General features: G+C 38.9%; 1 pseudogene; it reads right to left on the bottom strand.

Annotated features, from left to right (window-relative positions):
• Window positions 1-14,736: 14,736 nt before the first annotated feature.
• On the bottom strand, window positions 14,737-15,489 carry LOC147456674 (secreted RxLR effector protein 161 pseudogene; annotated as a pseudogene).
• Between the last annotated feature and the right edge of the window lie 56,600 nt (window positions 15,490-72,089).

Genomic DNA, 72,089 nt, shown 5'->3' on the forward strand with positions numbered 1-72,089 from the left:
GAGGTGATTATGCGGCAAGTGCATGAGTTAGCTGAGAAGGGCATGGTTAGGCCTAGCTCATCTCCATTTTGCTCACCTGTGCTATTAGTACAAAAGAAAGACGGCACATATCGTATGTGTGTTGACTATAGAGCACTAAATAGGATCACTATCAAGAATAGGTTTCCCGTTCCACGGGTAGAAGACCTATTTGATAAGCTACAAGGATCGACCTACTTCAGTAGGATTGACCTAAAAAGTGGCTATCATCAAATAAGTATAGTTGATCAAGACATTGTAAAGACCGCATTTCGCACCTGGCATTTGGTCTTTATGAATACATTGTCATGCCTTTTGGCTTGACTAATGCACCATCCACATTCAATCACTTGATGGAGAAGCTGTTCAGGCCTCATCGAACCTTCACTGGAGTGTTCTTTGATGATATTATCATCTACTCTAATTCATTAGACGAACACAAGCAACACCTCCAGGTAATATTTCAAGTTTTAAGAGAGAATAAATGTTAATCGAAAGAAAAGTGAATTTTTCTTGCAAGAGATTCATTATTTAGGTCACATTATCTCTCAAGATGGCATCCAAATGGATCCATCAAAGTTAGAGGTAATAAAAGGATGGCCTAAACCAAGGAATCTTCATGAATTAAGAAGCTTTATAGGTATGTGTGTATACTATAGACGCTTCATAGAAAAGTTCTTACTAATAGGAGGACCATTACATGACCTAACAAAGAAAAACGTTAGGTACACATGGTCTGCCAAGGAGAACAATGCTTTTGAAAAGCTTATCTCTCAACCTATGCTTACACTACCGGATCTCTCAAAGCCATTTGAGGTCCAATGTGATGCTTGTGGTGATTGCCTTGAAGCTGTTTTGCTTCAAGAAGGGCACGCCATAGGCTATGAAAGTCGAAGGCGCGACCCTGTTGAGCAAGCTCTAGGCATATATGAAAAGGAGATCCTTGAAGTTCTACATGCCTTAGACTCATGGAAGCACTATTTATTGGGGACTCCTTTCATTCTACGAACGGATCACCAAAGTCTTAAGTACTTCATGACGCAGACCAAGCTCTCCGACAAACAAATGAGGTGGGAAAATTTTCTTTAGCAATTTCATTTCATATTGCTCACGTTGCTGGCAAGCATAATCAAGTAGCCGATGCACTCTCAAGACGGCCGAGAGTGAATGCGGTTTCCATAGCAACTCACAATGATCTATCTTCTATGATAGATGTGTACGCTATTGATCCCGATTTTATAGATGTGATTTCAGCCCTTGCACTAGGGAAGAAAGAGGAACCATTTACTTTACAAGATGGTTATCTTCTCTATGGCAATAGACTATGGGTTACTAGCTCACTACGTGAGAAAGTAATGTATGAATCTCATGTTCCTCCTTATGCAGGGCATAGAGGGATTCAGTCTACCCTAAAGGGGATTGAAACATATTTCTATTGGCCTACCATGAAAGCAAACATACAAGAGTGTGTCTATAAATGTGTGGTATTCCAAAAGACGAAGTTTGATAGAGGGAAGCAACTTGGATTGCTTCAACCTTTGCCAATCCCTAATTCACCATGGGAGATCATATCCATGGATTTTATCTTTGGATTGCCTAAGTCTATTCATGGGAATATAGAAATATGGACGATAGTAGACAAGTTCAGTAAACAAGCTCATGTTATACATGTCAAAAAGACTATCAAAGCCCATCAAATGGCAACCCTCTTCATTTCACAAATCTTCAAGTACCATGGCTTGCCAATGTCCATAGTGTCGGATAGAGATCCTAGAATGACAAGTTATTTTTGGAAGGGTCTCTTTGAGAATTTAGGAACAAGGCTAAACTTCTCTTCGGCCTATCACCCGCAAACGGATGGCAAAAGTGAAATAGCTAACCTAACAATTCTCGATCTACTAAAAGCCTATGTAACGGAAGTAGATCAAAGATCCCAATGGGAGAAGTACTTACCCTTAGTGGAGTATGCCTACAATAACACTGTACATACTTCCATGAGAAAAGCACCTTTTGAGGAAATTGAGGGAAGATCAAAAAGTCCCTTGCTACTTAAGGTACAAGGATGATCTTCGCTGCAGATGAGTATAGCGAAAAACTACAAGAATCTTTTCAAAAGATTAAGGATGCTATCTCTATCTCACAGCAAAGGAAAAAGGTTGTTGCTGCTAACAAGCAAAGAAGAGCCCAAGCCTTTAAGAAAATGATTGGGTCTTACTCAGTTTTCACAAGGCTCGATTAAGTCACACGACAGGCAAGAATCCTATAGGACACCAAAAGTACTATGCTAAGTTAGCAAAAAGGTACTATGGTCCCTTCCAGATTCTTAGGCCAATCAATGAGATGGCCTATCAACTCAAGTTGCCTAATCACTGGCTCATACACAATGCTTTCCATGTGAGTCTATTAAAGCCTTACAAAGGAGAGCCACCTCAAGAACCAACTAGTAAAGACCCACCGGAGATTGAGGACCAAGAAGAGGTGTTGCAGTCCGAGTCCATTCTCGGACTCGGGCTGCAACATGTCCGAGTCCACCATTCTCGGACATGAAGACAAGGTTTAAGAGGCGGTAAGACTATCCGATGATATCTTATTAAGTTTAAGAATTATCCTTTTAAAGATGCTAGATGGATGCAAGGCATACAATTAAAGGATAACCTAAACCTTGTCAATGCTTACAGTGCTTCCCAAGAGTAAGAAAATGTACAAATGTTAAAAATGAACAAATTTTTTGTCTTATAAGACTCTCTTTTTCTTCATTGTGCACAAAAATGAAGTAGTATGCATGCTTATATCAAGTTTGCGGGGACGACGTCTCTCAAACACCAAGTAGAGCTTGTCACTCTACTATGGAAGATGATAGGACTAATGTGCAGACATGCTTGCGGCAGCCTCATGCTCTCAAACGCCAAATGGACTAGTCATCCATTGTGGAACGATGTCGTAGGGTAACATAGGGATCCTCTACCCGCTAGGAAAAAGGACTAATGAATATGCTTTATCTTCTCTACCCCATATTCGAGGACGACTATGATTTCAAGAGAGAGGTAATGTCATAATAATCAATATCTAATTCTCCTAAATGATTTTCTCATGTTAAACTGATCATTTAATATGGCGAAGTGCCAAGGGAGAAAAAACTAAGTTAGCAGACCGGCCACAGTAGGGATTCAAAGGAGGGAAAATAGGGATCCAAAGGGGGGGCCATCTGCAAAAGAGCTATGTGCACCAATGGGTTTAAAAGACCCTAAGGTTCAGGCCATTAAGACTTCCAAAATGCTAAGGTTCCAAAATTCAAAGGTTGTGTCCAAAGGTCAAACATTAGGGATTGATGCTTTGTGCGTGCCCCAAAAGTCTTCATCCATCCCTACATAGGAGGGGTCGAGCCTTGCAAGTAGGGGATGAGAGAGAAAATCACACATACACACATAAGATCCCTTTACACAAAGGGAATGAGGGACGCACGTTAGCTCCCTAGCCCAGATGCCCACAAGGTGTACTCAAATCCTATTAGATGGCCTTGGAGGTGGACCAACAAGAATTAGGCTAGAGTAAATCTAATTTAATTAATTTAAAAACACTTAATAAAAGAACCAATGGGAATTAAGCTCTCTAGAAGACTATTGGACAGTCTTCCAAGGGGTCCAATGAGCATTCAGCAGCCCAATGGCTTGCTTGATTCCTATTGGCCAGGAGGCAAAGGGGTCCAATGAGAGTTTAGTTGAATTATTAAATTACCTAAAGCTCTCACAAAAGGGGAAAGGGGGACACATGTCAGAAGGCTATCACTTATGCTGCTTAATTGTCATTGGGTAGCCCTAGGTAGGTCCAATGAGAGGATAGCAAGAGGGGTCGACCAAAAGAGAGAGGGGGCTGATTTTTCAAAGGCATTATCACCTAAAAACTCACACTAGCTCATGTGTGGAGTAACAAGACTCTCTCTCCTTCTCAAGATTTAATGGAAAGCTTATCACCTACTTCAAGCTTGTGAGAATGGAGGCCTACACCAACAACTCTTGGCTTTGTGATGCAAATCCAACCAAGAGCCAAGTTTCAATGCATGCTCATCTCCTCTACCATGCTAATTACTAAGCTAAGCTATGCTAATATGAGTGATTATGTGAGGAGATGTGTATCTTTCTCGTAAGAATACTCCTTCTTCCTCTCAATTCACTCTCATACCCCACTAGCTCTCACCATCTTCGAAGGTGTGTGAGGTCTTGGGTCTGAGACCGTGAGGGAATTGATGTTGTGTTTGATAAGTGTTTTGCTTAGTGCATGAAGTTTTCATCTTCAATGCACTAACTAGTATTGAAGGAACACAAAGAATTGTATTGTAAAATGTCTCTCTTGATGGGAGAAACCATAATACAAAGCCTTTTGGAGGGGGGACTGGCTCCATGCAAATCCTGTCCTCACTGTTGTGAATTGCTTAATTTCTCTCTCTTTTGAAGTATTTTTTATGCTATCTAACTAGGTGTTATGCTTTTTGTTGCTCTCTCCACCCAAGCACTCTTGTTATTCTCATTAGGAAGCTATTCTAATGAAATGCTCACTATGTTCATGCTATTTTCCGCTACACACAAGTTACTAGACCATTAAATGTTACACTTGTATTCCAGAATACACCTATGCTACAAAGTTGTATTCTAGAGTACACCTGTATTACAAACTTGTATTCCAGGATACACATGTGCTACAAACTTGTATTCCAGAATACACCTACATTGCAAACTTGTATTCTATACACTTGCGTTGTACGTTTGTATTCTAGAATACAAAATTTTTGCAATCTAGCGTTATAGAATGGAAAAGTGCTAAAACTTGTCTTCTAGAATACAAGATTGAAGTACTTTTGTTTTCTAGAATGAAAAAATATTGAATTCTAGAATAATTATACATAATAAATGAACAAAAATTTGAACACTTGTGTATTCTAGAATACAAGTATTGTAAAGTTGTATTTTTGAAAAGAAATCAGTGCAAGCTTTTATTCAAGAATACAAGAAGCTTGCACACATGTATTCTAGAATACAAGGAACTTGCACACAAAGTTGTATTCTAGAATACAAGGGGCTTGCACACATGTATTCTGGAATACGTTTGTGCTGCAAATTTGTTTTCCGAACCCAAAATTGACACACAGGTTGTCAGTTTGTTTTTAAAATCAAATGAGTTTTATTTAAAAAAATAAAAAATATATTTTTTAGAATACACTAATTAAACATGCCGTGAAAATTGCTTCAAAATTTTTTTCATTGTTTTTTTTGTCAAAGAACACTTTCAAAAAACAAATTTGTATTCCAGTATACAAGTTAATGATACATCAGTATAAAAAACTCAAAATTAATGCTTTATTGTACTAGATTTAACAATTTGGTTGAATTTTTTATTTAAAATGGTCTAAAACATTCCAAACAAAGAAAAGGCTCCAAAACTTATAAAATTTATACTTCAAATTTTTTTGAGATAATATTGAACCATCTTACGGGTTTAAAAAAGTCTTAAATACAAATTCAATAATTTTTTTACAAAAAATAATAATTTTTTTACAAAAAATAATAATTTTTTTGCTTAAAAATAATCAAACTCAAAAAGTTTATTTTTTCTATAAACAAATTGTGCAACAATAAAAAGCTACTATATCAAAACATGAAATTCAAAATCATACCTGAAAATAAACGATGGAGCAAAAAGTGTTGTTTTACAAAAACGTGCTCTAGAGATCAAATGCACAAAACTCTGAGGAAGAGTGACTCAAAATGAGACTTTGAGATCCTTTTTGAAGCATAAACAAATTTTTTTAAAATTTTTAATTAAAAAAACTACATTTAAATAGGGTAAGAAGTGCCTAGGATTGCTCAGACTCATTCTAACAAGAGCCAAAGCTAAAGATTTCCTTTGTGGAATCATTTTTTTATCATTTTCAATTTGTTTCCTCAAACATGTCATTTTCAAGCACTTTTGAATCTTTTCACTGACCTTCTTTCTTAATTAGACCACCAACAAAGAATAGTAGTTCTAGCGGTGAAGAGGCAATTAGCCAAAGGTTTCAAGAAACGTCGGACATGGAGTTGGATAGCACTTTTGGTTCTCAAGGCAATGATGAAAGTGCTAACAATTCAAATGCTATTCTGAGCAGAAAAAAAAGATTACTCAAAGGAGCAGTTGTCAAAAAAAATGTTGAAAGTATTGTTGCTCAAAGGATTGTTTAAGAAGTTTAGGCTTCAACAAAATCAAGCAAGAAAGAGAAATATTCTTTGGGATGAAGTGATCTAACCAAAATGGTTTCTTACGTGCATCAATTGGGATAACAAATGAACACACAGATATACACTTTTGGATGAAATTGTATGTAGAAGATGTTTAAGTTTTTTGCTTGAGCAATCAGCGTATGAAAAAAAAATTAGCACGTTCAAGATCAAGAGAGGAGGTTATGCAGTGCTCATACACAGCACGTGATACTCTAGAGCTATCATATTTAAAGAATTGGTTGGATGTATTTGTGGGTTTACAATGGTGAAAATTTTCCAAATTGTAAGTTTACACACTTACCGAATAAGTTTACAAAGATAGAGATTTACAATCTTTATGCTGAAACTCTCAAGGAAAGGAACGTGCCAATTCTTTCTCTTTGTTCATTTCTAAGAGTTTGGAGAAAACACTTCTCCCATGTAAAGATTCCAAAAAAAACAAGAATGGGTGTGTGTCAAATTTGTCTTGAACTAAAAGCAAAGCGAGACACAACCAAAACATCAGAACAAAAAGGTAAGCTTGACCTGGATTTTGAAGTTTAAATATAAATTTTTGGATCATTCTATTCAATAACTAATATTGTTCTTTTGTTTTGAACTGCTATTCAACTTGCACTCAAAATCCATCGAGAACAACAAAGCACAGAGCGACAAAAGCTAGCAAAGCATAGGAAAAAGTGTCTAGAGCACAAAGATCAATACTTGGGATTGGTCATTGATGGGATGGATCAGAAGAAGACTTTACTACCTCATTTTTTACGTGCTCCAAAAAATCTCAAAGAAGAAAATTTTGTGCAGCTACATGTGGTTGGATCACTTATCTTCAATGATGTCATGACATCCAAAGTTTTCATCAACTTACCTAATCTACATAACGATCCCAAACCTCACAGTCAATGTGATCCAAAAGATTTTGGAGTGGAAAGGAGAATTACCAGGAACATTCTACCTGAAAACAAGAATCTAGTGTTGATATCTTTTGGTAGATTCAATGCCTCGGCTACTATATCTTTGTTGATAACCACTTCAAATTTTTGCCCCCGCTGATCCGTGATCTAAACAGATCCATCTTCTTTGATTGTGGATATAGTTCATAGGCTCTTTGGAAATCCACTTCGCATGGCTCCTGGTCGTAGAATTCTCGAAGCCCCAGTCTTCTGATGGCTTCTTTAGTGTCTGGCCAGTGCATTTGTAACTCTACCTGGTGTCCTTCTTCACTCTTGAATCTGCCAGTGAAGACCGTTATGTTGTTTTCTTTGAGCTGCTCTTTAGACAGGTAGGTTGCCTTTGCCTTCTTCACTGAGCTTGGATCTAGCTGGTATGGTGGCAATTCTCTTTTTGAGACATCCTTTTCTTTGCCTTCTCAATCGCTTGCATTGCACCTATTAGGGGAATACAGTGTGAAAGTTTGAAAATTCACAGATTCCGCTTTGAAATGCCATGAGCCTGAATGGTTGGCAAATGATGTCCATTTTGCTTCAAATCAATTTTGGAGCATGCATAGATGCATAAAAACATGTAGAGATCAAAATCATGCAATCGAGGCATAATTTTCAACAAAAGTAAATAATCATGATTATCTACATTTGGGGATTTTTTCCAACTTTTTGCATTTTGACATCACAGGCTTGAAAGATATGGCATTTAGGTACTCTGAGTGAAGTGTGGGCTCATTTGAGTGCACTAGGTTGAAATGGTACCAAATTTAGGCTTTAGACTCTAAAACAGTAGATATAAAGGAATTTAGAGTTTTTGAGATCTAAATTTGATCAAACTTGATTAGTGGGCTTGGAACATCATGTACTTTGGTTCCATGAGGTCAAAGTTGCAATTTGAACCCTTTCTGGTAAAAAAGTAAATAATCGTGATTATTAACTTTTCATCAACTTGTACATTTTTTGTTGCAAGTTGGTTCTAGGCATGATGTAGAGTCTGTGTGTGAGGTATGGGGTGATTTGGATCAAAAAATGTGACAATTAACCCAAAAATTGGATTGAAAATTCTTTAATGCGTTGACAAAATCAGAGTTTTCCTTTATCATTTTGGCACATACTTGACATGTGGCATGTAATAGATGTGTACAAGTGATAGGTGAAGTGAAAAGATGAATTTCAAGTCAAAACTGCACAAAAGTAAATAACACGATTATTTATAGCAATCACTTTTTGCATGAAAGGACAATTTGATGACCTAAACATCTTCAATACATCTAAAACAAGTCCTAAAATGAATTTGGTAAAGTTTGGCCGGGTCGGCATCACTTCATGCTCTTGTCGACTCTAAAATTATTGATTTTTGTGACTACTTGGCATGTAGAGTTGGTTAGTCACTTTTGAAGCTATGGACTTGTCCGCTACATAGTCCTAATGCTGCTCATCTAGTTTTGGCTTATTCGGAGTCAGTTTAATTTCATATGTCAAATTTGACACTTTGTAGCCTTCGAGCTGTTTCCTGCTGTTTGAGAGCTTGCCTTGATTGTTTCCTTGAAACCATCTAGGTACAATGTGTATAGACCTTGTCTATAAGCTGCCCGTGGAGTCAGAATTTAATTCTCGCATATGGAAAAATTTTAGATTATTTACTCGGGACCCCCTCGACCCCTGCCAAATGGTCATCTAATGATATGAAAATGTTATATTATCTAGGGGCATGCTACAGTTCAAGTCTTATCCAGTTCGGTTCAGCAGACAGGCTGCTATGGTCAATTTTGTGTCGTAGGAGTCCGTGTGTAGCTAGGATTCTAAGGTTTTTTCCTGAGCCTAGACTTGCTACCCAGCCATATAGAAATGTTCTTTGATGAGTTTAGAACTTACCCCTCATGTCTCCTGTGAGATGGCGCTGAAAATGGGCGACTGTGGACTCCAATAATTGTGCACAAAGAAGGCAGAAAGCTCTCTCCTCCAAGAGTGACTAGTGGAAATGAGGTGCTTTTGGATATCTATACTCAGATTTACCAAACTATTTTTCTCCAAATTCCCCTGTTAGTCCTACTAGGCCATGAAATCTACGTTAGCCTCAAAAAATTATTCAATCGGATTCCGTTAGCAAAGAAGGCAGAAAGCTCTCTCCTCCAAGGGTGACTAGTTGAAATGAGGGGATTTTGTGCTACCTTGGATATCTATACTCGGATTTCTCAAACTATTTTTATCCAAATTCCCCTGTTAGTCCTACTATGCCGTGAAATCTATGTTAGGCTCAAAAATTTATTCAATCAGATTTCATTAGCTCATTCTACAAGAATTTGCAAAAGAGAGCCTTGGCAGCCTAATTTAGGTTTCCCGCTTCCATGTGTCGTTTCAATTTAAAAAATTTATGCCTATCCTCCTTGTTCTTCTGATCATCAACGTATCTTCAATTTCTCCATCTGAGCTCATTAACTATTTATTATTAATTTTTGACCTGTTTATTGAAAAAATCAAAGAAAATAATAAAATGTACTAAAAAATAAAAGTGAAAAATCAATAATTAAGAAAATTCATCGAAAATTCTTTTTGGTGGATTTCTCCATTTTTAAGATCCAATATCAAGAAAAATTATGAAAATAAGCAAAAAAAGGTTAATTGTTGATGTATAGTATATACACTATTTACAGTCATCAGGGAGATATTATCAGTTAATTTCCCCTATTGATGATTTTTCAAAGGCATTATTAGATAATTTTGCAAAAAATCACACGTTAACATCCAACTTTTTTCTCCCTCTTCAAACATTGCCCTTAATTAGTGAAGTTCCCTTCCACACCTCCTAGATGGAGTACTCCGGGACGACTGTGTGCATGGGTTGAACAATCGTGTCTATGCATAGCCGTGGTTGGCTCTACCATGCTTTGAAGTTCAATGCAATTCAAACCGGTATGTTGTGCAAGAGTTGGGTCTTGAGTAATTACCTCAAGGGTTTTCGTGGTCAAGGTTTCCTGTTGATGTTTCCCAAAGAGAAAATTCTGTAGCTTGTGTGCTCTTTGCCTGATTGTTCCATCAAGATACTTTGGCACACTAATTTCCTGAGCTATTGGTATCAATGATGATGGTTTCTAAGCTTTAACTCGTCACAGGTATCTTGGTTTTTGGTTGATGAACTATTGTGGTTGAGTGTCTTGAGACTTAACTTTCCACTGCTTCATCGGCCTTACAGTTTGTGGAGAAGATAAATGCTCTTTTTTCCTCCAAACCCCTTTTGTACTAGTTTCTCTTCTGACTGATGGTTTTCTCTAAGTTGTTAGATTTGGAACTTTATTTGGTATGGTAGATGAATTTTTAGGCACCCAAATCTGAGACGGATTGTCCTTGAGTTGTGCTTTTTGTTCAGTTGTACTTTGATGTAAAGGTCCATTCCATCTAACCATTCATCATCCGTTGACACTGCATCCTTCTGCAGTTCCCATAGTCTTTCATCTAGTTCCAAAGTGTTGATAAAAATAGGAGTTTGTTGAAAGCAGATTTCCTCTTGAGTACTCGAAGTCAAGATTCCTCTTGGGATTCATCAATAACCTGTTGTCATTTCATCTTTCGCTGCTTTGCTACATGAATCTTCTCTAGCAAATCATTGGTTAGTGGCATCCACTAATCCAGTTAGTCATTGGTTCACCATCTAGAGTGGACAACTTAACTGCTCCACTTGCAGATACATCTTCAATGATAAAGGGTCTGTTTCCCTTTTTCTTGAACTTAGAAATGTGTTGCTTAAGGGAATATACTAAAATTAGGTCCCCATTTTTTGAAGATTTTTGTGGACTAGATGTGAATCAAAAAATTGTATTTGTTTCTGTTTTTGTGCATAGATGTGAGCTACAGCTGTTAGCCTTTGCTCATCAAGATTTTCTAAATCTCTGAGCCTCTCGGACAGTTCATGTCCAGTCCACTCAGGATCCTTAGCTACCCTTAGTGTCAACAATAGAAACTCTATGAGTAGTATGGCATCAAGACCAGAACAAGGTTGAAGGGTGTAGCATTTAAAGCTGTCTTGAATGAAACTCTATAAGCTCATAGAGTGGCATGTAGATTCATTGCCCAATCAGTTCCTCCTGAACTAACCACATTAGTCAATACCGAGCTAAGAATTTTATTTGTGTGCTCAGCTTGTCCATTTGCTTGTGGATGATAGGAGCTAGTTTGTTATGGATGACCATAAATTCATTTAGCAGATACTCAATTTTCACATTGAGGAAATGAGTTCCCCTATCACTGGAAATTGCTATTGGAAGTCCATATCTTGTGAATACATTCTCATACAAGAATGCGGCTGTGGTTCTAGTATCATTCTTTTTGGTTGCCTTAGTCTCCACCCACTTGGTCAAATAGTCCATAGCTATAATAATATATTGAGCTTGAGTTCTATAAGTAGGTGGTTGTATTGGCCTGACAAAATCTATGCCCCATTTTGCAAAAGCTCTAGCCCCCATCATCAGTCTTAAAGGCATGCTATCTACTCGGGTTGACATTTTTGCTCATTGACATGCATCACACCTTCGAACATATTCTTTGTCACATCTGCAAAAAAGTGTTGGCCTTCATATGCATGCCATTAAAATTACTCTAGCAGTGGTTTCACTAGAAAAGTGACCTCCAGCTAATACAACATGTGCTTGTCCTAGAATGGGGATATATTCGTCTCCATTTGCACAAAGACGCAAATGTTGATTCCTCTTTGATACAACTAGTTTCCAATAAGATCATAGTCTCTTGCTTCAGTTTTAATTGCTTTTTGGCGGCGTTTACTCATATCCTCTAGAAATGTTATGCTTGATAAGTAAGTAACTAGATATTTACTCCACTTAGGAACAAGTGAAACTTGAAATAATGTCACATGAGGTATGGGTGTTTGTTTCTAGCATTGAAGAAAGTTTTTTACAAATGTGTGAACATCACTTCTCATGGTTGGCAAAAATACTCCAAGCCTCAAGATCCGTTGCATAGTTTGGTCATTCGCAAAGTGAAGTCCTACTACGATAATGTGCGCTTGACTTAGATATTGGGTTTTGTCCTTAGGATTAATGCACAAAAGCAATATTCCATCCCGATTCTTTTGTATAACCTTCCAGCTAGTAATTGAGTCATAGCCAATTTCCCAATTAATAAGGTTGTAATAGGAAGTGGTATTTGAGAATCCACTTGAGCTATGGTCATCAATGAAACCATTTCTTCTGACCAACGGGATATCATTTCCATGGAGAACAGATATGCATCTGGTAGATCATCGTCTACCCCTTTTGGTGGTTTCTTGAAAGAGTTTTTAATAAATGATCTGGTCTTTGGTGTGTGGTGCCCTTTTTTACAACTATAGTGAAATCAAATTCCAAAAGAATGATGAACCATCTCACTATTCTTCCTGTGTTGCATGGCTTGTTGATTAAGTACAACAAAGCTTGGTGTCCACAAAGAACACAAATTTGTTGGCTAATACGTAATGTCTATACTTTTTTATGCCATAGATCATCCCTAATCCTTCCCTTTTAGTGGTTATATAATTTTTCTCTGCCACATTCAACTATCTACTAGCATAAGAAATAGGAAAATCAATTTTTTGTCTCCTAGTTGAGCTAATATACATTCAATGGCAAAATTGGAAGCATCAACATGTATATGGATTATCTTATTCCAATCTGGTGCTTTCAATATTGGGGCTGAAGTGAGAGCTTACTTAAGCTTCATGAAGGATACTTCACATTCATCAATCCGTACAAAGAGTGTAATCAGGCTATACATGGATTTTGCAAGTATAGCATACATGTAAATGAATTTTCTGTAATATCCGCAATGTCCCATGAAAGCTTGAACCCCTTTGACTGTTGTCGGTCTCGGCAATTCAGCGATAACATGAATTTTATCCATATCAATTGCTATGCCATTTTTAGACACTATATGTCCAAGAATTTTTCCTTGCCTGTCCATAAATGTGCACTTTTCAAGATTTAAGCAAATCCTATAAAGTCTACATTTTTTGAATACCTTTTTGAGGTGTTCACAATGATCAGCCCGGATTGATGAATGTACACATAAATCATCCATATATACTTCCAAGAAATTCTGAAGATATTCTTTAAAAGCATGGCTCATCAATCTTTGGAAGGTGGCAGGAGCATTAGTTAACCCAAAAGGCACAACCCTATAGGCAAAAATACCACATTCAGTTGCAAAGGTAGTTTTATGTTGATCTTTGGGATCAACCAAAAGTTGATTGTACCGTTAAAATCCATCTATAAAGTTGTAAGCTTCTTTTCTTGCAATTCATTCTAAAACATGCTTGGTGATTGGAAGAGGATAGTTGTCTTTAATGGTGGTTGCATTTACTTTTTAGAGATTGACACACATTCTTAATTCCCATTTTTCTTGGGCACCACCACAATTAAAGACACCCAATCTGTGTGTTCAATTTCATAAATGAATTTAGCTTCCTTGAGCTTTTCTATCTTTTCTTTGATCTTTGTAGCAAATGTTTTATTATAAGTATATGGACGTTGTCTACTTGGTTTCGCATCATCTCTCATAGGTATGGCATGTTGATAGATTTTTGAATTAACAACCTTGAGATTCTTATAAGACCAAGCAAAGATATCTCGGTATTCTTTTAGCAAGCTTAGCAAAAGCTCTTCTTCTACTTCAGTCAAGTCGTTTGCAATGTAGGCAAGTCTAAGCTCTTTCTCCTAGTTTGGCTAGATCTAGCTTTTTTGCATTTTTAGGTCCTTCATAAGACTCACCGTGTTTTCTTAGTTCCCTTATGTAAAAAATGCGGAATACAATAAGGATCTAGTAGCAAGGAGAGTAGAGAGAGACACGATGCAAAGTAGATTAGTGGCAAATCAAAAACTTTAGATTAGCACACTATACAAATTGATGGCGTCATCCACCCATGCGCTCTCAAGGTAGAGCTTAGATGGCAATTTAAACAACTAGAGCAAGTGAATACAAGGGACTAATAAACCTTACACAAGGATGTGCTGTGTGCGTCAAGTGTGCACACCATTCTACCAAAATACTCATGAAAAGGCCTCCTTATATAGTTGTAAGGGAGTCTCTGAATGCCCATGTGCAACCGCCCTTAGATAGCCAAGTCCAAGTAGGACTCTCCCATGCGCCCATGTGTAGCCGCTTTTGGGTAGACAAGTCCTCCTAGAAATCGGCCACCGACCAAGGAAATACGGCCACCGGACGGCCATTTTCCGATTGTGTTCCGGCCGTTGTCCGGCCAAGATATTCCGGCGAAGGACAAAAAAGTTTCGGGAGCGGAATCGGGGGCTTCCGCCCCCAAGACCCCCAAAGTTGCCCCTGAATTTGCTACGTACCACCCACGATCACAAATAGAGATCTCATCAGCATGCATAGCTGGAATCCACCAAATATATGTGCACCATTGGCTTCTCCACATATGGGGGCCTTACAAACTATGCAGCATATATTGTGGTGGAAAAACTTAGAGAGGTGGGCATTGCAAGTATACCAACACCCCCCCTCAATGAACACCCTAAGATGCTCTATGTTGGCCATGTACCAACTCCAAGTTGATGAAGATGTCGAAGTAGCTGGTCTTTCCCTAGAGCCTTGGTGAAGATATCTGCACAATTATCTTCAGTAGGACAATACTCTAGCTCTAAAATTTCATCCTCAATTATCTCTCGAACATAATGATAGTGAACCTCAATATGCTTTGTGCGTGCATGGAAGACAGGGTTCTTGGCAATCGCCATGCAACTGTGGTTGTCGCATTGAAGTGTTGTTGCTGAATGAAGAGAAACACCTAAGTCCATGAGGACTCGCCTTAGCCAAACTCCTTCACAAGCTGCAAAACAAGCAGCTTTATACTCTGCTTCCGTTGAAGAAAGAGCGATGGTTGGCTGCTTCTTGCTAATCCAAGAAAACACTCCAGAACCAAGTGAGAAACAAAATCCAGAAACTGACTTTCTAGAGTCACAATCTCCTGCCCAATCAGAGTCACAATACCCACCAAGAGTATTTGTGCCAATGCCATAGGAAATGCCATGGCTTAAAGTACCTTTGATGTACTTAAGAACTCGCATACCTGCCTTCCAATGAGATTCTCTTGGTTGGTTGGAAAACCTGCTTAAAACACCTACTGCAAAAGAAGTATCCGGCCTAGTGTTGCACAAGAAAATTAAGCTTCCCACAAGTTTTCTATATTTTTTAATGTCGACTAAGGGAGAAGAATCTTCCATGGAGAGTTTTGAATTTACCTCCATTGGAGTGCTCACAGGTTTGCAATCTATCATGTCAAAAGCTTTTAGGATCTCTCTTGCATACTTTTGTTGAGAGATAAAGATGCCTTTTGAGGATTGCCAAACCTCAATCCCCAAACAATTATGCAACAAACCTAAGTCTGTCATTTCGAATTCAGAACTCAAACTCTCACGAGTTTGTTGGATGAGCTCTTTGTGATCACCTGTGATTATCAAGTCATCAACATACAAGATAATAATGACTTGTTTTCCATTCTCTCTAAGTACATATAAATTCGCTTCAGAAGCACTTCTTCTAAAGCCAAGTTTTTTTAAAAATTGGCCACAATTTGCAGGAACATTTGGTGGTCCTCGTAAGAGGCAGAAGGGTCAAAGACCTACCCGGCGTTAGGTATCACATCGTTAGAGGAGCCTTAGATGCTGTAGGAGTGAAAGATCATAAAAAAGGGCGTTCCAGTGCGTTGCAGAGCATTGTCGCAACTCGTATCATCGCAACGATTCCGTATCAATTGTTCTGATATGTTAAATGTGTAGCTTCTGACATACCATGCTCTTGGAGACTGTTTCAGGCCATATAAAGCCTTCTTCAATCTGCAAACCTTCTGTTTTGAATGGGGTGTCTCAAACCCTGGTGGTTGCTCAATATACACATCCTCCTTGAGAATTCCATTCAAAAATGCATACACGACATCCATTTGGTAAACAACCCTTAAATAGATAGCAGCAAGAGCAAGCACAAGACGAATAGTTGTCATTCGAGTTGTGGGAGCGAAGGTGTCACTAACATCAAACCCTTCAACTTGAGAGAATCCTTGTGCTACTAACCTAGCTTTGTACTTTTGCAAAGAGCCATCAGCTTTATGTTTGAGCTTGTACACCCATTTTGTGCCAATGACTTTTTTCTTTGGATCCACCACTTCCCAAGTGTCATTCTTTATGATGCTGTCGTATTCAAACTGCATCGCTTCCTTCCATTTTGGATCAACCATGGCCTCAAAAGAGGCTGGCTCCTTCACAGAGCCCACAATTTCTATCATGAGAGCCATGTTGATGATGTGTTCGGAGGCTCTCCTTTGCTCCTCTATTCTCTTTGACCGTCGCAAACCCCCCTCCTCTTCATGAGGATTGTGAACTTGAGGGTTTCGAGCATCAAAAAGCTGTTGAGCCCACTTTGGTAGTGGCTTTTTCTGTGATGCTGCAACAGGTTGGTTAGATTTATTTGAGTCATCATCAGACAACTCCTCCTCTTGATTTTTTACCTGACTTTGGTCTGGCACATGGTGAGTTATTTCTTCATTTGATGAGAAAGTGGACGAACCTGGTTTCTCCACTGTATGTGGCCCTTCTTCAAATACCACATCCCGACTTGTGAGTATTTTCTTTGCCTCTGGATTGTAGAGTCTATAAGCCTTAGACTCTTCACTATATCCAAGAAATACGCAAATCTTGCTTTTGGCTTCTAACTTTGTTCTTTGAGAATCAGGAATATGAGCATAACAAAAACACCCAAATGTTTTGAAATGCAAGACTGAAGGTTTCTTAACAGAATAGGCTTCTTGAGGCGTTTTCCCTTTCAAAGCCTTTGTGTAGCTTCGATTAAGAATATACACTGCTGTACTTACTGCTTTGGCCCAAAAGGAATCTGGCATACCCTTGGATTTGAGCATACACCTTGCCATTTCTACCACCGTCCGATTGTGATGCTCCACAATGCCATTTTGTTGTGGTGTGTAAGCTGTAGTAAGGTGTCGTTTTATGCCATGCTAATTGCAGTAATTGTTGAATTCATTTGAGATGAATTCTCCTCCTCGATCTGTGCGAAGCTTCTTCACCTTCTTTCCTGTTTCATTTTCTACAAGCTTTTGCCACATTTTAAACTTTCCAAAAGCTTCAGACTTCTCACGAATGAAATACACCCACATCTTTCTACTAAAGTCGTAGACTAACAACAAAAAGTAGAAAGATCCACCTAAAGCCGATGTAGACATTTTTCCACAGAGATCTGCGTGTACCAACTCTAGAGGAGACTGAGCTCGATTACTACTCTCTTATGGAAATGCCTTTCTTTGTTGCTTGCCCATCATGCAAGCTTCACAAACTTCATTCATCTCTGAGATTTGAGGCAAGTGTGCTACCATCCCAGTTTTTTGCATCTCTTTTAGCACAGCAATGCTTAAGTGACCAAATCTCTCATGCCATAATTGAGTTGTACCTTTTTCTGTAGTGACCGTAAGTGTTGAAAGTTCGTAGAGGTTGTTGCGCCTTACACCCTTTCCCACTGTGTTGCCTTTAGAATCCAAGATTTTTGCTCCATTTTTCTTGAAACGGACTTCAAGATCACGATCAGTGATTGCAGCAATGGACAACAAATTCTTCTTGATTTGAGGCACGTACAACACATTAGAGAGCTCTTTAGTTTCACCTGTAGCTGCTAAAAAATAAATTGTCCCAGACCCTTCGGCTAGACATTTGGAATTATTCCCAGCAATTACACTTATGGGTTCCTATAGAGGCTTCCAAGAACTATACCAGTCTTACTTACTAGTCATATGTCGGGATGCACCACTATCTAGAATCCAAGAACCATCAACAAGCGGAGTTTGTGTTGATGAGCATACCTCTTCTATGACAGCCCATAGTTCAAGGTCTGTTTCAGCATTGTTGGCGGATTCTCTTTCCTTCCAAGAAGCTTTCATGGTGCCATTCTTCTCATCTGCTTTCTTCTTTCTACAGTCTTTAACAGCATGACCCTTCTTGTCACAGTAAAAACAGCTACCTGAAAATTTCCTCTTCTTGGGCTTCTTCTTAGAAGCATTTGACGTAGTCCCCTTGCCTTTTGCATTGGCTATGAAAGCAGCATCACCTCCACCATCCCTGGTTCTGAGTCGTAGCTCCTCTTCAAGCAACATTGCACTTAGTTCTTCAAACATAAGAGGGGTTGGACGAACTTGAGTGTTGAGTGCCGTAACGAGACCATCATATCTCGCCGGAAGTATGCGAATGCAACACCGAGCTAAATCTTCTGGAGAAATATCCACACCAACGGCAGCTAATTGATCTTGGAGGTCCTTAATCCTCTTGATTTTCATTACATCTCTATAAGTGTGATCTTTCAAATTAACCCTGTGATTGACCCACTTGCTTCAATTACAAGTAATTGTTTCCCCAATCCTGAGTTGTACTTGTCGCATGATTGGTCTTCCCAAGATGATTTCATAGTTAAGTTTCTTTTCAAAGTCCACTATTGCAAAAGTATGTTAATAATCAGTTCCACAGGAACTAACTATTACTTTTTCAAGCAGTCATAAGGGTCTTTCGATGTGTCCATCAGCCAATTGTAATTTCATTTGAGCTTGTCTAATGGCTGGTTTTCCCCATGATTCCCATACTACTTTTGTGGCTAATGGCTATGCCTGCCCCAATATCCAGTATTGCCATGGTTTCTATATCATTATATATCACTGGAAGGGTTGTGTTTCCTTCTTTCCCTTCATATTATTCTTAGACTTTGTTCATTGGGACGGATCTAATCTCTTTGCTATCCAATTCGTGTTTCAATTTACCCAAATTTTTTGCGATTAGCCCTGTTATCGCCACCCTCTCTAGAGTTTTTTGTAGATCATTCCATGGATATGGTCTCATTTTTAACAGTTCTCCCAAGGTAAGAGTGCATTGAATGGGTGTAGACATGATTGAATGGATGTTGTCTACCTCTAGGGTATGTTCTGCTCTCTTTATCTGAGTGGTTTTACACACTATGGATTCATCTTTGTTGTCTCCTAAGTAAGAGGGTAGTGTTCTCAGCGTCATTGGTTTAGATATTCTTGATGCTTCAAATCCACAATCCCCATAAAAGGATTAGATATCATTGTCCATATCATGAGGTAAATGGTCTAACCAAACTTCCTCTATAGGAGCCAACTTCAAGGTTATGCTCCCATCATTAATCTCCCTTACTTTTTTCCAAAAATGTCTTGGCCAGTCTTCTTCCACAAACGGAATTCCATCTAAAGCGTCTGTCAGGCACTATGAATTTTGGCTCTTTAGTTTCAAGGTGGGGTTCTACCACCACTTTGGATTTCTCTTTACTTGTTTCTACCACAAGCTCCTCAGGTTTTGCTAGACTCTCAAGCTTGGGTTTTTGTTTTTCCAGCATCTCTAGAGTAATCCTTACCAAATTTTGATAAGCTTCGAGCTTAGCTGCTTCCATATCTAGAGAATGATAGTTTTTCCATTTTCCATGTTTTGACGTGCTTTAAGTCCTGCTTGGTAAGCTTCCAAGGCTGCATTAATAGACTCAAAAATTTCGTCTACCAAAACTGATCTTCCAGATTTTATTGTGGTTTCTTTGATTTCATTTCCCGTTTCTTTCACTTTTTCCTGGAATAGTTTCTTGGCTTTCTCCCCGTTTCTCATACCTTTGACTTCTTCTTTTCTTGGTCTTTTTAGAGGAAATTTTAGTGTTCTTTGATTCATCAAAGGAGTTATGTTTCTTTTTCTTAGCTTAGGCTCTAGTGATCACCTTGATTGGAACAATAGGTTCACTCTCCGATGAGCTACTAGGTATCACTTTGACTACATTCACTACTATTTTTCCCTTGTTTAAAGGATTTATTGGATAGTCTTCAAGGAAGTGTCCCCCTTTTTTGCAACATTGTCTATAAAAAGCTTCAACTGGCTTAATGTTCTTGTTCGATTTTGGGTATTCATTTTTCCAATGATCATCTGCACCACAGTTATGGAAATTTCTAGTCCTTGGCTTAATCAATGATCTTACCATAGGAGGTCTAACACCTTGATTAGCTACATAGTATGTCGATGTAAGCTCTAGTGTAGCATAAGTCACAGGTTCTTCCATTGGAGGTGGATGTGAATTATACCACTCCCCTTCTACCACTACTATAGATGGACTAGGCTCAACATAAGGTGTAGCAGGCACTAGTGCTTGTTCATCTATGACTCCTTCTGAATGCATGCATTTAACAGGTACTGCATTATGTCCAAGATATGAAGGTTGTTGACCCAACACTGGTTGTGGTCTTTCCATACCCATGGGTGGTCTTTGTACCGGGGCAATAGTAGGCTAATATCTATACATGGGTTGTCATTATGGCCTCATGGGCACATATTGAACATTTCCATCGTACTTTGGTTGGTAATAGCACTCAATGGTCTCATGGTTGGTCCATTTATCCTCAATAGCACACCATTTTTGTGGCCTAATCGGTTGTCCCTGTTGAGGTATCCCTTGCCCTGGTCCTCTCATAGGTGCTTTTTGCATGTTATTCATCATTTTGTTCATCCTTTTGAGCATATCTTCTATGGCTGTTAGTGATGTTGCAACAGCTGTTCCCACTTGTGCTGGTTTTGAGGATGTTGTTTTCTCACTTTAAGTATCGTTAGGGATATCTTCTTCATTGAAAATATCACAATTGTCTCCCAAGTCAATAGCATCCAATACACATTCTTCTAGGGTCATATGCTTCTTGCTATACAGTATAGCATGAAGTTCTTTGTTCAGCAATCCTTCTAGAAACAATGACACTAGTCTTTCTTCTACAGGTATTTCTAGTTTTGGGCATCTTGCAATGTATTGTTTCATCCTTGTTTCTGTTTGAATCTATAGATTTGAGCTACCATATTATGTTTGATCCCAGTTTTGGAACATGTAGCTAAAAATCCCTGAGCTAATGTATTTAAGTCCATGATTGAACTTGGTGGAATGTTTTGGAACCATGTCAACAATTTTCCTTCTAATGTGATTCCAAATCCCTCAATTGAGTGTGGAAATCAAATATTCATTCTGCTCTTAGCACATGCTTAAAGCTTGCTAAGTGTTCATATGGATCCCCATATCCACTGTATTTTTTGATCCATTTTTGAAAATCAACTGTTTTGACACATCTATGTGGTTTGCCTCCAACTCTTTTGGCAGTTGGTCCTATCTCGAGTCCTTCAAACAAATTTGTTGGAAATAGTGACTCGTGTAGCCCTAGAATTGTGTCAGATAGAGATCCTAGAATGACCAATAATTTTTGAAAATATATCTTTGAAACTCTAGGTACAAGATTGAATTTCTCTTAGGCCTATCACCCACAAACGAATGGCTAAAGTGAGATAGCCAATCTTACAATACTCGATCTACTAAAGACTTATGTTACAGAAGTAGATCAATGCTCACAATGGAAAAAGTACTTACCTCTTGTAGAGTATACGTACAATAACATTGTCCATACTTCTATCGAAAAAGCACCTTTTGAAATCATAGAGGGAAGACCTAAAAGTTCCTTACTACTTAAAGTACACGAGAAGATCTTTGTTGCTGACGAGTATAGTCGTGGCCTATCACCCACAAACGCATGGCCAAAGTGAGATATCCGATCTTACAATACTCAATCTACTAAAGACTTATGTTACAAAAGTAGATCAATGCTCACAATGAAAAAAGTACTTACCTCTTGTAGAGTATGCGCACAATAACACTATCCATACTTCTACAGAAAAACCACCTTTTGAAATCATAGAGGGAAGACCTAAAAGTCCCTTATTACTTAAAGTACATGAGAAGATCTTCGTTGTCGATGAGTGTAGCCATGACCTACAAGAATATTTTTAAAAGATTAAGGAGGCTATATCCATCTCTCAACAAAGGCAAAAATCTGTTGATGACAAGCACAGAAGGGATTGAACGTTCCAAGAAAATACTTGGGTCTTACTTAAGTTTCCCAAGGCTCGATTGAGGCAAACGACACGCAAAAATCCTACGGGCCATCAAAAGTATTATGCTAAATTAGCAAAAAGATACTATGGTCATTTTCAAATCTTGAATCCAATCAATGAGATGGATTTCAACTCAAGTTGCCCACCCGTTGGCTCATACACAATGCTTTTCATATGAGCCTACTTAAGCCCTAGAGAGCCACCAAGTGAACCAATTATTGAAGACCCTCTCAAAATCGAAGACCAAGAAGAGGCTACAACCCGAAGCTATCCTTCGGCATGAAGACAAGGTACTACGACATGGTAAGATTATTTGACAGTATCTTATTAAGTTCAAAAATTATCCTTTTGAAGATGCTAGATGGATGCAAGGAATACAACTTAAGGATAGTATGAACTTTGTCAATGCTTACAATGCTACATTAGAGTAAGCAAATGTACAAAAAAAATTTAAATGACCAATGTTTTTGTCTTATAAGACCAGTTCTGTCTTTATTGTGCAAACATTTAAGTAGTATTGCATGCTTAGAATCATGTTTGTGATGACGAAGTCTCTCAAACACCAAGTAGAATTTGTCACTCTACTTGGAAGAATGAAATGGACTAAAGAGAAGACATGCTTGCGCTAGCTATGTCTCCCAAGCACCAAATGGATTAGGCATCCATCTTGGAAAGATGTCGTAGGGTGAAAAGGGATCCTCTATCTGCTAAAAAACATTGACTAATGGCTAAAGCTTTATCTCTTCTACCTCATAGTCGAGGACGATTATGATTTCAAGAGAGAGGTAATGTCATAAAATCTAATATCTAACCAACCCAAATGATCTTCTCATAGTAAACTGATCATTTAATGTGGGAGAATAGATGGGAAAAAGGGCTAGAATATAGACATGTGCTTATGGGTCTATCCCAACATGGGGCCAATGGTAAAGGGGACCGAACGAGAGATGAGCTGTCAAAGATCAAATGTAACTAATGGAGCTTAAAGGCCTTAGGGTTAGCTTCATTCAAGACCTCCAATGGTTAGTGTTGAAAGTCCTTTGACCTAGGTGAGCTAGGGTTGTGCATGAGGTGGGAACCCGGCCCAAGTTTGGGGTGCTTGTCGTGCTTGCTAACTAAGGTGCTTGAGGTGCTTAATGACTAAGGTGCTAAGGTACTCCATGACTAAGGTGCTTGAGGGTAAGATGTTCAAAAACTCAAATCATATCCCTATTCATAAAGGGGTGAGCCCTCATTCTAGGGGCTAGAGAGAGAACACACACACCCTCACACAAGGCAAGCTTGGTACCAAGAAGGCAAATAGGACACTTGTCAAGCTCCTCCTCATGTTACCCTCATAGTGTGCCTAAAGCCTATTGGTTAGCCTCCCTATTAGCAGCAAGCTAACATAGAAACCATCGATACTATTTTTTGGAGTTCTCATTGTAAAACACTTATTATTCTGATAAAGCAAAAATATTGTAACTCCTATTTTCTCGGATAAACTTTGTAATTGGTGAGTCGGGGCTACAAGCTTCCAGATTGTATCAACCTGTCATTACCCATCTTTGGTAGAACTCCCAGATTATTAGTTTTGACCACCAAAAACCTTGGCTAAGGTATAAAAGTCACTTTTTATAAGTTATTATTAAGTTTTTGGATAATGAAATACACAGCGTGAGCTAACGGTGCTCACTCCTCTCCTTCTCGCACTTCCTACTTCCTCCCCGGTTGTCACATTGCAGTCGCGTTTGTTGCATTGCAACCACAGGTAAGAGCTCTACGCATTGACGTAAGTACATCACAGTATTTCGTAGCTTTTGGCATCGCCGACCTGCGATGTAATTTCATCATAACTAGAAATTTACACTTTCAAATCAAAAACTAAGCATAGGCGGGATATTGGGGCATCATTGCTAAGCATTTAGATGCATTCTGGGTCCAAAATGAGTAGATAAAAAATCCATTGCTTTAATAATCGCAATTTTGGAACTTAATCTAAAGTGGGGTTTGAGATCATAAGCATGTGTGCTTAGGTCTTATAAACATGTCCTAGAATTTTTGTTATGTTTGGATATCATTTGATGCTGTAACGGATGTGATTTGTTTGTCGATGAGCACTTGAGTGTATCTTGAGTTAGATGTGAGTTGTTAGTTGTTTTTTGAGAGATTGACAACCTCTTGTAGCCTCTATGCACTAGTCGAGTCAGCTTCATCCCATGGATTGACAATTTAATCGTGGTTCTTGCTAATACTGCAATAAGATAGAATGGTGAGGTTAGCCATGCGTCCCACATTTGGCACCGCTATCGGGGATTGAAGAGACCTAAACTAGGAAAAAACACAAGCGTCTTGTGAAGTTATTCTTTAACTTCCTCTAGGATCTCCTAGAGTTGAAACTTTCTTTTAGAAATCGCATAGCCTAAGATTGTCGTCTTTTGCTGTGTAGAGGTAGCTTGGAAGTAATCATACTTGCTGAGTGCCTTTAGGATTGTAGGAATAAATTAGGATTTTGAGGATAATTGAGAGACGAGACAAGTCTTAAGATCAATGCTCAAAAAACCATAAAAGATAAGAAAACGAGTGTTTGTGAACACTTTTCACAACCCCATTGCATGAGAATCTAGGAGTAGGGTAAGTAGGATCCAAGGTGGATTTCAGAACATTGATCTCTCTGAAAAGAATCATTGTAAGTTGTTATTGGAAGTTGCAGAATTTCAGGTCTACGACTAGAAATAGCACGAAAAGACTCCAAACCACTCAATCCGAATTGAGAGTAAGCTTAAAAGTTTTCTGAACCAGTGGGTAAGTTCAAGGACACGTCGAGGTAAAAATTTCAAGAGTTGGCCAAAACTCATATTATTTACTTTTTCTTGATATTTTAGACCAAATTAAGTTTTGACTTGATTCATAGGCTTACAATAGCTCATAAAAGGACCGTCCTTGAAAAAAGTGCAAAAAAGTTGTTCATTTCAAGCCTGAAGTTAATAATCACGATTATTAACTTTCAGCTTAGATTTGACCAAGGTTCATAACATTGACTCATTGCATGTGTACAAACAACTTTTGTAAAGGCACAAAAGATTTGGATCACCAAACTGGCAAAAAACTGGGTAAAAACTAAACTTTGTACTGACTTTCTTAATCTTGAGTGTAATTGGGGAAAAATTTGTCCAAATTTGTTGAAATTTGATTCATAGGCCAAAAAGATGCAAAAAGTTGCCAGTTGTAAATAATTGCGATTATTTACATCTGTCCCATTTTTCAACTTTTCTGACCAAGTTGGCATATCACTAGCTTTACCATGCCGTAATAAGCCCACAAACCAAATTTGGTAAGATTTGGATCATTGGATTGAAAATTGTGACCAAATTTGCAAAGTTAGTCTGTGGACAGAAAATTGATGACCATTTGACCAAAACTTGTCCAAACTTGTTGAAACTTGGCTAGAGACCTTAACTTGAGGTGCTTAACAGATCTGTGTCAAAGTTGGGACAAAAATTTACAAAAATATAGCTGGAGTAAATAATCGCGATTATTTACATCTACTTCAAAAAATGAAAATTTTGCATGTTTGAGCATACCATAAGGTCAAGCATATCAAGTAGACCACCCAAATCAATTTTGGTGAAATTTGGATCACAAAAGTGAGATTTAAGCCAGATTCTTGACATCAAAGTCTACGGACATAAAACAGTTGATAAACTTGAACAGAAATTGTCTAAACTTGTTGAAACTTGTCCAGGGACTTTAGCAGTTTGTATACTTGCCAAACCAAGCCAAAACGTGCAAAAAACTAGCAAAAGTAAATAATCGCGATTATTTACTATTGCTATCCAAGGACACCAGTTTTGACTTTTAAACTTGTACAGTGTTAGACCAGCATAATTACAAAGCCACCGGGCAATTTAGGGTTCAATGGGATCCAAATTGGTACATGTTCACTCAGTTTTCAAGTTGCAGATTAATCCTTTGATTTTTTACCAAAGTCGAATCTGAAAGTCAATTGTTGACTCCCATAGTTCGAATTGAAGTGATACACATAGACCAATCACGACAATTAGCAAAAACTCTACTATCTTTATAGAAGAATAGCTAACTTGATCAAATTTGTACAGGAATCAGGTTGCAGACAAGGAATCGGTAGTTTGCAGAAAGTTGCAATCGAGTCAAGTGGAAATTGACAACAAGTCAATCCAAAGATAAGTATTCTATCCAGGGCTTCACAAGTCTTTATGAACCTTAGATCTGGTCGTGTACTATGAAATCAGGGCATACTCGAAGAAGCTTCCAATAGAGTATCCACCAAAGAAAGCGTAAATCAAGGCAATTCCTTGCACACTGTTTTGAAAGAAGTCTCAGACACTTTTTCTAATTCGAGGTCCAAAATGTCTTCTTATTCGACTCACTCGAAAACCGGAACGACAATACGCTATAAGCATATACTCACCTTTTATAAGACTAATCGCCATGGAGCTTAGGTTTATCTGGATCCTAGCAAAGAGTACGCTATTCTCATTGATGACCATGGGATTGAGTTCAAAGAAGAAATCAGGACAAACAAACAAGGAAAAATGTACATAGATCGAAAGGGAACTCACTATTTACAAGTTGAAACCCTGGCATGATAGACAAATGGGGGTTAGAAGTAAACACCATAATCCTAGATATGTCTTAGATGGTACGATTGACTTAGAAGACAATTGTGATATTTTCAATGAAGAAGATGTCCCTAAGGATAACCAAAGTGAGAAAACAACATCCACTAAACTAGCACAAGTGGGAACGGCTACTGCAACACCGCTTTCAGCCATAGAAGACATGCTCAAAAGGATGAATGACATGATGAACAACATGCAAAAAGCACCTAAGAGGGGACCAGGACAAGAGTTACTTCAACAAGGACAACTAATTAGGCCACAAAATTGGTGTGCAATCGAGGGTAAATGGACCAACCATGAGACCCACGAGTGCTACTTCCGACCAAAGTATGATAGGAATGTTCAGTACGTGCCCGTGAGGCCACAAGGACAATCCATGTACAGATATCAACTTAATATGGTCCAAGCTCAAAGACCACCTATGGGTATGGAAAGACCTCAACCTGTGTTTGGTCAAAAACCTCCGTATCCAGGACATAATGCAGTGCCTGTAAAGTATATGAATTCTGAAGGAGTCATAGATGAACAAGCACTAGGGCCTGTTACACCTTATGATGAGCCTAGTCCATCTATAGTAATGGTAGAGGGAGATTGGTATAATTCACATCCACCGCCAACGGAGGAACCTGTGACTTATGCTCCACCAGAGCTCGCACCAATGTATTATGTAGCTAATCAAAGTGTCAAACCTCCTATGGTAAGACCCATGATTAAGCCAAGAACGAGAAACTGTCACAACTGTGGTGCAGATGATCCTTGGAAAAATGAATGCCTAGAGCCTGACAAAAACCTCAAGCGGGTTGAAGCTTAATGCATACAATGTTGCAAAAAGGGAGGACACTTTCCAGAAGATTGTTCTAAAAATCCTTTAAACAAGGGTAAAACAGTAGTAAACGTAGTCCAAGTGATACCTAGTAGCTCGTCTGAGATTGAACCGATTGTTCCAATCAAGGTAATCACTAGAGCTCGGACTAAGAAAAAGAAACACAACTCCTCTGATGATTCGGACACTACAAAATCTGCCTCTCAAAAGACCAAAAGAAGCAGAAGCAAAAGGTATGAATTGAGAAGACAAAGACAACGAGCTGAAATCAAGGAGAAAGCAAAATAGCTATTCTAGGAAAAGGTAAAAGAAACTAGAAGCGAAATCCAAGAAACGACCGCAAAATCTAGAGGATCAATTTTGGTTGATAAAATTTTTGAGCCTATTGATGCAGCCTTGGAAGCTTACCAAGCAAGTTTAAAAGCGGGCCAAAACATGGAAAACAAATGGAAGAACTATCCTTCTCCAGACATGGTAGCAGCTAAGCTTGAATCTTATCAAGATTTGAGAAGAATTACACAAGAAATGCTGGAAAAACAAAAACCCAAGCTTGAAAGTATCGTAAAACCTAAGGAGCTTGTGGTAAGAGACACTAAAGAAAAATACGATGTGGTGGTAGAACCCCACCTTGAAACAAAAGAACCAGAAGTTATAGTTCCGGATAGCGAAGATGCTATAGACGGAATTCCATTTGTAGAGGAAGACTAGCCAAGACACTTATGGAAAAAAGTTAGAGAGATCAATGATGGGAGCCTCACTCTAAAGTCACCTCCTATAGAGGAAGTTTGGTTAGACAATCTACCACCTGATATGGACATGAATGTACAATCCTTGTATGGGGATTGCGGATCTGAAGCTTCAGGAATGTCGAAACCATTGACCTTGAAAACATTACCCATTACTTGGGAGATAATGAAGATGAATCCATAGTGTGTAAGACCACTCAAGTAAAAAGAGCGGAACAGACCCTAGAAGTAGACAAAATTCATTCAATCATGTCTACACACATCAAATGCACTCTTACTTTGGGAGAAATGTTAAAACTCAGACCATATTTATGGAATGATCTACAAAAAACCCTAGAGAAGGTGGGGATAACGGGGCTAATCTCAAAGAAAAATGGAAAATTTGAAAAATGAAATGGATAACAAAGAGATTTGATCTGTTCCAATGAACAAAGTTAGAGAATATTATGAAGGAGAAGAATGAAACATAACCCTTCCAATGAAATATAATGACATTGAAACCATGGCAATACTAGATAGTGGAGCAGGCATAGCCATAGCCACGAAAGCAGTATGGAAATCCTAGGGACAACCAGTCATTAGACAAACTCGAATGAAATTGCAATTGGTTGATGGACATATTGAAAGACCCTTAGGACTGCTAGAGAAAGTGATAGTTAATTCCTGTGGGATTGAATACCAACACACTTTTGCCATAGTGGACTTTGGGAAGAAACTCAATTATAAAATCATATTGGGAAGACCTTTCATGCGACAGGTACAGCTTATCCAAGATTGGAGAAACAAATATCTGTACTTTCTTGTTTTGTTAGAACAAGGGTTAATTTAAAAGATCACACTTATAGAGATGTCTTGAGAATGCCCATAAAAGAGTTTGATTCAGTCTCTTCAGCTGAAACTAAGCTTCCTTCTTGGTTAAACAAAGACACTCCTATTTGGATGTACGGAGCTTTAGAAAACGGAAGCCTCAAATGAGAAGAATGCACTTTAGAAAGGGATTGCACATGCGAAGCCTATGTACCTGAACCCTTTCCAGAACATTTGTTTGAGCCATTTGAATGGACTCAAATTTCAGCGACAATGGATGTATGTGTGAATACGTCTATGCCTACTCAATTTTGCAATGAGGATGGCTACGACATAATTCCCATCCAAATGATTTCAACCCTCAACGTTGAAGATGAAATTGAGGAATCCAAGGACTTGATGAAAGCTCAACAAGTCTTTTTAGACTTCTACTATGATGCAGCAGATGAGTTAGATGAACACTTAGCTACCTCAGAAGATTCAGGGTAAAAAAAAAAACATGTGAGAGCTAAGCTACTCTTGAAAGGAGGAGAGGAAAAGTTTTTTGACTTTGCTAACCAAAAACCAAGAAGACAAAAATGGTATAGACAAAAAAGAGACACCAGAAACGTGAATACACAACTTATGCCATCAATCTCCAGTAGAACACAATTCCTGATGCAGATAGAGGCACATGATTGTGTCAAGGACAAAATCACTAGTAGATAGCCTTCAAACAAAAATCCAAAAATGTCAAAAATAGCGAGAAAAACAAGGAAGGATACTCAAGCAAAGCCAAACAAACAGGACAAGGGGCCAACCATGACACGAGTTGAGCGGAAAAAGAAATATCAAGAGTTAAAAAAAGCTCTAAAGGAAATATATACGACCGAAATGGAAACCACGGAAGAGGATGGTAAGGATGTAAAGAGTGTTCCATCCCATTACAAAAAATATACTCTCTAAGACAGAAAAATCATAGTCGAGCAACCTATTAGGGAATTACGGAAACAAGGCGAGTCCTACGAAGGCCCGAGAATGCGAAAAAGATAGACTTGGCTGAACCAGGGGAAGAACCTAGGCCTGCTTACATTGCAAATGACCTAACAGAGGAAGAAGAAGAGCTTTTGCTAAGCTTGCTAAAAGAATACCGAGATATCTTTGCTTGGTCTTACAAGGATCTCAAGGGTGTTGATCCAAAAATCTGTCAACATACCATACCTATGAGAGATGATGCGAAACCAAGTAGACAAAGGCCATACACATATAATGAAAATTTGCCAGAAAGATCAAAGAAGAGATTGAAAAACTAAAAGAATCCGAATTCATTTACAAAATTGAACACACAGATTGGGTGTCTCCAATTGTGGTAGTACCCAAGAAGAATGGAAAATTACGAGTGTGTGTCAATCTCAAAAAAGTGAGTGCAGCTACCATTAGAGACAACTTTCCACTTCCAATCACTGAGCTTGTTTTAGAATGAGTTGCAGGGAAAGAAGCTTATAGTTTCTTAGATGGCTTTTTAGGATACAATCAACTTTTGGTTGACCCAAAAGATCAGCATAAAATTGCTTTTGCAACAGAATGGGGTATTTTTGCTTATCCGGTTATGCCCTTTGGGTTAACTAATGCTCCAGCCACCTTTCAAAGATTGATGAGCCATGCTTTTAAAAAATATATTAGGAAATTCTTGGAAGTATACATGGATGATCTATGCATACATTCGTCAGTCCGAGCTGATCATTTTGAACACCTCAAAAAGATATTCAAAAAATGTAGACTTTATAAGATTTGCTTAAATCCTGAAAAGTGCACATTCATGGGTAGACAAGGAAAATTTCTTGGACATATAGTGTCTAAAAATGGCATAGCTACTGATATTGAAAAAAATCATGTCATTGCTGATTTGCCTAGACCAACAACAGTCAAGGGGGTTCAAGCTTTCATGGGGCATTGTGGATATTACAGACGGTTCATTTACATGTATGCTATAATTGCAAAACCCATGTATAGCTTGATTACACACTTTGAATGGACCTAGGCATGTGAAGAATCCTTCATGAAGCTTAAGCAAGCTCTCACCTCAGCTCCAATAATGAAAGCACCAGATTGGAATAAGATATTCCACATACATGTAGATGCTTCCAATTTTGCCATAGGCTGTATATAGCTCAACCAGGAGACGAAAATTTTGATTTTCCTATCTCATATGCTAGCCAACAGTTGACATGGTAGAAAAGAACTACACCACCACCAAAAGGGAAGGATTAGGAATGATCTATGCCATAAAAAAGTATCGACATTACCTACTCGCAAACAAGTTTGTGTTCTTTGTAGACCACCAAGCTTTATTGTACTTGGTCAAAAAGCCATGCAGCACAGGAAGTAGTGAGATGGTTCACCATTCTTCTGGAATTTGATTTCATTGTGGTTGTAAAAAAACGCACTACTCATCAAAGAGCAGATCATTTGTCAAGAATTGTTTCAGGAGAATCACCTAAAGGGGTAGACAATGATCTACCAGATGCCTATTTGTTCTTCGTGGAAATGATACCTCGATGGTTGGAAACCATGGTATCATTGATGACAATAGCTCAAGTGAATTCACATATACCACTTTCTATTACAATCGGATTAATCGAGCAATCGACTATGTATCAATTACTAGCTGGTAGGCTATACAAAAGAAATCGAGATTGAATATTGCTCTTATGTATTAATCCTAAAGAGAAAGACCAATACCTAAGTCAAACACATATTACCATAGTGGGACTTCACTTTGCAGAAGACCAAACTATGCAAAGAATCTTGAGACTTGGAGTATTTTGGTCGACTATGAGGAGTGATGTTTGCTCTTTTGTAAAGGACTGCCCTCAATGTCAAAAACAAACACCTATACCTCACATAAGATTGTTTCAAATGTCACCTAGTCCAAGGTGGAGTAATTAACTAGTTACTTACTTATCCAAGTCGTTCTTCTGCAGGTATCTCCATCTCTGGGAATCTGGCAATGTATTGTTTCATTCGAGTTGCACAATCCCTAACAGACTCAGCATGTTTCTATTTAAAGCTATAGATTTGAGCTACCACATTATGTTTGATCCCCTTTTTGGAACAAGTAGATACAAATCCCTGAGCTAATGTGTTCAAGTCCATGATTGACCTTGGTGGAATGTTTTGGAACCATATCAAAGCTTTTCCTTCTAATGTCATTCCAAACTCCTCAAATTGAGTGTGGAAATCGATATACGCTCTGCTCTTAGCACTTGCTTAAAGCTTGCTAAGTGGTCGTATGGATCCCTTGATCCACTGTATTTTCTGACCCATTTTTGAAAATCAGCTGGTCTGATGCGTCTGTTTGGTTCAACTCTAGGTCTTCTGGGAGTTGGTCCTGTTTCGAGTCCTCAACCAGCCTGTTGGAATTAGTGACTCATGTAACCCTGGACTCGCCTTAGTGTCACCCGGTTTTCTACGTTATGAGGTGGTTTCTGGTTTCTTCACATTACTCTTAGATGACTCTCAGGGTGTTCATCCCTTGGAATTGTTTCTGGTCCTTGCTTTAATATCCAATCCCGGATGGAATACCCTTGGTATTTGGTTTGTTCTACCTCCTCAAGAGTCATCATAACAAAGTTGTTGTTATAAAAATCCCTAAACAAGTAGGTTGGTAGGTCTGCTGACCCCTTATCTTTGATCTTGAAGATATAGATGATTTTCATCGCCGTTAATTGTCCTAGTTTGGCATAAGAAGTCCACAAAAGATCTTTTATGTTTCTATCTTCCCAACAATAGACTCTGATCCTAGGATTATCTGTACTAAGCCGTTTCGAAGGCTTCAAGTCTACTTGATCGTATTCCTTGAATTCTAAAGTTAGTGGTCCTTCTTTTGCTGACATATATGGGATTATGGTGTTTACTTCTAACCCCCATTTGTCTACCACGTCAGGGTTTTTGACCTGTAAATACTGAGTTCCGTTTCAATCCATGTACATTTTTCCTTGTTTGTTTGCCCTAACCTCTTCTTTTAAGTCAATACCATGGTCATCATTGTGAATAGCATACTCCTCGTTAGGGTCCAAGTAAATCTAGGCTCCATGACGGTTAGTCTTGTATAATAGTATATACCTATAGCGCACTATCGTTCCGGTTTCTGAGTGAGTCGAGTAAGAAGACATTTTGGATGTTGAATTTGAAAAAGTGTCTGAGACTTCTTCAAGAATTGTGTGCAAGGAATTGCCTTGATTCACGCTTTCTTTGGTAGATACTCTACTGGAAGTTTCTCCGAGTATGCCCTGATTTCCTAGTACACGACTAGATCTAAGGTTTATATAGACTTATGAAGCCCTGGATAGAGTACTCACCTTTGGATTCACTTGTGGTCAATTTCCACTCGATTCAATTGTAACTTTTTGTCAAGCCATGGATTCCTCGTCTGCAACCTGATTCCTGTACAAACTTGACCGAGTTAGCTATTCTTCTATAAAGACAATAGAGTTTTTGCTAACTCTTATAATTGGTCTTTGAGTATCACTTCAAATATGAGAGTCAAAATTTGACTTTCAAATTTGACTTTAGCAAAAATTCAAAGGTTTGATCTGCAACCTGAAAACTAAGTGTACATGTATCAATTTTGATCCGATTGAACCCAAAATTGCCGTGTAGCTTTATATTATGTTGGTCTATCACTGAATAAGTTCAAAAGTCAAATTTTATGTCTCTCGATAACAGGAGTAAATAATCACAATTATTTACTTTTGTCAATTTTTTGCACTTTTTTGATAGGTTTAGCAAGTATACAACTTGTTAGACTCCCTGGACAAGTTTCAACAAGTTTGGACAAAATCTGATCAATTTTATCAAGTGTTTGGTGCCCGCAGACTCCGACTTCAAGAATCTGGATTAAGTCTCACTTTTGGGATCCAAATTTCACCAAAATTGATTTGTGAGGTCTACTTGATATGCTTGAGGGCCTTGTAATGCACTTAAATTTGCAAAATCATCAAGTTTTGAAGCAGATGTAAATAATCATGATTATTTACTCCAACTATATTTTTGCAAGTTTTTGCCCCAACCTCCTTACGTTAAGGTCACTAGCTAATTTTCATCAAGTTTGGACAATTTTTGGTTAAATGGTCATCAGTTATCTGTCCGCAGACTAACTTTGTAATTTTAGTCACAAATTTCACTCCAGTGGTCCAAATCTTACCAAATTGGTTTGTGGGCTTATTACAACATGGTGAAGCTAGTGGTATGCAGACTTGGTCACAAAAGTTGAAAAATAGGGTAGATGTAAATAATCGTGATTATTTACTTCTGACAAATTTTTACAAATTTTTGGTCAATTGAGCATATACACATGTTTATCACATCAACATAAGCCTATGAATCAAATTTCAACAAGTTTGGATAAATTTTTCCCCAATTTATACTTAAAATTCAAAAAGTCAATACAAACTTTAGTTTTTTGTCAGTTTAGTGATCCAAATCTCTTGGGCCTTTACAAAAGTTGTTTGTACACATGCAATGAGTCAATGGTATGAACCTTGGCCAATTTAGAGCAGAAAGTTAATAATCGCAATTATTAACTTTAGGCTTAAAATGAGCACTTTTTTGCAATTTTCTCAAGGATAGTCTTTATATGATGTATTTTAAGCCTATGAATCAAGTCAAAACTTAATTTGGCTTAAAATGTCAAGAAAAAGTAAATAGTCTGAGTTTTGGCCAACTCTTGAAATTTTTACCTCAAAGTGTCTTTGAGCTTACCAATTGGTTTAGACAACTCTTGGGCTTACTCTCCAGTCGGATTAAGTGGATTCGAGTCTTTTTTCTAGCCGTAGACCTAAAATTTTGCAACTTCCAATAACAACTCACACTTGATTCTTTCAGAGAGAGCAATGTTCTGAAATCCACCTCAGATTCTACTTACCCTACTCCTAGATACTCATGCAATGGGGTTGTGGAAAGTGTCCACAAACACTTGTTTTATTGTGTTTTTTAATGTTTTTTAGAGCCTTGATCTTAAGACTTGTTTTGTCTACCAGTAATTCTCCAAATCCTAATCTAAATCTACAATCCTACAGTCCTAAAGGTACTCAGCAAGTATGATTTTTCTCCAAGCTACCTCTACACAACAAAAGACTACAATCTTAAGCTATGCGGTTTCTAAAAGAAAGTTTTCAACTCTAGGTGAACATAGAGGAAGTTAAAGGACAACTACACAAGACGCTTGTGTTTTTCCTTAGTTTCGATCTCTTCGATCCCCGGCAACGGTGCCAATGTGGGACGCATGTCTAACCTCACCATCCTATCTTATTGCAGTATTAGCGAGAACCACAATTAATTTGTCAAACCATGGGAAGAAGCTAACTGGACTAGTGCATAGAGGCTAGAAGAGGTTGTCAATCTCTCAGAAAACAACTAACAACTTGCATCTAACTCAAGCTACACCCAAGTGACTGAAATCACCAAAATCCAATCGCTCATCGGCAGCAAATCACATCCATTACAGCATCAAATGACATCCAAACATAATGAAACTTCTAAGACAACTTTATAAGACCTAAACACACATGCTTATGGTCTCAAATCCCACTTTAGGTCAAGTTCCAAAATCGCAATTATTAACAACAGTGGATTTTTGACCTAGTCGTTTTCGACCCAGAATGCATCTAAATTCTTAGAAATGATGCCCCAATGCCCCGCCTATGCTTAGTTTTTGATTTAAATGTTAATTCCTAGTTTTGATGAAATTAGGCCGCGGGTCGGTGACGCCAAAAGCTACGAAATACTGTGAATGACTTACGTCAATGTGTAGAGCTCTTACCTGCTGTTGCAATGCAACAAACACAATCGCAATGCGACAACCGAAAAGGGAGTAGGAAGCGCGAAAAGGAGAGAAGTGAGTGCCGTTAGCTCACGCTGTGTATTTCTTATCCAAAAAACTTATAAAAAACTTACAAAAATTGGCTTTTATACCTTAGCCAAGGTTTTTGGGTGGTCAAAACTAATAATCTAGAGTTCTACCAAAGCTGGGTGATGACTAGATGATACAATCTGGAAGCTTGTAGCCCCGGCTCATTAATTACAGAGTTTATCCGAGAAAGTAGGAGTTACAATATCCCCGATTCATCAAGATAATAATTTTTTTACAAAGAGAATTCCAAGAAATGGTGTCTATGTTAGCTTGCTACTAGCAGTTGTCTATCTCTAGGTCTTGTTCCTCTCTCTTTATCTGAGTGGTTTTACACACTATGGATTCATCTTCATTGTCCCCTAAGTAGAGGGTAGTGTTCTCAGAGTCATTGGTTTAGATATTCCTGATGCTTAAAATCCACAATCCCCATACAAGGATTGGATATAATTGTCCATATCAAGAGGTAAATGGTCTAACCAAACTTCCTCTATAGGAGCCGAATTCAAGGTTATGCTCCCATCATTAATCTCCCTTACTTTTTCTCATAAATGTCTTGGCCAGTCTTCTTCCACAAATGGAATTCCATCTAAAGCGTCTTCACTGTATGGCTCTTTAGTTTCAAGGTGGGGTTCTACCACCACTTTGGATTTCTCTTACTGGTTTCTACCACAAGCTCCTTAGGCTTGCTAAACTCTCAAGCTTGGGGTTTTGTTTTTCCAGCATCTCTTGAGTAATTCTTACCAAATTTTGATAAGCTTCAAGCTTAGCTGCTTTCATATCTGGAGAAGGACAGTTTTTCCATTTGTTTTCCATGTTTTGGCCTGCTTTAAGTCCTACTTGGTAAGCTTCCAAGGTGCATTAATAGGCTCAAAAATTTTATCTACCAAAATTGATCCTCCAGATGTCATTGTGGTTTTTTTAATTTCACTTCCTGTTTCTTTCACGTTTTTCTGGAATATTTTTCGGCTTTCTCCTCAATTTCAACCCTTTGTTTCTATTTCCTCATCTCATACCTTTGACTTCTTATTTTCTTGGTCTTTTTGAGAGGAAATTTTAGTGTTCTCTGATTCATCATAGGAGTTATGTTTCTTTTTCTTAGCCCGGGCTCTAGTGATCACTTTGATTGGAACAATAGGTTCACTCTCTGATGAGCTACTAGTTATCACTTGGACTACATTCACTATTGTTTTTTCCTTGTTTAAAGGACTTTTTGGACAGTCTTCAGGGAAGTGTCCCCCTTTTTTGCAACATTGTGTACAAAGAGCTTCAACTGGTTTAATGTTCTTGTCTAGTTCTGGGCATTCATTTTTTCAATGATCATCTGCACCACAATAATGACAGTTTCCAGTCCTTGGCTTAATCATGGGTCTTACCATAGGAGGTCTAACACCTTGATTAGCTACATAGTACATTGGTGTAAGCTCTGGTGTAGCATAAGTCACAAGTTCTTCCATTGAAGGTGGGTGTGAATTATACCACTCCCCTTCTACCATTATTGTAGATGGACTAGGCTCAACATAAGGGGTAACATGCACTAATGCTTGTTTATCTATGACTCCTTCTGAATGCATGCATGTTATAGGCACTGCATTATGTCCAGGATATGGATATTGTTGAACCAGCACTGGTTGTGCTCTTTCCATACCCATCGATGGTCTTTGTACTGGGGCCATATTAGGCTGATATTTATACATGGGTTGTCCTTGTGGCCTCATGGGCACATATTGAACATTTCTGTCGTACTTTGGTTGATAATAGCACTCATTGGTCTCATGGTTGGTCCATTTATCCTCGATAGCACACCATTTTTGTGGCCTAATTGATTGTCCCTATTGAGACATCCTTTGCCCTGGTCCCCTCATAGGTACTTTTTGCATGTTATTCATCATTTCGTTCATCCTTTTGAGCATATATTTGATGCATGTTAGTGGTGCTGCAATAGACAGCTGGTCCCACTTGTGTTGGTTTTGAGGATGCTATTTACTCACTCTGAGTATCCTTAGGGATATATTCGTCATTGAGAATATCACAATTGTCTCCCAAGTCAATCGTATTTGATACACACTCTTCTAGGGTCATATACTTCTTGCTATACAGTATAGCATGAAGTTCTTTGTTCAACAATCCTTCCAGAAACAATGACACTAGTCTTTCTTCTGCAGGTATTTCTAGTTTTGGGCATCTTGCAATATATTGTTTCATTCTAGTTGCACAATCCCTAACAGACTCACCTTGTTTTTGTTTGAAGCTATAGATTTGAGCTACCATATTATGTTTGATCCCAGTTTTGAAACATGCAGCTACAAATTCCTGAGCTAATGTATTTAAGTCCATGATTGATCTTGGTGGAATGTTTTGGAACTATGTCAATGATTTTCCTTCTAATGTCATTCCAAATCCCTCAAATTGAGTGTGGGAATCAAATATGCATTTTGCTCTTAGCACTTGCTTAAAGCTTGCTAAGTGGTCATATGGATCCCCAGATGCACTGCATTTTCTGACCCATTTTTGAAAATCAGTTGGTTTGAGATGTCTATTTGGTTTGACTCCAACTCTTCTCAAAACTGGTCTTGTCTCGAGTCCTTCAAACCAATCTGTTGGAAATAGGGACTCGCGTAGCCTTGGACTGGCTTATGCGTCACCCGGTTTTCTTTGTGATGAGGTAGGTTCGGGTTTTTTAACATTTCTCCCAAAAGATCTCTCATGGAGTTCCTCTCTTGGAATAGTTTCTGGTCCTTGGCCCAATATCCAGTCTCTTATAGAGTACCCTTGGTATTTGGTCTGTTCTACCTCCTCAGGACTCATCATAACAAAGTTATTGTTATAAAAATCCCTACAGAGGTAAGTTGGTAGATCTGTTGAACCCTTGTCTTTGATTTTGAAGATAGAGATGATTTTCATGGGTGTTAACTGCCTTGATTTGGCATGAGAGATCCACAAAAGATCCTTGACGTTCCTATCCTCCCAACAATAGACTATGATCCTAGGATTATCCGTGCTAAGCCGTTTCAAAGTTTTCATATCGACTTGATATTATCCCTCGAATTCTAAAGTTGATGGACCTTATTTTGCTGCCATATCCAGAATGAGTGTATTAAATACTGAGTCTCGTTTTTATCTATACACATTTTTCCTTGCTTGTTTGCCCTTAATTCCGCTTCAAACTCTATGTCATGGTCATCAATGCGAATGGCATACTCTTCATTAGGATCCAGGTAAACCTGAGCACCATGGCCATTAGTCTTATAAAAGGTGAGTATGTGCTTATATCGCACTGTCTTTCGGTTCCTGAATGAGTTGAATAGGAAATTTTAGATGTTGAGTCTGAATAAGTATCTGAGATTTTTTTAAAGATAGTGTCCAAGTGGTCACCTTGATTCACACTCTCTTCGATGGATACTCTACTAGCGGTCTCTCCAAATATGCCTTGATTTGCTAGTATACGACCATATCTAAGATTCATATAGACTGGTTAAGCCCTAGAAAGAGTACTTACCGTTGGATTGACTTGTTATCTGTTTTCTCTACTTGACTTGAATGCAACTCTTGTCAAGCTTTAAATTCCTTGCATGCAACCTGATTCATGTATCAATTTTAATCAAGTTAGCTATTCTTTCACAAAGACAGTACAATTTTTGCTAATTATTGTGATTGTTCCATGTAGATCACTTCAATTTGAGCTAAGTGAGTCAGCAATTGAAACTTTCAGATTTTATTCTTGCAAAGAGCTAAAGGACTAATCTACGACCTGAAAACTGAGTTAACATGTACCAATTTGGATCCGATGGAACCCAAACTTGACCAGTGGCCTTGTATTATGTTGTTCTAATATTGTACAAGCTCAAAAGTCAAAAATCTTGTCTCTGGGTTTCAGTAGTAAATAATCACGATTATTTACTTTTCTCAGTTTTTACACTTTTTAGGCTTGTTTTGCCAGGTAATCACCTTGTTGTGGTCTTTGGATAATTTTGGTCAATGTTGTGATCCAAATTTCACCAAATCTGATTTATGGAGTCTACTTGATATGCTTGATCTTATGGTATACTCAATTGTGCAAAAATGTTCAATTCTAAAGCAGATGTAAATAATCACGATTATTTACTTCTGGTATTTTTGTAATTTTTTACCAAAGTGTTGATACCAAGTGGTTAAGAAACTCAACCTAAGCTCCCTAGCCAAGTTTCACCAAGTTTGGATAATTACTACTCAATTTGTCAACAGTTTCCTGTCCGCAGGCTGACTTTACAAATTTGGCCACAATTTTTACTTTAATGATCCAAATCTTACCAAATTTGATATATATGCTCAATACAACCTGATAAAACTGGTGATATGCTTAGTTGGTCAAAAAAGTTTAAAATAGGACAAAAGTAAATAATTGTGATTATTTACTTTTGGTAATTTTTTTTATCTTTTTGGTCAACAGAGCATATACACCTGTTTAACACTTCAATCTAAGCCTCTAAGTCAAGTTTCACTAAGTTTGAGCAAGATTCACCAAGTCACACTCAAGTTCTCGACAATCATTACAAATCTCAATTTTTCTCAAGGTTTTGGTTTGTTTTGTGATCCAAATTCTATGAGCCTTTACAAAAGATGTTTGCAATCATGCATAGAGTCTCTGGTATCAACCTTGGTCAATTTTGAGCTGAAAGTAAATAATCACGATTATCTACTTTTGGCCTAAAATGAACACTTTTTGCAATTTTTTCATTGGACAATCTTTTTATGACCTGTTTTAAGCCTCTGAGTCAAGTCAAAACTTAATTTGGTCAAAAATCTCAAGAAAAAGTAAATAATTTGAGTTTTGCCAAACTCTTGAAATTTTACCTCAAATGCATCCTTAAGCTTACCCACTGGTTCATACAAATTTTAGAGCGTTATCTCCAGCCGGATTCAATGGTTGTTGACAGTCTTTTGGCGTTGTTTCAAGCCATAGACCTGAATTTCTGCAACTTCACATAAACAACTCACAATTGATTCTTTTGGAGTGAGCAATGCTTTGAGATCCCACCTCGGATTCTACTTACCCTACTCCTAGGTTCTACTACGATGGGGTTGTGGAAAGTGTCCACAAACACTTGTTTTTTTTTTTAATGGTTTTCTGAGCCTTGATCTTAAGACTTGTCTCGTCCCTCAATCATTCTAAAAATCCTAACCTAATCCTACAATCCTACAAGGTACTTAGCAAGTACAATCTACTTCCAAGCTACCTCTACAAAGAAAATGAAAGGTCTCCACCTTTCTAGCTGTCGGGAATGAACTCAAAGCTTTAGGACAAAGCATTGGCCATACAATTAGGTAAGAAAACTATCTCAAAAGAAATAAAAAAATGGTATTTTTGGAATCTTAAGCACAACAAACCCCAGGCTAGAAATTTTCAGAATTAAATTCTGACAAAAACTGACCCCGCTAGTTCTTTCAGAAGATTCAATGTGAATTTAATTATTGAGAAAAATTAAATGGTTGTAGTAATCATTTAACCATAGACTTTACTAAAGGCTTCCTAGATATTTTACAAATATTTATCAGATATTTACCAATTAAGAATTAAAAAATAGGCCAATATTTAACAGATTTGATTTTTAAAGCTGGCAGGTGATGGGAGGGGTCATCACTGACGTGCTAGGGACATGAATAGAAGCACGGGGCACTAGGTGAGCTATGGGAAGCCTTGGGATGCAAGTTACTGCCATTTCCAGCGTGTGAGTGCTCAAAAACCTATAAATAAGACCCCTTGCTTCACAATTTCACTCAGACTCGGAGTCCTGGCCATTCCTCTCTCACATAGAGAGAACTCTACCCAAAATTCACTAGAGAGCAAGAACTTTAGCTGATTATCAACAGTAATTAGCTTAATCCCTTCTTAATTAGCAAAATTATGCTAATTTATCTCTATTCTCTTAATTAATTTGATTAATTAAGAAGATTAAACTTATTTAAAATTTAAATTACTCTCTTAATTTTAATATTTTGTTGATTACTTATATTAAGATTAGGAATATTAATCTAATTAACTATTAAGCCATATTAGAGCTAGAATTAATCTTTTTGGTCTTAAATTAAGAATAATTACACTAATTAACCTTAGATTAATTATGAGAGCTGGATTACATTGTCAAGAAGCTAAAAAAGTTATCTATTAATTTTTTGATTACTTTTTGTAATTTATTAGGCAAAATTAGCTATTTCTAATAAAAAAACTAGTAAAAATTTTACTTAATTAGCCCAAAAATTCTTAAGTTAATTGTCACAATTAAAAAACATTGTTAGTAACACATGAAAATTATCTCATTAACAAATAATTAATCTAAGTATTTAATTAATTAGAAATTAGCTATTGCTAGCTACAAATAAAAGATGGAAATTAATAAATAAAACTAGATAATTATATGCTAATTATTAGAGTTAGTGTACATCATAAGTAAACCATGATAATTATCTTAGAGTTAGAAAATCAATTTAGATATGTATCTAAGCCAAAATAAACTAATTATAGTTGAAATTAAATAGATAAATTTAGCTAATTAAGTTAGATAATTATGTGCTAGTTAACAAAGTTAGTTTACATCATAAGTAAGCCATAATAATTATCTTAAGGTCAAAAAATTTATCTAAGCCAAAACACACTAATATAGCTGAAATTAAAAGAGAAAAACTAGCTAATTAAGTTAGATAATTATGTGCTAATTATCAAAGTTATTTTACCTCATGATCAAGTAGTGATAATTATCTTAAGTTCAAAAAAATAATTTAGATATTTATCTAAGCTAAAGCAAACTAATTATAGCTAAAATTAAAGGGAGAACTTGTAAATCAAGTTATATATTTATATTATAATTATCAAAATTAGTTTACATCATAATTAAGCCATAATAATTATCATAAGGTCAAAAAATTATCTAAGTCACAACAGACTAATTATAGTTGACATTAAAAGGGAAAAATTGGCTAATTCAATTACATAATTAAGTGCTAATTATCAGAGTTAGTTTATATTATAAGTGAGCCATCATATTTATTGTAAGATAAAAATTAAAGACAAAAATTAGTAAATCATGTTAAATAATTAGGTGCTATTTATCAGAGTTATTTTACATGATATAAAAGCCGTACAAAAATTAATAAATCATGTTAAATAATTATGTGCTATTTATTAGAGTTATTTTACAGATAGAAAACTAATATAGCTATTTATCTAACTCAAATTAGACTAGTTTAGTTGAAAATGAAAGGGTAAAATTAGATAATTAAGTTGGAAAATTCAAATATAATTACAAAAGGTAAAAATATCATTATCTACATGTGATAATTATACCATAGTTAATTAGTCAGTTTAGAAAATTATAATTGACCAAAAGTCCTATTTTTAGCTAAAGATTAATTAAAATAAATAGACTTTGCAATCAAAAGTTTCTAGGAAAATTACAATAAGTGTAAATGAGTGATATAGAATTGAGGAATGAAATATTTAAGAGAAAATAAATATCAAGCTCAAAATAAGCAGATTGCAAGCTTAAAATTTGATGGGGAAATTAGAAAAAATACGTATAAATTTATAAGAAAATTACGAGAGCTTAGAAAACCCTTAAGGAAGCTACAATAAATATATCTTGTTCATATAAGCAATTATGAAATTACAAGGTCAAGAAATTACCCTCTAGGATTACAAATTTAACCTTGATTGGGTTAGAAGAGGAATTAGATTGAATACAAAGGTTAAGTTTAGCTTTTGGATGATTTACCTAATAATTAGACATCCTTTTTTATAAGGATAAGAAGTCATGGCACCAAAAAGGACCCGAGCCAATCCTCAATCTGATGATGAGGGTAGTATTTCTAAAAGAGCTAGAGCGTTGCACGACGACGAAGCCGGGCCTAGTAGTAGGCCCACTGACGAGAGCGTTTAGGCCTGGGGCTACAACAAGTGCGTGATCAATCCCAGGTGGGTTTTCATTATAATTTAAGTTTTGAATAATTCAAGTTCTTCTTTAAGTAATAACAATGCATACGTAAAAGAGCGAGTAAGAAATTAGGAAAGGTGAAATTGGCTTAAAAATGGAAGGCATCTTCCAAGAAACCAACGTATACTTGTTTGTAAATTATGAAAAAAAAATTGTTATTAGCCTGGATTATACTAGGAAAGATATGTTTGATCATCCTTAAGACAGCATGTCTCAAGACACCTCCGACTCCTTGGTATATTTTGATGAATAATGATGGCTTTCCAGCCACAGATAAGTTGGTTATCCCCATGAATGATGAGTTTCTACTCCATGTCATGTCTTGATGTTTCTACATAAGTTAGGATATCGTTTTTATCCTAGGGGAGCCGCCCGATTGTATGGGCAATTGGTTTGGTATATGGGCACCCCAAACCTTGGGTGTGGGTTTATCCACCCCAGATTGTGATTAAGGAATGGGTACCAACTTTGCTGTGGTCCATGCATGACTCTTTCTTTTCTCCCTAGAAGAAAGCATGAACCTCCTCGCCTCTCCCTCTCTTCTCTACTTTAAAAGATTCGTAGACGATGCTTTTGGTATTTGGGATGGCCCTTCTGCTAGCTTGGGCAAGCTTCTTCAAAACTATGGACACCCTCTCCAACAGCATATAAAGATCTCTTCCATCATCTCCTTTCAAGAGGAAATTATTTTGGATATCCATTTTCTCAAAGGAACCTCTTTTGCCACCCATGGGATTCTTGATTCTAAGTCTCGTCAAAAGAGTCTCAACTCCTACAATTATATCCATTGGTAGTCCTGGCATCCGACACACCAAAATATTTCCTTCATTCTCCAAGAACTCAAAAGGTAATCATTCGAGAGATCTGCCTTGAGGGTTTTATTGCTATCCGAAACCTCTTCTTTTCCAGACTGAGGGCAAAAGGTTACCCACCCTCTCTCTTGAAAGCTTGCTTCTGTTTTGTCTCTTACAACTCTAGACCTTCTCTCTTACATAAAAGCCAAGAAACCAAAACACCACCCACCATTGTAAAAATCCCCTTTTAACCCCTTACCCGCACTCGAAACCTCTCCCTCTCCATTAACAAACCTCTCTCTAAACTTCTCAAGGCTAATCCCGAGATTGCACACCTTCTGAAACCAGCAATGTGTTGGCTTAATGCACCAAACCTTGGCTCTCTTCTCTCGAAAAAACCTAGTCTTACCTAAAAATTCTCTCCCCCCCCCCCCCCCCCCCCCCAAACTCTCTCCGAAGGTCTTACACTCCTCCTTTGCCAAAACCTTACCCCTCATGTATTTCTCCCCTTAGAGACCATGGTACTTTACAAAAACCTCATCTAGCCTACTCCTTTTTTATACAACTCCATGAAATTTTAAACCAGCCTCCAATTTTGATACACTCTTTAATAGCCTCCTTTTTTGTAAATCCCCTAAGAGATCCCCCCTCTTTATGGAGTACCTGCTATACAATTTGGGAGTAAATCTTCTTTAAATTAGCCACATCCTACCTTGATTGCAGTACTCTATACAGTTTTTTGAACCTTGCTCCCCTATTTATGTTCCCCCCCTCCACCAAAGTTTTGCACCACTGATGAGCTAAATCTAAGTGAAACGTGTTTGGTGTAAAACTGGTGTTGTTCTACCACCCCACCCCCCACCTCCTTTGTCTCTATCCTTTTCGCAAGACTCGCTCGCTATGATTCTCTTTATTACAATTTTGTTCTAGAGGAACTTCAATAATCCCTGTGTGATGTCCATCGTAGCACTTGCGTTTTATCAATTCCTTACTTTTCTTATCCTCCCCTTTGTTTTTCTCCCCCCCCCCCCCCCTCCATTCACGGACGAGAACCCATCTCAATGGAAGTCCTTAACCCTTCTAAATATGCCTTTCCCAAGGCTTTGAGTATTTAGGACCTCTGACCGCTTAAAACTCTATTACTTCACCAACGTTCAAAAAACATTTTCAAGTAACCCCAAGTTCTCCCCCGCGCTCGAAACTCTCCCTGCTCATCCTACACTCTGAAGCTACTCTTGCCATAGCTAGTTACTTGCGCTTTGAGTTGCTCACCTTAACGAGCTGCTCACCATAACCCACGTGCTCTCCATTTCCGTCATATTTGCCACATTGCACCATATCCAACAACCCTTTTTGGCCTGGCTCCTCCCACTATAGCTACTCGACCTTCTTCACCATCCCCCCTTTCACTCTACGCACCTTCTCCCCCATAGCCTCTGCTTGCAAATATCCTACAAAGCTCGCACCTACCTTATTGCGTCCTTTTTTGTCTTTGGAATTAACCTCGGCACTAGTGGCAATTTACTACCTATCACTAACAAAGGCAGAGAATAGCTACCTATCACCCACGACGACGAAGGCGCGGCATTCGTCTCTAGTAAGCTTGTTATATAGTCCCCTTCTTGCGCAATTTGCAGGCCATTCTAATGGTGGTCACATCCTTCTCAGCATCTCCTCGGCATCACTGCAGTAGCAAGGCACACCTCTCACAAGCGAGCCCCTCTAACCGGCGGTTGCATCCTCCTTGGCACCTCCTCGGCTTCTTCGCATCCTCCTCGGCACGTCCTCGGCTTCTTTGTAACCCTTCTAAATACGCCTTTCCCTAGGCTTTGAGAATTTAGGATGGCTCTGACTGCTTAAAACTCTGTTACTTCACCGACTTTCAAAAAACATTTTCAAGTAACCTCGAGTTCTCCCTTGCGCTTGAAACTCTCCCTGCTCATTTTACGCTCTGAAGCTACTCTCGCCACAGCTGGTTCCTTGCGCTCCAAGTTGCTCACCTTCACGAGCTGCTCACCATAACCCACCTGCTCTCCATTTCCATCATATTTGCCACCTCACACCATATCCAGCAACCCTTTTCGGCCCGACTCCTCCCACTATAGCTGCTCGACTTTCTCCAACATCCCCCCTTTCACTATGTGCACCTTCTCCCCCATGGCCTTTGCTTGCAAATCTCCCACAACTCCCCCATATTCTTTGCTCGCAAATCTCGTATAAAGCTCGCACCTACCTTACTGCGTACTTTTTTGTCTTCGGAATTAACCTCGTGACTGGTGGCAATTTACTACCTATCACTAACAAAGGGAGAGAATAGCTACCTATCACCCACGACAATGAAGGCGTGACATTCATCTCCAGTAAGCTTGGTATACACCGCTTGGTATGCAATCCCCTTCCTAGTTTGCCAGGCCATTCTAACGGCGGTCACATCCTCCTCGACATCACTGCAAAGGCAACGCACACCTCTCACGAGCCGGCCCCTCTAAACGGCGGTCGCATCCTCCTCGACTTCTCTGTAAGGTAATCAAATGGTTCTCACGTCAGCGACTTCAACAACCTTTCATGACCAGCGAGTTCAACAGCCTTAGTTCTCGGCGTCTTGCTTCTTGCTTCTCGAGACCACTACGGCTCCCCCGCCGTGGTGTAGTTAGTAAATCAAGTTAGATAATTATGTGCTAATTATTAGAGTTATTTTACATCATAAGTAAGCCGTGATAATTATTTTAAGGTCAAAAAATTAATTTGGATATTTAACTCAGCCAAAACAAACTAATTATAGTCGAAATTAAAAGGAGGAAACTAGTTGATTAAGTTAGATAATTATGTGCTAATTATCAGAGTTAAGCTTACATCATAATTAAGATACAATAATTATCTTAAGGTCAAAAAATTAATTTAAATATTTATCAAGCCAATACAAACTAATTATAGTTGAAATTAAAAGAGGGAAATTGGCTAATTAAGTTAGATAATTATGTGCTAATTACTAGAGTTAGTTTACATCATGATTAAGCCGTAATAATTATCTTAAGGTCAAAAAGTTAATTTAGATATTTATCTAAGCAAAAAATAGACTAATTATAGCTGAAATTAAAGGAGGTAAATTAGTAAATCAAGATAAATATTTAGATTATAATTATCAAAGTTAGTTTACATCATAATTAAGCCATGATAATTATCTTACGGTTAAAAAATTAATTTCAATATTTTTCTAAGTCAAAACAGACTAATTATAGCTGACATTAAAAGGGAGAAATTAGATAATTAAGTTAGATAATTGTGTGCTAATTATCAAAGCTATTTAACATTATAAGTAAGCTCTGAAAATTATATTAAGATCAAAAAATTAATTTAGATATCTATCTAAGTCAAATTAAACTAATTCTAGCTAAAAATTAAAGATAGAAATTAGTAAATCATGCTAGATAATTAGGTGCTATTTTTTAGAGTTATTCTCTATGATAGAAAATCCATGATAATTATCTTAAGATTAGAAAATTAATATAGCTATTTATCTAAGTCAAATTACACTAATTCTAGCAAAAAAAGAAAGAAGAGACTTAGATAATTAAGTTGAAAAATTTTAACATAATTACAAGAGGTCAAGATATCATTATCTACTTGTGATAATTATCCCATAGTTAATTAGTTAGTTTAGGAAATTATAATTGATCAAATGTTCTATTTTCAGCTAAAGACTAATTAAAATAAATAGACTTTGCGATCAAAAGTTTCTAGGAAAATTATAGTAAGTGTAAACCACTGATATAAAGTTGAGAAAATGAAATCTTTAAGAGAGAATAAATATTAAGCTCAAAATAAGCAGATTCCAAGCTTAAAATTCGATGGGGAAACTAGAAAAAAGATGTATAAATTTATAAGAAAATTACAAGCGCTCTGAAAACCCTTAAGGAAGCTACAATAAGTATATCTTGTCCATATAAGCAATTAAAAAATTACCCTCTAGGATTACAGATTTAACCTTGATTGGGTTAGAAGAAGAATTAGATTGAATATGAAGGTTAAGTCTAGCTTTTGGATGATTTACCTAATAATTAAACATCCTTTTGTATAAGGATAAGAAGTCATGGCACCAAAAAGAACATTCGCCAATCCTCAATCTGATGATGAGGGTAGTATTCCTAAAAGAGCTAGATCGCCGCACGATGACAAAGCCGGACCTAGTAGTAGGTCCGCTGATAAGAGCGTTCAGGCCCCGACTACAACAAATGCCTAATTAATCCCAGGTGGGTTTTCATTATAATTTAAGTTTTGAATAATTCAAGTTCTTCTTCAAGTAATAACATTGCATACGTAAAAGAGCGAGTAAGGAATTAGGAAAGGTGAAATTGGCTTAAAAATGGAAGGCATCTTCTAAGAAACCAACGCATACTTGTTTGTAAATTAGGAAAGAAATGTTTGGGATTAGCTTGGATTGAACTAGGAAAGATATGTTTGATCATCCTTAAGACAACTTGTCTCAAGACACCTCCGACTCCTTGGTATTTTGATGAATAATGATGGCTTTCCAACCACGAATAAGTCGGTTACCCCCATGAACAATGAGTTTGTACTCCGTGTCATGTCTTGACGTTTCTACATAAGTTAGGATACCGTGTCATTTCTTGATGTTTCTTTATAAGTTAGGATACCGTTTTTATCCTAGGGGAGCCGCCCGGTTGTATGGGCAACTAGTTTGGTGTATGGGCACCCCGAACCTTGGGTGGGGGTTTATCCACCCCAGATTGTGAATAAGGAATGGGTACCATTTTTTCACCCTTAGGTGTTCTTGAGACAAGAAGAGTATTGGTCATGGTTATTATGGTCAATGTTTTTTTATTGACGGTACCTTGTCTTAAGTTTAAAGATGTGTGCTTTGCTAAAAGAATGCTTTTTAATGCTATCTTTAATACTTAATTGACGGAATCACTATGATGAAAAGTTAAAAGAAACCATTATTTTAAATTTCAAAGCAACCTGATATTAATTTAAAAGACAATAGAATCATGTGTGAGTGCGGGGTGGTAAGTGGGGATTGACTAAGGTTGTCAATCATGGATGGGTGGACCTGATTAGTCAGGTAACTATCCATCCCTGCACACTAAAAACGTTTAGAAAAACTCCTTCACTTGGAAGAGGAGTCCACCAGTGGCTATGTCCTCAAATTTGTTAGGGGGAAAGAAGTGTTGGTTGAGGATACCTTAGTCCAACTTGTAGAAGTTATAGGGTCGAAATAGTTTTGGACTTTTATTATTTTGTCCCGTTTTCGCTATGAGACATGACTAAGTCTTCTTTTAGGGCTTAGACCCAAGCCATTTTCAATGGTAAAGGTCTATTCCTTGGATTTTTTGTTTAGAGACTCTGATTTTTATTTGGCCTAGAGACCTGTCAAGGACCCTATCCCAATTTTGGTATTGGTGGATTGGGGATCTTACAACAAAAGACGACAATCTTAAGCTATGCGGTTTTAAAGAGAAAGTTTAACTCTAGGTGAACCTAGAGGAAGTTAAAGGACAAATACACAAGATGCTCTTGTTTTTCCTAGTTTAGGTCTATTCGATCCCCGACAGCGGCGCCAAATGTGGGACGTGTTTCTAACCTCACTCCTATCTTATTGCAGACATAGCGAGAACCACGAACATAATTGTCAATCCATGGGACGAAGCTAACTCGACTACTGCATAGAGGCTACAAGAGGGTGTCAATAGCTTGAAAAACAAAAGACAACTGGCATCTAACTCAAGGTACACTCAAATGACCAAAGTCACCAAAAGCTAGTTACTAATAATCGGCAAACAAAACATGACCGTTAAACATCCAACGACATCCAAATGTTACAAAACTTCTAAGACATGTATATAAGACCTAAGCACACATGCTTATGGTCTCAAATCTCACTTTAGGTCAAGTGAAAAAATCACGATTATTAACAGCAGTAGTGAGTTTTTGACCTAGTCATTTTTTACCTAGAATGCATATAAACTCTTAGCAATGATGCCCCAATACCCCGCCTATGCTTACTTTGTGATATCCTAGCTTAAATTCCTCCTTATGATGAGATTAGACCGCAGATTGGCGACGTCAAAAGCTATGGATTACCATGATATGTTTATGTCAATGCATAGAGCTCTTACTACCTACGGTTGCAACGCAACGGATGACACTGCAATGTGACAATCGGGAAGGGAGTAGGAAGCGTGAGAAGAAGAGAAGTGAGAGTCATTAGCTCACGCTATGTTTCTATTATCCAAAAACTTAAAAATAACTTATAAAAATTGGCCTTTATACCTTAGCCAAGGTTTCTTTGGTCAAAAACTATTTATTTCAAAAGCCTAAGTGGTTAACTAAACACTAAGCGAGCGACTAAACACTTTTGCAAGGTAGAGTGAGAGAGGAGAGAGAGAGGGAGATGGAGGTGAGAAGGGGGTAAAAATGTCACAAGGTTAACACCAAACGCGTTTCGCATAAAAGCTCTTCAGTGGTGTAACCCAAACAAGAGGTGTAGGTGGGTTTAAATAGGAAACCATCCAAGAAGGTGGAGGGGTTTCCAATGAGGTAGGTACAAGGTTTAAAGGGAGAAGAGGCCTCTTTATTAGAGGAGGAGTAATCCCTATCAAGGGGTAGGAAAGAGAGGGAAGGGGGGATTTAAGGGAGAAAAAGGGATGGTTTAAGTGTGCCAATTACAAGCTGGTACCAGGAGGTGGAGATTAGGACATAAATTAAATGGAAAAAAGAGAGAGGGGGGGGGGAATAGGAGTTTGTTTCTTGGAAAAAGGAGAAAAGGTCCAAGATAGCTTTAAGGGAGAAGAAGGTGGGGGAAAGAGTGGAATGGAAGATGAAGGGAAGATGAAGGGCAAGGTGTAGGGCTCTAACAAGAGAGAAGGTTGCCGAGGTTGGGCGCATTGAGCCAGCAGATGACCGGTTTGGTAGAGGGGAGGAGTTCGGAGTGGATTTCCAGGTGTTTAGAGAGAGATTGGTTAATGGTTTTGGCTAAACTAAGCTGGCGGGTGAAGGGAGTAAAGGGGATTTTGACAATGAAAGGTGCTGCCTTCTTGAGATCACTTCTTAAACGAAAAGCGGGCCTAGAGGCATAGGTCACATAGATAAAATGTTATCTGAGTTAGCTCCAAAAAATGTTATCTCAGTTAGCTTGATGCTAACACTCTCCCCAAAACTCTTGAGGTAAATTTGCCATACATAGCATGGAGGCGACCCTCTCTTGAGTAGTCCTATTCATGCACTCAACACCTTCATTTTCAGCAGGTGTGTAGGGTGTGGTAAACTATTGCCAAAATCCTCTTTTGCTATAAAAGTCCTTAAACTCAGTGGAGACATACTCTTCCCTGTTGTCAGTGTGCAAAGGCTTTAAGTTATTGTCTAATTGATTTTTGACCATAGCTAGGACTTTTTGGAAGACACTAAAGACTTCTTCTTTCCTCTTCAAGAGGTAGACCCACACCTTTTGAGTAGAGTCAGTCATCTATGAATATGAGGAATAGAATGCCCCTCCTAGAGACTTATGCAACATAGACCCACATAGATCGCTATGAACCTAGAGGATTCCCTAACTTTCTATCCAAGGGGGCGAAGTAGAATCGTAGTCTCTTTCCCATATATGAAATGCTCACACAAACTAAAATCAGAATAGTTTAACACATGCATATACCCAAAACTTTGTAGCTATTTCATTCCCTTCAAACTCATATGACCAAGCCAGCTATGCCACAACTCAATATACAAGGTAGCTCTTCAACATAGATAGAGTTTTCTTTCATAGAGGAGACATGCATGGAATATAATGAGACAAGCTTTTGGCCTTTTAGCATGACCAAGTTACCTTTTTTGATATTCTAGTTTCCATTGCCAAGCATTGTAGTGTATTCAAGATCATCAAGCTATCCTATTGAAACATAAACTCGATACCATTTTGCATACACAGCTTTGCATCTCCAATGCCACATATCTCAAGCTGATGAGAAGTACCTAGCTTAAATGAACCATGTGTAGAAGCATAAATGGAGGGCCACTCCTTGTGAGGAGTAGCATGAAAACTTGCACCTAAGTCAATAATCCAATTTAATGCATATCATTCATCAAGAGCTAGCAATGCCTCTGGACTCAAATTAGATGTGAAGACTAGTATCTATGATGGTTGCAACACATCAAGAATAACATCAACATGTGGAGGCTCAATGGAATTGAACTCCTCTATCTTCACACTACTCTTAGGAGGTGAAAAACTTATGACAATGGCTCCTCTTCTCTCTTCAATAAATGGAAATCCTTTTTCATGTGTCCTTTCTTGTGATAATGGTAGCATTCAATGTTCCTTGTCATGTCCACAACTCTTGTGCAATGGCCATGAGATATGTATCACTCAAACCTGACTCTCTGATTACATTAAGGGGAGAAAAGACTTAGCCATATCCTTCACTACTTTGGCCCTTTTGTTTATCTTTGGTAGAGCTACACCACTGTCAACAAGCGACCTTCTTTGTGTTCTTGAACTTGACCGTTTGTATCCTTCATCCACCTCTATAGGGGGCTGACATGAATATTGATTATCCATGCTAACATGGGTGTTGTAAAGAACTGGAAGTTGACTTGCGTGGACGTTGTGCTCAAAATCTCTTTTTCCCTCCATTGTATTGATGTGTACATTATTGATGCAACCAACAAGGCAAATTATCAATCACTTAAGACCATCACAGTATTGAAAAGTAGTGGGAATGTCACATTTTACTTTATTTGGTGTCTCTCACTAAGAAATATTCCTTGAATACATCTAAAATCTCAGTGTTCTTCTGTTAGTGGGGGGGGGGGGGGGTGGGGGGGGGGGTGTATGATCTAGATGAAACAAGTCTTGGCATGCTTGGATTGTATCTTCTTGTGAAGAGTGCATGTGCGGATGTGTACATGCATGATCAACGTGCTATGCAAGGAAGCAGAACGTAGAGCATTTTGGGTGGAGATCTTAAGGAGGATTGAAATGCCTCACTACACCTTATTGATCTATAAAACTAATGGATAGAGATAAGGTTAGTACATTCAGTAGAATTGATGTCCTGCGAGTTGGCTTGAACCCTAACAATCTCCCACTTAAAGGCCAACGTGGCCCAAATGGCTATATGTGTAAGTATGTACATTCATACAACCATGAAGCATACAAGTGGCTTCCCCCTACACCCATTATCTCCATGTAATGTGAAAACTGCTATAAGGGTAGGCTCTTTGTGAGAGTATCTATAGGGTTGTCATTCTTGATTATCTCAATATGCATGTTAGACAATATGTCATGTATCACATGATAACGAACTTCTATGTGTTTTGACTTGGAGTGAATCACAAGGTTCTTCGCTAATGCACTCACAATTTGGCTATCACAACGCAACACTAGAGTCTAAGTAATGCCAAGATTTCCCACTAGGTGAGCTAACCACACAACGTCCTTGTTGCTAGCATACAAAACTACCACTTACTCTGCCTCTATGGTGAAAGATGACGTACAGCTATGAAGACATGATCTCCATGACACAACTACTCTAGCAAATAGAAAAACATAGCCACATCTAGATCTTTGACTATCCACACAACCTGCATCGTCCACATATGCGTAACCCACAATGGATGCATCACTATTCCCAAAGCATAAGCATTGTCTGTCATACCCTTTTGGATATCTCAAAATGTGCTTCACTACTTCTCAATGCTTTTTGCCAGGATTTTCCATAAATCTACTAACCACTCCCACTAAAAACGCAATGTCTAGTCTTGTGGCTACCATGGCACACATGAGACTATTGATTGTTGAAGAATATGGCACCTTGGCCATTTTCGCTTTCTTAGCATCAGACTTGGGAGCATCATTCTTGCTAAGTTTTCATACAAGTGCATTGGGGTACTCAATGTAGTTTGCACCCCTGCGTATTAAAATGTTGCAATCTTTGTGGATGTACATTTCTTTAGACAACTCTAGTATTCTAAGTTTTCTATCCCTCTTGATACGCATACCAAGAAAATGATTTGCATCTCCCAAATCCTTAATAGCAAAGTGCATGGTAAGTGACTTCTTCAAGATGGAAATCTCATCTTTAAGCTTCGCAATGATTGATATAAAGTATTAGTATCCACACAACCTGCATAATATGCATCTGTGTAACCCACATTGGATGCATCACTACTCCCAAAGCATAAGCACTTTTTTGTCGTAACTTTCAGATATCTTTGGATGTACCTCATTGCTTCCTAGTGCTTCATGCCAAGATTTTCCATAAGTCTAATAACCACTCCCACTGGAAAAGAAATGTCCAATCTCATTGCTACCGTGATGGACATAAGACTTCCAAATGCAAAAGCATATGGCACTTGGCTCTTTTTGCTTTCTCAACATCAGACTTGGGAGTATCATTCTTGCTAAGTTTTTCATTTTCCTACATTGAGGTACTCAATGTAGCCCTCCCCCCCACATATTAAAACATTGCAAGGCTTTGTGGATATACATTTCATGTGACAAATCATGTATTCCATGTTTCCTATCCCTCTTGATACACATATCAAGAAAGGGACTTGCATCTTCCAAATCTCTCATAGCAAACTACGTGCTAAATGACTTCTTCAAGATGGAAATATTGTCTTTAGACTTTTTGGCAATGAGCATATCATCAACATAAAGTATCAAGAAGATAAGTGAATGATTGTTCAACTTCTTGCTATACAAGAAGTGACCTTCTTGGCTCCTTTCATGACCTTGGGATTGCATGTACGTGTAAAACTTCATGTACCACTAGTGACCTTCAGCCTTATTTTAGTCCATACAATGCCTTACGTACCACTTATTCCTTTGTAGGATTCTCAAGATTGACTTCAAAACCCTTAAGTTGTTTCATGTAGACATCCTCATCAAGATCCCATGAAGAAAAGACGTTTTCATTTCCATCTCAAAAAGTTACATGTCCTTAGTGGCTACTAGTTCAATCACATGACGCAATGTAGTCATCTTGACTGCTCGAAAAAAAGTTCATCAAAATTCACACCTTTCTTTTTCTTGAGACCTTTAGCAACCAATCTAGCCTTGTACTTAGGCTTGGGATACTTTTCCATGTACTTCTTCTTATACACCCATAAGCAAGGCAAGGCTAGTTTTCCCTCTGGAAACTCTATCATTTCCCAAGTCTGATTTGCCATGATTGAGTTATACTCAAATTGCATTGCCTACTCCCACTTCATGCTATCTTCATGTTGGGAATTGTGGGCTTTATTCTATGTTGGTGTGAATCTCCTCTATCCTAACTCAAGGGTGCGTGTTCCCATGGGGGTCATTACTAGAGGTGTGGACTCACTTAGAGATAGTTAATGGACTCCTAACGTGCCTTGAAAGATCACCCACAAGTTTGCAAGTTGGATGGGCTGATTTTAAGCCTTGTATGATGTCATCAATGATACCATATGAGATGCCTTAACAAGATCTATAGAATGAGCCTTTTCCTCAGCTTTGGTAAGCTTCTAAGCTAGGGATTTTTTCTCTCGTTCCCTGCGTGCTTTCATCCTAGTCTTTCTAGCTTTCCAACTATTTCGTTTGCTCTTGGTTTTTTGACTTGGTGCGTCTGTCTTTGGTCCATCATCTGTCTTTGGACTCGTGTCACTTTCCATGTTCTTTTCTCTGGATTCTCATCAGCTTTCTTTTGGGCTTGTGCTCTCGTAACCACTTGAACTGGTACGACATTTTCATTTTCTGAGCTAGTAGGTAGCTGAACAATCCCTAATACATTTGTCGTGCTTTTCCTGATTTGGTTTGGTTTTTTTGGGCAATCAGGGATCAAGTGAGTGATGCCACACTCAAGACAATAGGCATTTACTTCAGTGATCTCCGTATGAGGACATTGTTTGACCAAGTGGTTGTCACGACTTTTGTGACAATCTGTCTCTGGTTGAGGAGATTCTTTTAGCATTTCCTCTTGGCTATAAGCAAGCTTTGACCTAGATAAGCCGCTATTTGCAATGAATCGCAATGTCCTTTCATCCATTTCATACCTTATTTCTTTCGATTGAAACCCAAGAGGTGGAGGTTGTACCGGCCTCACCACTCCATATGTTTCTCTCACATTTTGTTGCTTCGAAGGGTAGTACTCACTTTGGTTGCTATGCCACATTGTAGCTGGTACTGGCGTTGGTTTATTTGATGCTTCCATCATTGGCATGTATCTCATGTCTACCTGCATTCTAGCACCTGGCAACGGAGGTTGTTGTCCTAAGACAAGCTGTGGCCTTAAAACTCCTATTGGTCTTGGCGCATTCCCCGTAATGTATCTAGGTGGAGTAGGTGCTTCTGGAACAGGTTGTACATACCTCTCCCTAGAATTTTCCATGCTATAATAGCACTCTTCCCCCGTATGGTTCGTCCATTTTCTCTCAATTTCACACCACTTCGGCTCTCCCGAATCAGACCTTACAAGAGGAATTAACCTCTTGACCAAGTAGTCAATAAGCTTTTCTTGATCAATAGGTGCCGTTGGCTTGGCAATGGACTCACTTATTTGTGAAGCATTGTGCTGAGAGGATGTGTCATCTCCTTGACTCTTTAAGTCCTTTTCTTTGTATGCCTCACAGTTATCCACTAGATAAAGAGCTTCTTTGATCAACTCGTTTAACATCATCCTCCTTATCATATGCAGCACACTGGTAACCTCAGATTTTCAAAATTTCCACCAGATCACCCTGTAGATATCCTACGCGTAGGATGTCTACTGCTGATTTTTTGAGACTGAAGTGTCCCTGCTGCTTTCTTATGCTCTCAGCAAGTGCAAGTATGCTTCACAATTGCAAAAACATGCAAAAATCACTCAATTTAAGCCTTTTCTGAAATTTTGCGTTCTCTGACTCCGCCTTTTGGCTTTTGGTCAACAAAAATAGGGAAAAACACCCAAGTTAATATGTTACTAGTGTAAAACCTACCCTCTGAACCCACTGGTGGAGTCAGAATTTTCAAATTTGGTCTCCAGAACCCCCTTGAGACATCCTACGCGTAGGATGTCTATGTTTATAGAATTGCAGGTTTTCTTCACAGAACCCTTGCAAATGCTCTTTTATATGCACAACATCAGTCAGTCATACAAAAATGTCCACAAAAGCTTGTTTAATGTATTTTTACCCTCAAAAGCACACTTTTCCATGATTTCAAATGCAATCAAGCACTTTAGCAAATAATTCAGTGATGAATAGCTCTAGATCAAAATCGGATCACTTACCTAAAGCTACTCCTACAAATCATATGGGGTTTTGCATCTATGAGTAGAAAAACGCTTCACTACCACACACGGACTAGTAAACGCTTTTATCACCTCACAAATCACTCGACCACCAACAACTACTCTAATCCACATATCCTAACTAAACCTATCTAGTCGTAGACCCTCGGCAAGACACACGCTTCCTGGCTATCCACTTGATCGCGGAATATCCTCTTCCGGATCCACTTAAGAAAAACGCTTTCTTTAGCCGAAACTAAATCAAGCAACCATCACACGAGTGTTAGTAGGAAACCTACTTAGGTCCTTTCGATCCCCGACAGCAGCGCCAATGTTGGACGGGGAGCGACTCACACACCCATGAAGTGTATGCAAACACTACCTAGATCAACATAATGTCAATCGAGGACACAGATGACACGATAGGCACACGGAGGAAATCTCTTAAGCTTGTCAGGCTGAGACCATCCTACACATACAACACTTAGGAAGGCCAACTAAACCACAATCAAGAACCTCACTGCTCTCAACTACACCACCTAGCCACATACACACATACGGAAGGTAACTCACCTAATCATTGCAGATTCATACAAAACTTAAGGAACACCATCCCCTCACTAGGATACACCTGTCCCTAAGCTTCTACACTCAAAACCCTCACTCTAAACCCATCTGCGGAAAACGCGTAGGATGACAGAGCAGAATTTTGAAAGTGCCCGAAACTGAAATTTATGAGTACCTATGCGTAACTTATGTTCCCACGATTCTATAGACTACTAGCACGCAGAAAACAGACATCGTTTGATACTCTTACGGCCACAAATATCTCGTAGATGCGTCGGCGTTTGCGCTTCGTCTCGCGTGGAATGCTTGGCGTTGTCACGTAGCTCTCCTCGAGCCTACAGCAATGGTGCAGTCGGATATCCAATGCGTTGAGCGAGCCGGGCGTAGCGGGAGGATGAAGCTCACACTCACTCTCTTTCTCTCTCACACACAGTAGAGGTTAGCACTAAAGTTTGATTGTGATTAAAAGTCTTCTTACAAAATGACCTAGGTACCTTATATACTAAGGCTACCTTAGGTTTAACCAAAAATGGGGTTGAAAGGGTCAAATGGCTTTGTATTTACAATCTGGAAGTGCCATTGCACCCCGGCTTCTGAAACTAGAATAACTACTCATTACAAATGATGTTTATAGCCATAATCCACAGCATTCCATAACTCGCAAAAGATAAGACTTTGGTACGAAACTTGAGTTATGTTGTGTTGTTGACCAAGCGGTCAACAACCAAACTATGCAACGAATCTTGAGACTTGGAGTATTTTGTCCGACTATGAGGAGCGATGTTAGATCTTTTGTAAAAGATTGCCCTCAATGTCAAAAACAAACACCCATTCCTCATGTAACATTGTTCCAAATGTCACCTGTTCCTAAGTGGAGTAATTATTTAGTTACTTACTTATCGAGTCGAACATTTCCTGAGGATATGAGTAAACGCCGTCAAAGAGCAATTAACATTGAAGCAAGAGACTATGCTCTTATTGGAAACCAATTGTATCGGAGAGGTAAAGATCAACATTTGCGTCTTTGTGCAAATGAAAATGAGTATATTCCGATTATAGAACAAGCACATGCTGGATTAGCTGGAGGTCACTTTTCTAGTGAGACCACCGCAAGAGAAATCTTGATGGCAGGCATATGGTGACCAACACTTTTTGCAGATGCCAAAGAATATGTTCGAAGGTGTGATGCTTGTCAACGAGCAAAAATGCCAACATGAGTAGACAGCATGACCTTAAGACCAATGATGGGGGCTAGAGCCTTCGCAATATGGGGTATAGATTTTGTTGGACCGATACAGCCACCTGCTTATAGAACCCAAGCTCAATATATCATTGTAGCTACGGACTATTTGACCAAGTTGGCCGAGGCTAAAGCGACTCAAAAGAATGATGCCAGAACCACTGTTGCATTCTTATATGAGTATGTATTCACGAGATATGGACTGCCAATAGAGATTGCCAGTGATCGGAGAACTCATTTCCTCAATGAGGTAATATAGTATTTGCTTAATGAGTTTATGGTCATCCATAACAAATCAGCTCCCTATCATCCACAAGCAAACGGACAAGCTGAGCATACGAATAAAATTCTTAGCTTGGTACTAACCAAAGTGGTTAGTTTAGGAAGGACAGACTGGGAAATGAATCTCCATGCTGCTCTATGGCCTTATCGAGTTTCATTCAGAACAGCTCTAAATGCTACACCCTTTAACCTTGTTTATGGTCTTGATGCCATACTACTAATAGAATTTCTATTGTCGACATTAAGGGTAGCACAGAATCTTGAGTGGACTGGACATGAATTGTCAGAAAGACTTGAAGATTTGGAAAAGCTAGACGAGCAAAGGCTAGCTGCTATAGCTCATATCTATGCACAAAAGCGGAAACAAAAATAGTATTTTGACTCCCACTTAATCACAAAAATCTTCAAAAAAGGGGACTTAGTTCTAGTCTATTCCCTTAAGCAACACATTCCCAAGTTTAAGAAAAAGGGAAACGGACCATTTATCTTTGAAGATGTATCCCCAAGTGGAGTAGTAAAATTGTCCACCCTAGATGGTGAACCAATGGCTAATTGGATTAGTGGATGTCGTTTAAAGAAATACAATTTGCCACTAACCAATGAATTGCTAGAAAGAATGCATGCAGCTAGACAAAGGAAGATCAAGCGACACCAAGTTATTGATGAAGCCCAAGAGGAAACTAGACTTCGGGTACTCAAGCGTAAAGCTGCTCTCAATAATCAACAGATATAGATTCTCATCAACACTTTGGAAATAGATGATCGAAAATGGGAATTACCTAAAGATGCAGTTTCAACAGATGACAACTGGTTAGATGGAATGGATCTGCGCATCAAAGTACAACTCAACAATCATAACACCAACGCTTTAGTAGACACAAAAGCTAGAGTGAATGCACTTAGTTATTCCACATACAAGAAGGCAACAAGTCAAGCATTGACAACAAGAATAGCGACAATCAAAGGATGCAAGAAAAATCCAACTCCACATTGGGAGTAGTCAACGTGAATGTGGTAGTACATGGATGTTCATGTTCTTATCACTTTGTATGCTTGCCAGATGAACACATGAATGAGACGATGATTCTTGGAATTCCCTAGATGCGTACATACAAAGCAGTACCGGATTGGGATACGAATCAACTAAAGATATCACCTAAAGGAGGGCAACTCATTGTTCCAATTGCACCAAGCAAGGAGGAATGGAAAAGAAGTAATCAATAGACCAATCCACTAAGCCAATCTTCTACGTCCCCTCGACAAGAAAATGCTACATGTAGCATGCAAGGAGTCAGGAAGATTTGGGTACCAAAAGCACAGCTTAAGGATAAACCGATACAGATCTGGGTGCCTAAAACTTCACCGAAGAAACAAAAGAAGGTTTCAAGGGTTTGAACACAGAATCGAGCATCTCCGAGCAAGGAACCTAACATGAAAACGGTTTGGAAAAAAAGGAGCACTAATCTTCTCCACAAACCACGAACCCAATCAAGCAATGGCGAGTTAAGTCTCAACAGACTCCACCACACCATGCAACACCAAGCCGACCGAGCTACCAATGGAGAGAAAAAGCTCGACAACAGTCGAAAGTGCTACCAACAGCTCAAGCAATCAGAGTGCTAAAGCACCCTGATGGTACAATCAAGAAGAGAGCACAAAAGCTACAAGATTTGCTCTTTGGAAGACATCAGCAGCAAACCTCGACATCGAAAACCCTTGATTCAATTACTCAAGACCCAGCTCTTGCACATCATATGGGTTTGAATTGCACTGATCTTCATATCATGGTAGAGCCAATCACGGCTATGCATAGACACAATTTTTTAACCCATGCACGTAGTCGTCCCGGAGTACACCACCTAGGAGGGGTGGAAGGGCACTAAGTATTAAGTAATTAAGGACAATGTTTGAAGAGGGAGGAAAAAGTTCTATGTTAACGTGTATTTTTTTACAAAATTACCTAATAATGCCCTCATAATACATCATCAAGGAAAAATTCACTGATAATATCTTCCCAATGAGTGTAAATAATGTATATACTATCAAAAAATCATAAAAAATAGTCCTTTTTTGGATATTTTTCATCATTTTTGTTGATAAGGAGGCTTAAAAATGGACAAATCCAACAAAAAACAATAAAGATATGTTTTTCAAGGGGTTTTCTTAATTATTGGATTTTTACTTTACTTTTTTAGAGTATTTTGCTATTTTCTTTGATTTTTTCAAATAAACAATTCAAAATTAATAATAAATAGCAGGGAAGCTCAGATGGAAAAATGGAAGACACGATGGTGATCAAAAAGACAAGGCGGAGAACAACAAAAATTTCCAACGAAATCAGAAGATGGAAGCGGGAAGCCTAAATTAGGTGGCCAGGCCTACTTTTGCAAAATTCTTGCAGAATGAGCTATAGGAATCCGATTAGGGAAATTTTTGAGTCTAACGTAGATTTCACGGCTTAGTAGGACTAAAGGGGGAATCTGGGAAATTTGGTTCGGGAAGTCCAGGTATAGATATCCAGGGTAGGCTAAAACCACATCATTTCCACTTGGAGCCTTGGCAGAGAAAGATTTCGGCCTCTTTCGCGCGACATTTCAGGAGCCCACAGTTGACCATTTTCAGTGCCGTTTCACACAAGACATGAGGGGTAAGTTCTTTACTCGATAATGATCCATTTTGTACGGCCGGTAGCTGGTCTAAAGCCTTAGAAAAAACCCTAGAAATCAAGCAGTGCACGAAGACCTACAACTTAAAACTGACCATAGTGGCCTGCTAGCTTGACCAAATCGGATGGGATTTGAACCATAGCATGTCCTAACATATTAGAACCTTTCTATACCATCATATGACCATTCAGTTGGGGTCAAGGGGGTCCCCAGTAGAAAAGTTAGGTTTTTGGCAAATGCTAGAATTCCGACCTGACTCCACAGATGGCTTGCTAATGAGGTCCATATACAATGTATATGATTTGTTTTGTGAAATCCATCAAGCCACGCCCTTGAAAAGCAGAAAACGGCTCGAAGGTTACAAAGCATTAAATTCGACATACGAGGTCAAACTGACTTCAAACGACCTTGAATTGGACAGGTAGCTTCACGACTATGTTACAGACAAGTCCAAAGCCTCAAAGTTGACCGACCAACCCAACAGACAGAGTAATCACAAAAAACGGTGATTTCAAAGTCGAAAGAGCACAAAGTGATGCCGGCATGACCAAACTTGACCAAATTCAATTTAGAACTTGTATTAGGTGTATGAAACATGTCTAGGTCAAAATTTGTGGGTTTTGCAAAGTTTTTGTCACTAAAGTTAATAATCGCGATTATTTACTTTTGCATCAGTTTTGCTTGGAAACTGTCAAATCACCTCACCTATCATGTGTACACACCTATTACATGCCAAAAATCAAGTATGAGCCAAAATGACCACCCATTACTTGTAAAATTGCCAAAAAACGCAAAGAAGTCTTTACAAGCCAAAATTTGGGTTATGAACAACTTTTCTTGATCCAAATCACCTCATATCTCATACCCAAGGTCTATACCATGTCTATAACCAATTTGTACCAAAAAATGTCAATTTTGGAAGAAAAGTTAATAATTGTGATTATTTACTTTTTGGACAAAATTGGGCAATTTTGATATTTGGCCATCATACATCCAAAGTACATGTTGTGATAATCCCACTAGCCAACTTTGAATCAATTTGGAGTTCAAAATCTAAAATTTCTTTATATCTACTGTTTCAGAGACCTGAAGCCAAAATCTGGTACCATTTTCAACCTGTGCATCCAAATGAGCCCATAATTCACTCAAAGCATGTATTGGGTATATACTTCAAGCCTATAAAGCCAAGTTTGCAAAAAGTTGGAAATTTTCCTCAGCTGTAAATAATCGCGATTATTTACTTTGGTTGCAAATTTTTGTTTTGACCATACAATTTTGTTCCTTGCATGATTCTATGCATCTTTGCTTGTTCAAAAATTGATTTGAAGCAATTTGGACGAGATTGTCAGCATTTCAGTCTAAAAGGACATTCTTGAGAAAAATCCGACAAATCTGCTAACTTTGCACTCTATTCACTGAACAAGAACAATGCAAGCAGTGAAGAGGGCCAAGAAGAAGCTAAACCAAAAAGAGAAACTACAAGAACTGCCTACGTATCAACTGGACCCCGAGTCATTCAAAGCGGCAAAGGCATCCTACCTTTCTAAAGAACAACTGGAAGAGCACCACACTACGGTCTTCACTGGCAAGTTCAAGAGTGAAGAGGGGCATCAGGTGGAGTTGCAACTCCTGCCTAAAGAGGTCTATGATGTAATTGCCAAGCCAGAGACAAAAGAGGCTAACCGCAAGTTAGGGCTTAGGCATTTCTACGAACAAGAGCCTTGCAGAGTGGACTTTCAGAAAGCTTAGGAGATGCTATCCACCATCAAAGAGGACGGAACCGCACAAATATCCGACACCTAAGGGAACAAGGTCAAGGTAGTAATCACCAAAGAGATAGTGGCAGATGCACTCAGAATCCCACTGAAGGAATGACCATGCCGGCAAGAGACAGGAAAACTGCAGCCACATTTACCAAGGAGACAACCGTGGCTACATTCGCCGATCTTATCCACAAACAGGTGAAGAGCCAGCCCGCTTGTACCATCAATACTTTCATGTTCTAGCAAAAAGGCCACCAAGGTACGCTACACCAAATCACGCCATGGCCACGACCTTCACTCAGGTTCTTAAGTCAACAACAAGGCAGCCTGTGGACCACACGCAGTATGTCTTGACAACCTTGAAGGGCACCAAGAAGGAAGGAAAAATCACATACTTGGGCACGCCAGAGGTGTTGACTAGAATAGCCTATCATGCCATCGGCATGGTCGACAACCTACCGCCTGCCCTTGATCAGAATACATGGATTTTGGTAGCACAACCCTCTCCACAAGCTACAAGGTCAGGTAAAAGGTCACAAAAATCAGATGATGAGTCAGCTGAAAGCTCACCAGAGCGGCACGACAGCGAGAGCTCTGACAACGAAGAAAAGAGAGCTCCGAGAGAAGAGATGAAGAGGAAATTTGTGGCTGTCCACCAAGAGGAGCCAGCTCAAAAACAAACGCGTTTTGAAAGAGAAAAATAGGTTAACCAGCGCAGTAGGCAAGTACAAAGGGAAGGACCCAGAAAAGTGGGTACCCACAGGACTAAAAGGACCTCGAACAAAGCATCATACCAAAAAAGAGACAGATGATCCAACATAATATTTAGAAAGAATGTACCAAGAGGCTGAAGCCCTAAAGCTGAAAGAGGCAAAAGAAGCTGCAAAGAAAGTTGAGGAAACGGCTACGCAAGAGCAAAGCCATGGATCTCCTTGACCCACCTCACCGCCTCCGGAACAACAAGACCATTCCATGCCTAGCCCACCACCATCATCAGCAGGCAAAGGTACTAATGAAGAAGCAGAGATAGAAAAAGAGAAAGATTTTGAGTCCACCCAACGAACAGAATCTACACAAGAAGCTGCCCACCCCGCATGACAAAGGAAAAAGAAGTCGAGCCAGAACCGGAGCAGGTAGCAGAAGAGACTCAAAAGCCGGAAGAAGAAACTGATAAGGAAGCAGATACAGAAAAAGATCCTACCACTACACATGAGATGGAGCCCGAGAGAGAGAAGGAAGAAAGGACGGCACCTGAAAAGACAGCAAGGATTGAGACAACACCATCCACTTCTACTCCGCCAGAAACTGCTGAGGCATCAAAGCCTCAGGATGGCCAAGAAGAAGACCGACCAATTACCTCCACAAAAGAACCACCAACAATTACGACGCAGCAAGAAGAAACACACGAAGCTGCACACACATCCCAGCTAGCACGACAGGAGGAGTGGCAGACAAACGATGAAGTCATAATACAGGTCAATGAATATGCACGCCAGATGTAGGACATGACAGAGAAACTCCGTGTAGCAGCTTTGACCCACAGCACAAAGGTCAAGGAATTAGTAATGGTGATCGACGCTCTTCAAGGAGAGCTTGAAGACAAGATGATTATCATCACTAATCTCCAAAGGCAAGTGCAACAACTGAAGGTAGAAGCAGAACAACATTAGATAGCCAAGGATAAACAACAAAAAGAAATGGAGGAGCTAGGTGATCTCCTCACCAAATTATCTGATGCCTGCAAGGTAAAAGACGAGCAGCCGACAGAAGTCACGAATGAACTTCTTACAACCTCTTTGTCAGCTCAAAAAATTCAAGTGCAGTTAGATGTTGCCAATGCTTCCCTGCAATATTCTGACTAGAGAATCAATGATCAGGCCATTTTCTTACGGCAAATCAGAGAAAACCCAGGCGTGGCCTCGATCAAGGGAACTGATGAAGTGTACAAGGCACTTGAGAAAAAAAACAAGGACTTAGAATTGGAATTAAAGCTTGAACAATCACAGCACAGAGACCTGGCATTGATGCGGGTTCAAAGAGAGGAGGAGCTTTTAAAGGAGATAGTAGAACTCAAGCAGATAAACCAACTCCTTAGATATGGAAAGCCAGACACACAGGAAGAGGTAGGAACTTCTGAGCCGCCACAAATAGACATACCCTCGGTCTTGTGCTGAGTTTGAGACGCAGAGTCCACAGTAGAGCCGAGTGGTGATGAAGATTTTCAGATTCACATCACAGATGTAGATACAGTGTCAATGGTCCAGCTGTCAAAAGCTAAAGAAGACGCACTGAAGGAGAAGATCACCTTAGAGGTGGATGAGCAGTGGAAGGCCGCTATGGATTGGGAGTTGAGAGTTTTACACTCTGTCAACGTCACTCAACTCACTCCCAATCAGATCAACACTCAATGGCACCAACAATCCCTGTCATACCCTCTCATCAAGGTAGAACTATTACAGAAAAGAAAGGTTGTACAAGGATATGCAAGAAGATGGCACAGACAAAGACCACCCAAAGTGGAGGTTAAGCTGGCTGAACAAGAATCCGAGATACCTAATTCTGTTCACAAGAGCACCTGCAACCTACAAGAGATCCAACATTCTGTCCTGTACCCAGAGTAAGGACATGGCAAGCACATGAAGCACTGGAAAAGAAGAGGCCAACTTGGCTCAACTTCCCCAGGCTGCCAGCTCCAGAGAGAAGCCAAGCGACACAATAATACATGGTGAAAACCCTAACGGGTGCCATGTCATTCTTCAAGAGTCTGCCATATCTCTCATGTGCAATGTTATATAAGATCTGCAAGATGATACTCACATGCATACAAGTTTTCAATGAGCCTGAGCAGACATGATCCCCATGGCTCTCATTCTTGGAAGGAAACAAAGGCTTATGCTACGATCTCAGTGGGAAACCTTCAGAAGAAATCCTTTACGGATTCTATGCCGGATGCATGTTCCTGCCCTCGCATAATATGCTAGCGTTTGAAGATGCATTCTACACTGGATTCTTCACCTGGCGAGAGCGAAGATATTTGCACCGGTGATAAGAAACCTAACATCCATGTTTGTAGGCTACTCAGCGGTGGAATTGAAGAATCAAGTCACCATGCAATTTTTGCAAGTGCCTGACAAAGGACGAAGAATCAGATACCAAAAGGCACTGGAAGCACTTAAAGACCGCCTCGCCCGCCATCAACCTGAAGACTACTTCAGCCCATAAAGTTGTATCAAGGGACGACACAGGTGAGGAGGGGGGAATGTTAGTAGACAGCAAGCTAACACGGACACCATTTTTCGGAGTTCTCCTTGTAAAATATTTATTATTTTGATAAATCGAGAATATTGGAACTCCTATTTTCTTTGACAAACCTTGTAATTAATGAGTCGGGGCTGCAAGATTCCAAATTGTATCAGCCAGTCAATTCCCAGCTTTGGTAGAACTTCAAATTATTAGTTTTGACCACCCAAAAACCTTGGCCAAGGTATAAAAGCCAATTTTTGTAAGTTTTTTATAAGTTTTGGATAAGAAATACACAACGTGAGCTAACGGCGCTCAATTCTCTCCTTCTCGCGCTTCCTACTCCCTCTCCGTTGTCACATTGCGATTGCGTTTGCATTGCAACCACAGATAAGAGCTCTACACATTTACGTAAGCCATTCACAGTATTTTGTAGCTTTTGGCGTCGTCGACCCGCGGCCTACTTTCATCATAACTAGGAATTTACACTTTTAAATCGAAAACTAAGCATAGGCGGGGTATTGGGGCATCATTGCTAAGCATTTAGATGCATTCTTGGTCGAAAATGACTAGGTCAAAAATCCACTGCTGTTAATAATCACGATTTTGGAACTTGACCTAAAGTGGGATTTGAGGCCATAGGCATGTGTGCTTAGGTCTCATAAACTTGTCCTAAACGTTTTGTTACGTTTGGATGTCATTTGATGCTGTGACGGATGTGATTTGTTTGCCGATGAGCGATTGGCTTTTGGTGATTTCAGTCACTTGAGTGTAGCTTGAGTTAGATGCGAGTTGTTAGTTGTTTTCTGAGAGATTGACAACCTCTTGTAGCCTCTATGCACTAGTCAAGTCAGCTTCGTCCCATGGTTTGAGAAATTAATCATGGTTCTCGCTAATACTGCAATAAGATAGGATGGTGAGGTTAGACATGCGTCCCACAGGTACCTAGCGGCTAGTGCTATCCCTGAATGGGTGTTATAATGAAAGCGTACTCGAGAAAATATAACATTGTGGAGGGTGAATATATATGTACACCGCGTTGCGAGAAGAGAGAGAGAGAGAGAGAGAGAGAGAGAGAGAGAGAGAGAGAGAGAGAGAGAGAGAGAGAGAATAGTGGAGGGTGAAATAGAGTGCACAAAGACATGAAAAAGTGACAATAGAGAATATTTAAATGCCCCATTTAAATGAAACATGCAGCCATGTATTAATGCAATGACAAAATCTGGGTATACCATAACATTAAAAAGTTTATGACAAAATAACTAGCAGAGCACCGGACCCTATGTAGGGATCGACCGATCCACCCATCCACATCCGCTGTATGACAGATAGAGAGAATTTCACTTCGTCGACAGCGAGCCAGAACACCTCCAACCTACCTGAGCCAGACATAAGCTGAGGCCGCTTCGCCTCCCTCCATGAACCCGAGCTTTGAAAGGATCCCAAGTACTAGTAGGTGGTAGGGTATCAACACCAACCATACCAGTTTAGGCGCCACACCTCTTCGATGTTGAGCGTCGAGCGTTTAGGCAAATCCAAGGAAAAATCCCCAACACGTTAGTCCTGTAGGTCATTTAACCCCCTACGCACTAGCCGCGTAGATGAGCCTAACAAAAAGAAGAAGACCTAGGCAACACCCCCGCTCCAGCAAAGCCTGCCAGCGACCCTTTAGTCTAAGGCTAAGTGATGTAGGTGATCCTAGTCTTGTAGCGACGTTGCCATGAGAAACATAACACATGAGTCCAATCACAATAGCACTTCCCATATGCACAAACAATCTTTTCCAAGCAATTAGACAGTACAAGGTCTCTACCCTTACACGTCTACCATAAACCATCTAGATCACTTCATGATCCAATACCAAAACCATAAACCATAATCCAATCACATCACATGGGTGAGCACTCCACCCAACTTAGGTGAGGCACAACCAGTCCTGCATAACCACTTTAGAACATAACATGGCTGCAAAAATTTTGGCAGCATTTCGGCAGCATAACCATATCCACACAAAAAAACCATGAGCCACACCGGCTTCCACCATAAAATCACAACCATAATCCATGAGGGAATCTCAGTCCTTAACCACAAATCATAATCATATTGAACCAACTCCCACACTTGGAGTTTGACATATCCCCTGCAGTCAATCAAAGTCCATACACTTATGACCCTTAAGACATCATTCTTTCATGCATAAAAAGAGTCCGACTAGCAACTAATCATGATATAAAAATACAATTTTGACAACATCCAACCATGCAAAGTTGATGCATCACATATGCACTTCACCTCCCTAGCACATAGAGCTAGTTTTGACTTGGAAAGGTAGAAAGCAATCATAACTATGCATATGAGGTATCCACATCAATCCATAAGTTTCCATACATCATATGATAACATTCCATCACCATAAACATGATGCAAAACAGCTCCGACCTTTAGGTCAACCATAAACCATAACTTCACATATATGTTAAAACAACTTTTTGGCATTTTTGGGGGCACGCAAAACATGCAAATGAAAGTATTTGACCTCAAACCAATGCATCAATATCACCTCCATAATATAGACCAACCTCTATCACATCACTTTACCCATATGGTACTTACACAACAAACAATAACCAAGAAAGAAAGCCATTTTAATCATATCTGCCTATGCGGTTCGGGATGTCTAACCATAAACTCTCAGACAAGTTTATGGGCATCTAATAGCTGAAATCAACTCATTAAAAAAAACCATAAATCATACATAAACGGCTCGGTTAACTGATGATGTCATATGGTACTCCCCCTTGGTAGCACCCCTCTACGTGTAGGTAAAACCGATTATGGAACGATTAATAACTTGCATTCCCGAGGTGATAACAGAGAGCTAAATACATTTATCATCAAGTTGCATCAAGTTTTTCAATTGGTTAAGTGGGTTTACCCATCCGATGAATCTGTATAGAGGTTCTCCAAGGAGCCTGGAGCCAAAAAGTTTTGCTTTTGCAGTGGACAACAAGCTGTTTTTTGACCACATCTCTTAGCTCGTGCGTGATTTTCACATGACACCGAGGAGAGAAAATGTTCTAAATGATGTGTTTTACCTCTGGTATAAAGGGTTTGGAATGATTCATAACGGTTTGTGAGTTATGACCAAAACAATGTTCCTACCTTCTCTATGACGTGAAACAAAAAGCACTTTTTATGCACACACATGATCATAAACGCATCATGTGAATAAATCAGGGTGTTAAACATGATGAAACAATCATGGGGCAACTTCATACGTACTTGGTTAATCCATACATGCACTCATATGTCATAAAATCTAATATCTAATATCTAACCAACCCAAATGATTTTCTCATATTAAATTGATCACTTAATGTGGGAGAATAAACGGGAACAAGTGTTAAGATATAGACATGTGCTTATAGATCTATCTCAACACGGGGCCAATGGTAAAGGGTTCCAAATGAGAGATGGTCTATCAAAGAGCAAGGCTAACAAATGGAGCATAAGACCTTAGGGTTAGCTTCATTGAAGACCTCCAATAATGTGTGTAAAAGGCCTTTGACCTTAGGTATGACCTTGAGGCGCGAGAACCCGACCTAGCTCGAGGTGCTTGTCCTGCTTGTCATGCTTGATGACTAAGGTGCTTGAGGTGCTTGAGATGATTGAGGTGCTTAATTATTGAGATGCTTGAGGTGATTGACATGCTTGAGATGCTAGGGTTGCACTTGAGGTGAGAACCCAGCCCAAGCTTAAAGTGCTTATGAGCCAAGCTTGTGGTGGGAACTGGGCCTATGCATGAGGGCTTGAGGTATCAAAAATTCAAAGATTCGATCCCTACAAGGAGGGGGACGAGCCCTACATGAGGGGGGATGAGAGAGAACACCCACACACTCACACAAGGCATACATGGTACAAAGAAAGCAAAAGGGACACTTGTCAAGTTCCTCCTCATGTTGCCCTCATGGTGTGCCTGAAGCCTATTGGTTGGCCACCCAAGGGGTCCAATAATAATTTAGGAGATTTAATTAATTTATTTAGCATTTATCTAGCCCTCTCTCTCAAAGGGGAAAGGGGGACACTTGTCTCAAGGCTACCCTTGCTGCTTGTAATGCCTCCTGCTTGTGATTGGCTAGGCCTGGAGGGGTCCAATGAGCTTCAAGCATGAGCTAAAAGGGGGGGTTGACCCAAGCAAGCTAGGGGGTTGCTTAGGGGGTACACTCACCCACACACACTCAC

This window comes from Adiantum capillus-veneris, chromosome 6 (assembly GCF_014529385.1).
Source record: "Adiantum capillus-veneris isolate H3 chromosome 6, ASM1452938v2, whole genome shotgun sequence".
Classification (NCBI taxonomy): Eukaryota; Viridiplantae; Streptophyta; class Polypodiopsida; order Polypodiales; family Pteridaceae; genus Adiantum; species Adiantum capillus-veneris.